At 37.5% G+C, this 72,089-nt stretch overlaps 2 protein-coding genes across 2 annotated transcripts; both read right to left on the reverse strand.

Annotated features, from left to right (window-relative positions):
* Nucleotides 1–37,430: 37,430 nt before the first annotated feature.
* On the reverse strand, nt 37,431–49,678 carry OPRPN (opiorphin prepropeptide). The gene is made up of 3 exons (XM_065545122.1): nt 49,578–49,678; nt 48,282–48,347; nt 37,431–38,247 (listed from the first exon to the last, which is right to left on the reverse strand). Exons 2-3 carry the CDS (start codon nt 48,330–48,332, stop codon nt 37,555–37,557), a joined length of 744 nt encoding a protein of 247 aa, XP_065401194.1. The 5' UTR covers nt 48,333–48,347; nt 49,578–49,678; the 3' UTR covers nt 37,431–37,554.
* Nucleotides 49,679–62,794: 13,116 nt separating this feature from the next.
* On the reverse strand, nt 62,795–69,587 carry LOC102114868 (submaxillary gland androgen-regulated protein 3B). The gene is made up of 3 exons (XM_005555140.5): nt 69,506–69,587; nt 68,136–68,203; nt 62,795–63,376 (listed from the first exon to the last, which is right to left on the reverse strand). Exons 2-3 carry the CDS (start codon nt 68,187–68,189, stop codon nt 63,191–63,193), a joined length of 240 nt encoding a protein of 79 aa, XP_005555197.2. The 5' UTR covers nt 68,190–68,203; nt 69,506–69,587; the 3' UTR covers nt 62,795–63,190.
* Between the last annotated feature and the right edge of the window lie 2,502 nt (nt 69,588–72,089).

The following is a 72,089-nucleotide window of genomic DNA, read 5'->3' on the forward strand; positions in this document are numbered from 1 at the left end:
TTCCTCCTCCTTTTGAAGCATCTGTAAAATTGGGTATTTTTTTGGTTTGTTTTCGTGTGGTATTTCTTTCTCTGTTACAGAAGGAGACTTGATTTCCTCATGATCACTTTCGAGGGAAATGAGATCTTCCTCCGTATCTTGCGGAGGCTTTGTGAGGTTAGAGCAGGAGCTAACCTTTAAAATATGCTCTGTCTGAGCGACCGCAGCCATGACTTGCGGATTGGCCTCCTTCTTATCTATTAAATCTCTAATGAGGTTCCAATAAGAGAAGGCAGTTACAGGAATTTTTTCTGGCCCAAAAGTATTATAATAGTCCTGAAAACAATCCCCTACTCTACGCCATCTTTTAATATCAATAGTTCCTTCCTGTGGGAACCAAGGGCAAGTGTCTTTTACAAAATCAAAAAATTTAAACAAATCATTACCTTTAACCTTTACTCCTCATATCTTTAAAGCCTCTTTTAATTGTCCTACATATATTTGATGTTGGCTTAATTCTTGTCCCATTTCGGACGCATCACTTACCTTCGATTCTGACGCTGCATGTTCCCGCGGTGATCGGAAGAGTTTGACTCCTTTTGTCTTCGTTAGCGGTCGACTGTCCTTTGGCGTCCTCTTCCTCATGGAGTCCCTCATTTCCAGGTCCCTGTTCGGGCGCCACGTATCCCGGCCCGCGGGATAGTCAGTGTAGGCCCTGGAGGAGGGGGTGGGAATTTGGGGAACAAGAGACACGAGAAATGGAGACAAGACAGTGCTCTGATCAAGTCTCGTTTAATGGTGGTAATGCAATGCCTTATATACATTTGGAGGGGAAGGGGTTGGGCTAAGGCGGAAATGACCTCATTGCGGAAGGCGTGGCCAGATAGGCTTCGGTTTCTCCGGTCGGACGTCATGTTGCGCCTGTGCTGTCAGGTAGTCTTTTCGCGGGCGCGGGAAAAATGAATGAAGAAGAAGTGGGAAGAGCGCCATCTTTTAATGGCAGTATTAATACAGGGAAGAAGGTAAATCTAGGGAGAAGGTGTGGGGTGGAAATGAATATAGCTCAGGCGTTTAATCTTTAATTATTATTCGCTATGGCCGGGGCATGCAGCTCCGGACAGGCTGCAATTTCTAGGCAAGTCCTAATGCTGTGTTGGGCTGAGACCCAGTGGACATGGGGGGCATATAACCTATTGAGACACCAGCCAGGGTGGCGAAGGGAGAGCTTGTGCCACCCTTCCCCTAGCCACAGGCAGCACAGCTTGAAGTAATGAGAGAGTCCTTTATTCTGCTTGAGAAGAGGACAGGGAAGAGTAAAGAGGATTTTGTCTTGTATTTTGAATACCAGCTCAGCCACAGTAGGAAAGGGCATCACGCAGAGTAGTAAGGCCCCCATTCTAGGATCTACCTCCTGGACAACATTTCAAGACACAACCTGAGTCAGAAGAGAACCTGCTCTCTTGAATGAAAGGAAGAAGTCCTGGCAGGATTCATCACCTGCTAACTAAAGAGCCCTTGGGCCCTGAATAACCAGCAGCAATACCAAGATAGTATGCCATATTGCTGCTGGTTATTTCTGCTGTGGGCTTTGGGTAAGACTCTGAGATGTACTGGCTTCAGGTGAGACCCAGCTCATTCCCAGCTGTGGTGGCTATGGTGAGAGACTCCTTCTACTTGAGAAAAGCAGAGGGAAAACTAAAGGGAACTTTGTCTTGCACCTTACATATCAGCTTGGTCATAGTGAGGTAGAGCACCAAGTGGGCTCTTGGGGTCCCCAGTTCCAGGCCTTAGAGTTTGGACAGGATTTCAAGATATCCCCTGGGCCAGAAGGGAGCCCACTGCCCTGAAGGGTGAGTCCCAGTCTTGGCAGCATTCAGCACAAGCTGACTGAAGAGCCCTTAAGGGAACATCAGCAGCAGTTGGGGAGTACTCTTCATGGGCCTGTGGTGGCAGTGGCCATAGGGTAAAACTCCTCTACCTTTGAAAAAAGGAGAAAAGACTGTAAAGGACTGCATTTTGTGGTTTGACTGTCATCTTAGCTGTACTACAATAGAGCATCAGGTATACTTCTAAGGATTTTGACTCTAGTCCCTGGCTTCTGGACTACAGCTCTGGACCCACCTGGGACCTGAGGGAACTGGCTGCCCTGAAAGGAAGAATACAGACCTGACTGGCTTTGCTACCTGCTGATATAAAGGCCCCAGGTTATTGAGTGAACATAGGTCGTAGCAACAGAGAGGTAGAGCAGGCATAGAGTGAGACCCAGTACTGTGCATACAATGGAGCTCTAATACATATGGCAGCGGCATTTTCAGTGGAAACTTTACGGGCCAGGAGAGAGTGGTGTGACATATATAAAGTGCCGAAGGAAAAAACTTTTACCCTAGGATAGTGTATCTGGTGAAAATATCCTTCAGACAGGAAAGGGAAATAGAGACTTTCCCAGACAAACAAAAGCTGAGGGATTTCAACACCAGACCTATCTTACAAGAAATGCTAAAGAGAATTCTTTGATTTGAAAGAAAAGGACATTAATGAGGAATAAGAAATCGTCTGAAAGCACAAACCTCACTGATAATAGAAAATACACAGGAGAACATAGAGTATTGTAATACTGTAATTGTGATGTGTATACTGCTCATGTCTTAAATGGAAAGATGAAAAGATGAACCAATCAAATATAATAACTACAACAACTTTTTAAGACACAGGAAGCACCATAAGACATTAATAGAGAGACAAAAAGTTAAAAGTGGGAATATGAAATTAAAGCATAGAGGGCTTTTTTTTGTTTTTGTTTTTTGTTCTTTTTTAGTTTTCTTTTTGCTTGTTAGTTTGTTTATGGAATCAGGGTTGTCATCAGTTTAAACTAATGGGTTATATGATATTATTTGTAAGCCTCATGGTAACCTGAAATCTAAAAGCATATAATGGATACACAAAAAATAAAGAGCAAGAAATTAAAATATACCACCAGTGAAAATCACCTTCACTAAAAGGAAGACAGGAAGGAAGTAAAGAAGAGAAAAACACAAAACAACCAGAAAACAACAAAATGGCAAGAGTAAGTCTTTACTTATCAGTAATAACATTGAGTGTAAATGGACTCAACTCTCCAATCAAAAGACATAGAATTGCTGAATGGATGAGAAAACAAGACCCAGTGATCTGATGCCTACAAGAAACACACTTCATCCATAAAGGTGCACATAGACTGAAAAGAAAAGACAGAAAAAAGATATTCCATGTCAATGGAAAGAGCAGGCATAGCAATAGTTGTATCAGAAAAAATAGATTTCCAGACAAAAACTTTGAGAAGAGACAAATAAGATCAGTATATAAGGATAAATGTCAATTCAGCAAGAGGATATGGCAATTGTAAATGTACATGTACCCAACAGTAGAGTGCCCAGATAAATAAAGCAAATATTACTAGAACCAAAGAGAGAGATGGACTCCAATACAATAATAGCTGGAGATTTCAATACCTCATTTTCAGCATTGGCTAGATCTTCCAGATAGAAAATCAACAAAGAAACATCAGACATAATCTGCACTATAGAACAAATAGATCTAATAGATATTTACAGAACACTTAATTCAGCAACTGAAGAAAACAGATTCTTCTCAGCACATGGATCGTTCTCAAAAATATATCACATGTTAGGTCACAAAACAAGTCTTAAAACATTCAAAAAATTGAAATAGTATTAGACATATTCTCTGACCAAAATGGAATAGAACTAGAAATCACTAATAAGAGTAATTTTGGAAACTACACAAACACATGGAAATGAAACCAAGAAGCAGAGCAAGATGGCGGAATAGAAAGCTCCATTGATCATAACTCCCCAACAAGGACACCGAGTTAACAACTGTCTACACAGTAAAAAACACCTTCATAAGAACTGAAAATCAGGCAAGCACTCATAGTACCTTGTTTATCTTTATATCACCGAAAGAGGCACTGAAGAGTTAGAGAAAATAGTAATGAATTGTCTATCTCACCCCTGCCCCAGCCCCAGCAGCCACTATATGGTGTGGAGTGCATCTCTGGGTACCAATGGAGGGAGAACACAGCAACTGTGAGACATGGAACTCAGTACTATCCTGTTAGAGCAGAAAGAAAAACCAGACCAAACTCAGTTGATGCTCACCCATGAAGGGAGCATTTAAACCAGCCCTAGCCGGAGGAGAATTGCCAGTCCTAGTGGTCTGAACTTGAGTTCCTACAAATCTCACCACTGAGGGCTATAGCACTCTATGTCTCCAAGTAAACTAGAAAGGCAATCTAGGCGATAAGGCTGCAACTCTTAGGCAGTCCTACTGGTGAACCAGGCCCAGAGACAGTGTACTGGGGGGCATGCAACATACTGAAACACCAGCTGGGTCAGCCAAGGGAGTGTTGGCATCACCCCTCCCCAACTCCAGGCTGCATATCTCATGGTTCAAAAAGAGACCCCTTCTTTCCATTTAAGGAGAGAAAGGGACGGGTGGGGAGGACTTTTTCTTGCATCTAGGCACCCAGCTCAGCCACAGCAGGATAGGGCATTGGTCAGAGTCATGAGGCCCTTGTTCCAGGCCCTAGTTCCCAGACAACATTTCTTGACACACTATGGGTCAGAAGGGAACCTGCTGCCTTGAAGGAAAGAACCCAGTCCTACCAGCATTTATCACCTGCTAACTGTAGAGTCCTTGGGCTCTGAATAACTGGTAGTGATACCCAGGTACTACATTGAGAGCCCTGGGTGAGCCTCTGAGACTTGCTGGCTTCAGGTGATACTCAGCACATTATCAGCTGTGGTGGCTATGAGGCAAAAACTCCTTCTGCTTGAGAAAAGCAGAGGGAAAAGCAAAGGAGACTTCATCTTGCACCTTAGGTGCCAGCACAGCCACAAAAGGTGGCTCTAGGCAAAGTGGGCCCTAGGCATCCCCAATTTCAGGACTTGACTGTTGGATGGCATTTCTTCTAGACCTGCCCTGGGCCAAAGGGGAGTTCACTGTCCTGAGGGGTGAGTCCCAGGCCAGACAGCATGCATGACAAGCTGAAGTAAGAGACCTTGGAAACATTGGTGGTGGTCTGGCAGTACCCCTTGTGGCCTTGGGTGGCAGTGGCTATGGGGTGAGGCTCCTCTGCCTTGGGAAAAGAGAGGGAAGAGGTGGAAGGACTGCATCTTGTGGTTTGAGTGCCAGCTCTGCTGCAGTACAATAGAACAGTAGGTAGACTTATAAGGTTATCTACTCTAGACCCTGACTCCCAAACAGCACTTCTGGACCCATCTGGGAAATAGCAGACCTCACCATCCTGAAAGGAAGGACATAGGTCTGGCTGGCTTTGCCACCTGCTGATTATAGAGCCCCAGGGCCTTGAGTGAACACACACAGTAGCCAGGGAGTGGTTAGAGCAGGCCTTGGGCAAGACCCAGAGCTGTGCTTGCTTCAGGTCTGACGCAGTACAGTCATAGTGGTCGTGGCCACAGGGGTGCTTGTGTCACTCCATCCCCAGCTTTATGTGGCTCAGAACAGAGAGAAAGAGAGACTCTATGTTTGGGAGAATGTAAGGGAAGAGAACAAGAGTCTCTGCCTGGTAATCCAGAGATACTATCAGATCTTGTCCAAGACCATCAAGGCAGCACCTCTACGAGTCCACAGGAACCAGAGCATTACTGACTTGGGGTGCCCCCTAAAGCATATGCAGCTTAGACCACAATACCCAAATCCTTTCCAATATCTGGAAAGTATTCCCAAGAAGGACAGGTACAAATAAGCCCTGACAGTGAAGATCATATGGTTTGGCTGTGTCCCCACCCAAATAGCATCTTGAATTGGAGCTCCCAAATTTCCCACATGTTGTGGGAGGGACTCAGTGGGAGACAATTGAATCACGGGGGTGGTTTTCCCCATACTGTTCTTGTGAAAAAGTCTCATGAGATCTAATGTTTTTTTAAGGGGAAACCCCTTTCAGTTGGTTCTCATTCTCCCTTGTCTGCTGCCACGTAAGACATGCCTTTTGCTTTCTGTCACAATTGTGAGGCCTCCTCAGCCACATGGAACTGTGAGTTCATCAAACCTCTTTTTCTGTATCAATTAGCCAGTCTCAAGTATGTCTTTTTCAGTATCATGAAAATGGACTAATACAGAAGACTACAATAAATACCCAACTCCTACACAAACTATTCTAAACAGTGGAGGAGGCGAGTCAGTCGGGCGCGGTGGTTCATGTCTGTAACCCCAGCACTTTGGGAGGCCGAGGTGGGTGGATCATGAGGTCAGGAGATGAAGACCATCCTGGCTAACATGGTGAAACCCTGCCTCTACTAAAAAATACAAAAAAAATTAGCCAGGCATGGTGGAGGGCACCTGTAGTCTCCGCTACTTGGGAGGTTGAGGCAGGATAATGGCGTGAACCCAGGAGGCAGAGCTTGCAGTGAGCCGAGATCACGCCACTGCATTCCAGCCTGGGCGACAGAGCAAGACTCCATCTAAAAAAAAAAAAAAAAAAAAAGTAGAGGAGGAGAGAACACTCCTAAGCTCATTCTATGAGGTCAGTATTACCCTGATACCAAAACCAGACAAAGACACGCAAGAAAATAAAACTACAGGCCAAGAACATCCATTGAGGAAATAACAGTCTCTTCAATAAATAGTGCTGGGAAAACTGTATATCCATATGCAGAAGAATGAAATTAGACCCCTGTTCCTGGACATATACAAAAATCAAATCAAAATGGATTAAAGACTTAAATCTAAGACCTCAAACCATGAAACTACTAAAAGAAAACACTGGGGAAACTCTCCAGGACATTGGAGTGGGCAAAATTTCTTGAGTAATACCTCACAAGCAAGACATCCAGAGCAAAAATGAACAAATGGGATCACATAAAATTAAAAAGCTTCTGTACAGCAAGGAAAACAATCAACAAAGTGATGAGACAGCCCACAGAATGGGAGAAAATATTTGCAAGCTGCCCATCTGACAAGGCATTAATAACCTGAATATATAATGTGTTCAAATAACTCTGTAGGACAAAATTTAATCTGATTAAGAAATGGGCCAAAAATTTGAATACATATTTCTTAAAAGAAGACATACAAATGGCAGACAGGTATATAAAAGGGTGCTCAACGTCACTGATCTTCAGAGAAATGCAAATCAAAACTACAATGAGATATTACCTTACTCTAGTTAAAATGACTGTTATCCAAAAGCTAGGCAATAACAAATGATGGCAAAGACACTTATACACTGTTGGTGGGAATGAAATTAGTACAAACATTGTGGAGAACAGTTTGGAGGTCCCTCAAATGACTAAAAATTGAGCTAGCATATGATCTAGCAATTCCACTGCTAGGTGTGTACCCAAAAGAAAGGTAATCAGTATATCAAAGAGGTATCTGCATTCCCATATATATTGCAGCAGTATTCACAATAGCCAAAATTTGTAATCAACCTAAATGTCCACCAACAGATGAATGGATAAACAAACTGTGGTACATATACAAAATGGAGTACTACTCAGCTATAAAAAAGAATGAGAACCTGTCATTTGCAACAACATGGATGGAACTGGAGATCATGACATTAAGTGAAATAAGCCAGTTACAGAAAGAAAAAACTTGGCAAGAAGTTCCCACTTATTTGTGGGAGCTAAAAATGAAAACCATTGAACTCATGGACACAGAGAGTAGAAGCATTGTTATCAGAGGCTGGGAAGGTAATGGGGAATTGGGGGCATGTGTGGATGGTTAGTGGGTATAAAACAAATAGAGAATGAGTAAGACCTAGTGTTTGCTAGTGCTAGAGGGTGACTACAGTCAAAAATAATTTAATTGTACATTTAAAAATAACTGAAAGAGTATAATTGGATTGTTTGAAACACAAAGGATAAATGCTTGAGGGGATGGATACCCCATTCTCCATGATGTGCTTATTATACACTGCATGCCTGTATCAAAGTATCTGATGTAGCCTGCAAATATGTACACATTATGTAACCACAAAAATTTAAACAAAGAATAAATCAGTTAATGTAAAGAATTTTAAAATAGTGTCTGACATGTCTATGGTCTATAAACTTGTGCTGCTCTATTACTATGAGGTATTATCAAGAGATAGTGTAATTAAAAGATTTTGCTCTGAATTAAGATACTTGATTGTATAAAATCATAACTGATTTGGATTGGAAGGAATAAAGCCATTGTGACTTTTTTTTTTCTGAGTGTGTAATATGATGTAAAGATACCTCCATCCTGAAAATAATCGTTCTAAACACTTCGTAAAGATGAGCCAACATTTAATGAGCTCTCACCATAGGTCAAGTGCTGGGCCAGGCGCTTCTCAAAATATCTCACACAGTCTTCTCCATAGTCCTTTAAGACAGCATTGTTATCCCCATTTTATGTATGAAAAAGCTGAGATGGAAAGTTTAAGTAACTTTTTGAAAGCAATAAAGGTTGTTAATAGAACAAACAGGATATGAACTCAGGACATCAAAGCCCTGCTTTTTGTACATAATCTCAAATGGTTTGTTCGGACTTGGTGATACTTTTGGAAAGGTTTCCCCTCTTCCCTGCCCACCCACCCAATTCCTTCCACAATATCGTACAGAAAACCTCATGTTGGGATGTCTTTCTCATTTGCATTTGTCTGCATTTTTTGTAAAATGTTATTTTTGGCAAAATATTTGCCTGAAGATGAAGATCTATGCAACAATATTAATATAAGAGATAATCAGTTCTTTTTTTCTCATTTGGCTTACTCTTAATTATAATACAGAAAAACTTGACACAATAGTTTTGATTTCTTAAAGAAGTGTTATCTAAACCAACATTCTGTTCTATCTGTACATTAGTGAGGTAGTCAGTACATGTGATCAGCAGTAACTGTTACTTGGCATCAGGAGTTCAGGAAGGGATAAGAAGAGAGGCATGCTAAATGGTGTTATAGATTGAATTGTGTCCCCCAAAAGATGTGTTGAAGTCTTAACCTCCAGGACCTCAGAATGTGGTCTTGTTTGGAAGTAGAGTCATTGCAGATGTAATCAAGTTAAGATGAGGTCACATTTGACCAACACAACTTAGTGTCCTTATAAGAAGATGGTCACGTGAAGGAAGACACAGGAAAATGTTATTTGAAGACAGAGGCAGAGATTGGAAGTATACTGCCACAAGCCAAGAATGTCTGGGGCTATCAGAAACTGGAAAAGGCAAGGAAAGAACCTTCCCCTACAGGTTTCACAGGGAAGATGGCCCTGTAGACACCTTGATTTCAGACCCCTAGCCTATAAAACTGTGAGATAAATTTTTCTTGTTTTAAGCCACCCAAATTGTGCGTACATTATTACAAATGGAGACAAGGATTTCTTAGTAATATCCCCATGAGGTCTTGAATGCTTTTCTGCTTCATATTCATATGTATCTATAATATTTTTAAAAAGCCCATGGCATTACAGGCATAGTAACCCATGCACAAAATATATTTAAGGACTTGAGAGCCTGGATCTGTATTCAAAAGCTTTTGTATGTGGATCCTAAGCACCTACCGGAGTGGGACCTTCCTCTCAGATCTCTTAGAGTCCCATCAGCTCCTGTGCTTGGGCATGTTCAAGCCCAGGAGAAACAGAAAAACAAATGAGTGAGTGGCCATGCGACGATGCCCGTCTAACTGATTCATTTGAACATAGAGAGAGAAGGTCATGTCTGGGGTGAAGCATTTTGCTCAAAAAGATAGCTTCTCCTGATGAAACTTGGCAGTTGTTCCTTTGTACATTCATTCTCCTTGAAAAACTGTGTTGTGACTCAGTGAGTCAGATTGCTGGAATATGCAAGTTAGGTTTGCATCCAGCTTTCATTCTCTCAACCAATACCTTTCGGCAATTGGTGGTGTCTATTATACCAACCTCTTTTTTGTTTCGATGGAAACATTGTTGTCTTAATGAGACAAAGCTCAGACTGGGTTGGGATTTATGTGGAAGGGTTTCTCAGAATGACCCTATCTTCAAGTGTTTTCCAGTTAGAGGTGGTTTTGGCCTAGTCTGGAGGACTAAGTGCTGTGCTGAGCACCTAGAGTGGTGCTGGAGAGGAGACATTATTAGATAGGGGAGAGATTTTGAAACATGATTTCTATTGAATAAGTGGTGGATAAAATAGTATCAAAGGAATTTATATTAATTATTTGTGCTGCTTACATAATCTTCTATGGCAGACTCATAATCAAATGTAGTGTCATAAAATGTCCTAGGGGCAATTGTTATAGCGTCATTAGTTTTGTTTAATGTACTGGCTGGAGTGCCATTTGGTGGAGCTGTGGTTTCAAGGAAGGTAATATGAAGTATGGAGAAGGCAGATGTGGCTGGGGGCAACAGATGAAGTTGTGCCATTGTGCCAGACACAGTGGTGATCATTGATACAATGGTAGCTGGTGTAATGGGAGGAGTATGGTGGAGGCTGCAGGTGTGGTATTGATGGCAGCAGGTATGGTAAAAGTAAAGAGAGCAGTTGAGGGAATAAAAGTTTGTTTGGTTTCAAGGGGAACAAAAGTGTGTGGTTTTGTTTTTGTTTTTGTTTTTGTTTTTTTTTTTAAGAGCCTTTCTCTGTCACCCAGGCTGGAATGGAGTGGTGCAAGTTCCGCCTCCCGGGTTCAAGTGATGCTCCTGCCTCAGCCTCCCAAGTAGCTGGAACTACATGTGCCTGCCACCAGACCCGGTTAATCTTTGTAGTTTTAGTAGAGACAGGGTTTCACCATGTTGGCCAGGCTGGTCTCGAACTCCTGACCTCAGGTGATCTGCCCGCGTTAGCCTCCCAAAGTGCTGGGATTACAGGTGTGAGCCACTGCACCCAGCCCAAAAGTGTTATTGATAGCATTTTTGATACTGATAGTAGTAGAATAAGTACCAGTGTATGATATGGTACTGACAACTGATGTAACTGCAACAGGGATTATATAAAGATACTTGAAATAGGTGTTGAAAATATGGTTGTTTTAGGTTGAAGATAATCAGTGGCTATAAAAAAAAGTTGCATCATCAATTGCAGTGGTGGCAGAAGTGACCATTGCAGTATTAGATGGGGATGTTGAGTCAAATTGGGTGACTGCAAGTGCAGTGGTGGTAGTGGCAGATAGAGCTGAAGCAGAGGACTGGGTAGTAGGGGAAGGTGTTGTGATAGTTGTAAGGAGTGGGCTAGTGGTGGTCACTCTCAGTGTGGTAGAAGCTGAAGTAGTGACTTGTGTTGTCTTGACAGCAGCAGTGACCACAAGTGTTGTGGCCTTTTCCACAGATTTGGTTCCTAAGGAAGAGGGGATGGGAATGGATATAGAAGCAAAATACCCAGTGGAAGCAGGTGTGGAAGCTGATGGGTTTATAGCATCAAATGTCATATTTCCAAGTGTTTTCTTGGAGGCCATGGTGGTGTCAACAGGTGAGCTGGCAGGAATCTCATCTGTGGAAGGAACATCAGATAAGGTAGCTATAGCCTCAGATATGGACTTTGTGGAAGATTTAGTATTTGCAAATGTCACAATATTTGCGGCAGTGATTTCAGGCTTATGGATGGGAAATTTGGTGATAAATGAGGGTCAGTTTGGCTGCTGTGAAACTGGAAGATGTTGATGTCCAGTGGATTTGGGTTTACAAGAAAGAATTGGATTATGTTGTGGAAAGTGAGTTTTGTTTTTCTTAAATGGTTTTAAGTGAGGTTTGTATGATCCAGCTTTCTGTGGAAAACCTTTTGGTTTAACAGGATTCCTGTGTGAAAGACAGTTTAGGTGTGATTTTGGTTTGCCAAGTTTTTTTTTTGGACCAGTCTCTGCTTCTGATATTGTTGTTTTGTGTGCTAATTATTTTCATCTATAAGTTTTTGCTTGAGTTTTTGAGTGGGTAGGTTGTTTTATTTTAGTCATAGTTGTACTATATCTTCTTGATTAGTTTGCTGTGGAAGATAGATTTTTGTTTGTCTGGATCTTTTTCCCAGATTTGCACTAATATTAAGTTTTGATGGTTTGATGTATTCTGTGGTTTTGACTTGCTTCAAAGCTGACCATTTTGTTTGCCAGTTGAAAATGAGAGAGGTTTAGGTTGATGTGGGTTTTGTTGCTTGTTGATACTGGATTGAGACTGAGATTTCCTTGGTAGTATTCTAACAGCTTTGTGTGGATAATATTTGATAGTGTGAGATCTTTTGTTGGGAGGTTGAGTTACTGTGATTTAGTTGTTGATGGTCACTTTGTTGTGTTGGAGATTTTAGCCCAGGATTTGATTGGCCGTTTTTTATTTATTTATTTTTATTTTTATTTTTTTTAAGGTAAATTCTTTTTGTGTTAGGTTGTTCTTTTACATATTTATTTCCCTGTTGCCTAGATCTTTTTATCTGAGATCCTGATTCTTTTGGTCAAATTAACGAGTTTGGCTTAATTTTGATTTGAGAATTCCTTCAATTAATGGAAAGAGATTTGAATCGATCTAATTTAAGGTGAATATAAATACCTAAGAGTGTTTTAGATTTTTTGGTGAACTTTAGTGAAGATTTTCCTGGGTGAGGTTTAGCAGATCTGGAATTTGTTTTAAGAAGTAAGTTCACATGCATTTGGGGATGAAAGAAGACTACCTTGTTGGACGGGAAAATTTGACTAGGAGTCATCTCAGATCTCCTGGAAGCAATAGAATAATGAGTTTGAGAGACCATGGATCTTTGTTGACTAGATGGATTTGATTGAAGTCTAATCTGACCAGTTTTAACTGAAGAAGGTACTTGCTGATGTGAAACTGGTCCTTGAGAAGAAAGATTTTGTAATAGTCTAGTTTTTGGCTTATTTCTCTTGTGTCCCACTTAACTGCAAAAACAAAAATGAAAACATTAAGTACATATAAGATGGCAAGTACTGCCTTCTTTCATTAGCATTATCATCCCTATGTGATAAGATATTTATATAATAATAAAGTTCTTAAACAAGAATGTTGACCACATTTAAAGACAACATATGTAATATTAAAAAGATGACTGGACTGAAAGCTATTTGGAGATAGGGGTATAATCTGTCTGCTTCCATACTCAATTTTCATAACCTATAGATACATATAATACCATACAATAAAAATTTATTGAATGAAGTTTAATAGCCGATATACTTATACTTGGCTTTATTCCAATCTTTGTAGTTTACTCTTTGGAAGTCCTTAAAATGCTTTAAATTAGTTATATATATTAATAAAATTTTCCTACTTCCCAACCTCCATCAGCTCTCCTCATCCCACCTGCCCTGGGCACACTGTTTATGTTTCCAAATGTTTAGCATTCCTCATGTTTTTCAAAATATATTTTGAGCGAATGTGTCTTTTTTCTACAACGGTTGTGCTGTTAATTTTCCTTCTTCTAATTCCTTCTCTTTCCCTTCCTTTTTTCTCTAATTTGTTTTTGTTCTTCCTATTTTTCTGTCTCCCTCCATTTAAAAATTATATTTCATTTACATCCATTACATTCATATACATCCATTTCAATTGATGTATAATAGATGTGCATATTTTCAGGGCACATGTGATAATCTAATACATTAATATAATTTGTAAAGATCAATTTAGTGTAATTGGGATATCCATTACCTTAAATGTGTCTTGTCTTTATGCTAAAAACATTCAAATTATTTTCTTCTGTCTATTTTGAAACATACAATAGATTATTATAAACTACAGTCACCTTACTGATCTGTCAAACATTAGGTCTTATTTCTTCTTCTCCTTTCATTTTTGTTTTCTTACTTTATCATTTATACTGGTGCTTTGTCCTGGGAAGGGTGTTAGATGCTGGGGAATTCAAAGATGTACAAAACAGATATGATGCATGTGCTCATGGGGTTTAAGTCTAGCATTAATAATGAAAAATATTACTCTATATTCCTCCATTGGAGCATGAAATTCATATGACATTTTAAAGATGCTGAGAAATTCTGCAGCTTAATCAAAACAAAAAAATTAATATTTCTAGTTCTATTTCTAAACCTATTTGACTCCAGGAACTTTTAAAAATTAAGTTTTCATGTAATATAATATATAAATATAATAGTATATGGAACATGCATCAGAAAAATGAGAGGAAACAACATAACCCTATGTTGAATATTATTTTAAATTATATTTACTTCTTTCCATATATGTGTGCATCTCTAGGTCTTTCATGTTCGAGAAGACGTATATGGTAACTTCTTTTTATATATGCTAAGACTAAGAAATTAATAATAATAACCAATGCTGATAGTATCTTGGAGTTAAAAAATGATTTTCTGATTTATCAAAACAGAATTTCTGGTCATAGTTTTGTTGTGAAAATAAACTCTATTAACTTAAATATCACGTTAAAACTTTTCAAATAAGTGAAATTTAACTGTTAAATATTTAAATATATTAAATATAATTTTTAAATTCTGAATTATCAATTAGTATGTTGAATTAACAAAAATGCATTTCATTCATATAGTGCTTTTAAATTTTCACTTCTAAACAGTGTTATTTGATTGAAATAATACATATAAAATTACTGAAATTAAGATAATAAACCATTGTGCAATAGAGCCATGGTGATTATTGATGAAAAGTGTGAACATAATATACTTTAAGATAAATATTATATTATTATAAATGTACAAACCTATTAATGTGCACTTTTATTTAGAAATATGATGTTCAGTCTTACTAGATATGATGAACTAAATGATGTGGCCTCCATTACTACATAACCTCTCTACTTTCATTTTAGTCCCCTATAGTCTATTTCCAAACAGGAGACAGAGTGCTTTTAAAAACAAAAGTCAGGCACCAAATCCCCTCCTTAAACTTCCCAGTGGGTTCCCATTGACTTCTGAATGAGATCCAAACTTCTTGCCACCACTTAGAAGGTGCTACAGGAACCGGCTCCTACCTTATTCTCCCTCGCAATCATTCACTTCCAGATTCTGACCTGCTAAGCTTCTTCCCTACTTGGTGGACCTTTGTCTAGAATTCTCTGATCCAATATCATCACTTGGCTGTTATTTTTTCTCTTTTTATTCAGCTTAAATGATGTCTCTTTGAAAAGGCTTTTCGAAACACCCAATCTAAACTAACATTTTTAATCTCTATCATTTCATCCTATGTTATTTCATAGTTTATTTTTATCACTAAAACAATTTTTTTATTTTGTTTCCTGTGATTTGCCTCCCTTCTTCATGAAAGTAGGCTCAGTGAGAGCAGTAACTCTCTTTCTTTTCTGTGCTGTATTTCCAGTTCTTTGAACAGTGCCTGCCACATAATATGACTTTGATAAATGTATGTTGAATACATGAATCAATTGTTTACCTTGTATTAATGTCCCTTGAATATAACCTGGAATTGGTTTATTAATTCTTATTGGAAAAATATCATTTAGATTCTTATGTAGAGAGTGCAGACTTTTAGAGTACCATTTTGATCTTAGAAGCTTCATTTCCGATCAGGTGTGGTGGCTCATGCCTGTAATCATAGTGCTTTGGGAGGCAGAGGCAGGTGGATCACCTGATGTCAGGAGTTCAAGAACAGCCTGGCCAACATGGTGAAACCTTGTCTCTACTAAAAAATACAAAAATTAGTCAGGTGTGGTGGCACATGCCTGTAGTCCCAGCTACTCAGGGGGCTGAGGCTGGAGAATCGCCTGAACCTGGGAGGCAGAGATTGCAGTGAGCCCAGATCCGGCCACTGCACTCCAGTCTGGGAGACAGAGTGAGACTCTAAACCAAACCAAACCAAACTAAACCAAACCAAACCATACAAACAAACTTCGTTTCCTGAAGTGTTAACTTTTCTGTTTCAGGGCTGATATTTTCCGGGAGTTATCAAGCAAACATCAACAGTCTTTAAGAATTTGAGCTTTCTTTATGATAGTTATTATTTTTGTGTTGTAAAAAGGTGAAAGAGAAAAACAAATGCAATTTATTATATTGCAATATCTAGACTTTTGGTTGGGGATGATGCTGGTCAGTACCCTGTAGTTATGTATTCAGAAATGGTAACAAATGGCACCTGACCAGATATGAGGTTTCTAAGATCAAGATAATACTCTTTCCAGTACATGAGCCATTACTTACAGCTTGAGTAGCTCACAGATAGAAGGGATAGTGCTCTTCTACATTCCACATGATTTTCAAAAATAACCAAGCCTGGATAGGCATTATTAGTTATGTTCTTTTAAAAATTATTTTTAGTATCCAAAGCTAGCTCTTTATATATGGACATCTATTCAAGATCTGCTCAAACTCTATTTTCTTCATGAATCTTTTCAGGACTTAGTGAGGGGAAAAAATAGATCTTAAAAAGCAGCTCCTGGAGTCGCTTTCAAGATGACCAAATAGGAACAGCTCTGGTCTACAGGTCCCAGTGAGATCAACGCAGAAGATGGGTAATTTCTGCGTTTCCAACTGACGTACATGACTCATCTCATTGGGACTGGTTGGACAGTGGGTGCAGCCCACAGAGGGTGAGCCAAAGCAGGGCAGGGCATCGCCTCACCCGGGAAGCACAAGTGGTTGGGGTATTTCCCTTTCCCAGCCAAGGGAAGCCATTAGTGACTGTACCTGGAAAACGGTACACTTCTGCCTAAATACTGCACTTTTCCCATGGTCTTCACAACTGGCAGACCAGATTCCCTCCTGTGACTGGCTTGGTGGGTCCCACTCCCATGGAGACTTGCTTGCTGATAGCGCAGTGGTCTGAGATTGACCTGGGATGCTGAGCTTGGTGGGTGGAGAGGAGTTTCCCATTGCTGAGGCTTGAGTAGGTGGTTCTATGTACAGTGTAAACAAAGTGGCAGGGAAGCTTGAACAGGGTGGAGCCCACCGCAGCTCAGCAAGGCCTACTTCCTTTCTAGATTCCACCTCTGGAGGCAGGGCATATCTGAACAAAAGGCAGCAGACAGCTTCTGCAGACTTAAACGTCCCTGCCTGACAGCTCTGAGGAAAGCAGTGGTTCTCCCAGCACTGTGTTCAAGCTCAGATAACAGACAGACTGCCTCCTCAAGTGGGTCCCTGACCCCTATGTAGCCTGACTGGGAGACACCTCCCAGTAGGGGCTGACAGACACCTCATACAGGCAGGTGCCCTTCTGGGATGAAGCTTCCAGAGAAAGGATCAGGCAACAATATTTGCTGTTCTTCAGCCTCTGCTGTTGATACCCAGGCAAACTGAGTCTGGAGTGGACCTCCAGCAAACTCCAACAGATCTGCAGCTGAGGGGCCTGTCTGTTAGAAGGAAAACTAACAACAGAAAGGAACACCATCAACATCAACAAAAAGGACATCCACACCAAAACTGCATCAAACATCTTTGATGTCACCAACATCAAAGACCAAAGGTAGATGAAACCACAAAGATGGGGAGAAACCAGAGCAGAAAGGCTGAAAATTCCAAAAACCAGAATGCCTCTTCTCCTCCAAAGGAACACAACTCCTCACAAGCAAGGGAACAAAACTGGATGGGGAGTGAGTTTGATGAGTTGACAGAAGTAGGCTTCAGAAAGTCAGTAATAACAAACTTCTCCGAGCTAAGAAGCATGTTCTAACCAATCGCAAGGAAGCTAAAAACCTTGAAAAAAGGTTAGACAAATGGCTAACTAGAATAATCAGTGTAGGGAAGAGCTTAAATGACCTGATGGAGTTGAAAACCACAGCACGAAAACTTTGTGAAGCATACACAAGCTTCAATAGCCGATTTGATCAAGTGGAAGAAAGGATATCAGTGATTGAAGGTCAAATTAATGAAATAAAGCAAGAAAACAAGATTAGAGAAAAAAGAGTGCAAAATGAACAAAGCCTCCAAGAAATAAGGGACTATATGAAAAGACCAAATCTATGTTTGATTGTTGTACCTGAAAGTGACGGGGAGAATGCAACCACATTGGAAAACACTCTGCAGGATATTATCCAGGAGAACTTCCCCAAACTAGCAAGGCAGGCCAACATTCAAATTCAGGAAATGCAGAGAACACCACAAAGATATTCCTTGAAAAGAGCAACCCCAAGACACGTAATTGTCAGATTCACCAAGGTTTAAATAAAGGAAAAAATGTTAAGAGCATCCAGACAGAAAGGTCATGTTACCCACAAAGGGAAGCCCATCAGACTAACAGTGATCTCTTGGCAGAAACCCTACAAGCCAGAAGAGAGTGGGGGCCAATATTCAACATTCTTAAAGAATTTTCAATCCAGAATTTCATATCCAGCCAAACTAAGCTTCATAAGTGAAGGAGAAATAAAATCCTTTACAGACAAGCAAATGCCGAGAGATTTTGTCATCACCAGGCCTGTCTTACAAGAACTCCTGAAGGAAGCACTAAACATGGAAAGGAACAACCAGGACCAGCCACTGCAAAAACATGCCAAAGAGCATTGCTATGAAGAAACTGCATCAATTAATGGGTGAAATAACCAGCTAGCATCATAATGACAGGATCAAATTAACACATAACAATATTAACCTTAAATGTAAATGAAATAAATGCCCCAATTAAAAGCACAGACTGACAAATTGGATAAAGAGTCAAGAACCATTGAATCATTAGTGTGCTGTATTCAGGAGACCCATCTCACATGCAAAGACACACATAGGCTCAAAATAAAGGGATGGACGAAGATCTACCAAGCAAATGGAAAACAAAAAACAAAAAACAAACAAACAAAAAGCAGGGGCTGCAGTCCTAGTCTCTGATAAAACAGATGTTAAACCAACAAAAATCAAAAGAGACAAAGAAGGCCATTACATAATGGTAAAGGAATCAATTCAACAAGAAGAGCTAACTATCTTAAATATATATGCACCCAATACAGGAGCACCCAGATTCATAAAGCAAGTTCTTAGAGACCTACAAAGAGACTTAGTCTCCTGCACAATAATAATGGGAGACTTTAACACCACACTGTCAATATTAGACAGATCAATGAGACATAAAATTAACAAGAATATCTAGGGCTTGAACTCAGCTCTGGACCAAGCAGACCTAATAGACATCTACAGAACTCTTCACCCCAAATCAATAGAATATATATTCTTCTCAGCTCCACATCACGTTTATTCTAAAATTGACCACATAATTGAAATTAAAACACTCCACAGCAAATGCAAAATGACAGAAATCATAATAAACAGTCTCTCAGACCACAGTGCAATCAAATTAGAACTCAGGATTAAGAAACTCACTCAAAACCACACAAGTACATGGAAACTGAACAAACTGCTCCTGAATGACTACTGGTTAAATAATGAAATTAAGGCAGAAATAAAGGTGTTCTTTAAAACCAATGAGAACAAAGACACAATGTACCAGAATCTCTGGGACACATTTACAGTAGTGTGTAGAGGGAAATTTATAACACTAAATACCCACAAGAGAAAGCAGGAAAGATCTAAAATCAACACCCTAACATCACAATGAAAAGAACTAGAGAAACAAGAGCAAACAAATTCAAAAGCTAGCAGAAGACAAGAAATAACTAAAATCAGAGCAGAACTGAAGGAGATAGACACACAAAAAAACCCTTCAAAAAATCTATGAATCCAAGAGCTGGTTTTTTGAAAAGATCAACAAAATAGATAGACTGCTAGCAAGACTAATAAGGAAGAAAAGATTGAAGAATCAAATAGACACAATAAAAAATGATAAAGGGGATATCACCACCGATCCCACAGAAATACAAACTACTGTCAGAGAATACTATAAACACCTCTATGCAAATAAACTAGGAGAAATGGATAAATTCCTGGATGCATACACCCTCCCAAGATTAAACCAGGAAGAAGTTGAGTCTCTGAATACACCAATGTCAAGTTCTGAAATAAAGGCAGTAATTAATAGCCTACCAACAAAAGAAAGTCCAGGACAAGACGGATTCACAGCCAACTTCTACCAGAAGTGCAAAGAGGAGCTGGTACCATTCCTTCTGAAACTTACAGTCAACAGAAAAAGAGGGAATCCTCCCTAACTCATTTTATAAGGCCAGCATCATCCTGATACCAAAGCCTGGCAGAGACACAACAAAAAAAGAGAATTTTAGACCAATATCCCTAATGAGCATCCATGCAAAAATCCTCAATAAAATACTGGCAAACCGAATCCAGCAGCACATCAAAAAGCTTATCCACCATGATCAAGTGGGCTTCATCCCTGGGATGCAAGGCTGGTTCAACATATGCGAATCAATAAACGTAATCCATCACATAAACAGAGGCAATGGCAGAAACCACATGATTATCTCAATAGAAGCAGAAAAGGCCTTTGACAAAATTCAACACCACTTCATGCTAAAAACTCTCAATAAACTAGGTCGTGATGGAACATGTCTCAAAATAATAAGAGCTATTTATGACAAACCCACAGACAATATCATACTGAATGGGCAAAAACTGGAAGCATTCACTTGGAAAACCGGCACAAGAAAAGGATGCCCTCTGTCAGCACTCCTGTTCAACATAGTATTGGAAGTTCTGGCCAGGGCAATCAGGCAAGTGAAAGAAATAAAGAGTATTCAGTTAGGAAAAGAGTAAGTCAAATTGTCTCTTTGCAGATGACATGATTGTATTTTTAGAAAACCCCATCGTCTCAGTCTGAAATCTCCTTAAGCTGATGAGCAATTTCAGCAAAGTCTCAGGATACAAAATCAATCTGCAAAAATCACAAGCGTTCCTATACACCAAGAACAGACAACCAGAGAGCCAAATCATGAGTGAACAACCAATCACAATTGCTACAAAGAGAATAAAATACCTAGGAATCCAACTTACAAGGGATGTGAAGGACCTCTTCAAGGAGAACTACAAACCACTGCTGAACAAAATAAAGGAGGATACGCACAAATGGAAGAACATTTCATGCTCATGGATAGGAAGAGTCAATATCGTGAAAATGGGTTATAGATTCAATGCTATCACCATCTAGCTACCAATGACTTTCTTCACAGAACTGGAAAAAACTACTTTAAAGTTCATATGGAACCAAAAAAGAGCCTGCATTGCCAAGACAATCCTAAGCAAAAAGAACAAAGCTGGAGGCATCATGATATCTGACTTCAAACTATACTACAAGGCTACAGTAACCAAAACATCATGGTACTGGTACCAAAACAGATATCCAAACCAATGGAACAGTACAGAGGCCTCAGAAATAATACCACAAATCTACAACCATCTGATCTTTGACAAATCTGACAGAAATAAGCAATGGGGAAAGGATTCCCTATTCAATAAATGGTGTTGGGATAACTGGCTAGCCATAGGTAGAAAGCTGAAACTGGATCCCTTCCTTATACTTTATACAAAAATTAACTCAAGATGGATTAAAGACTTAAATGTAAGACCTAACACTATAAACACCCAAGAAGAAAACCTAGGCAATACCATTCAGGACATAGGCATGGGCAAAGACTTCAAGACTAAAACACCAAAAGCAATGGCAACAAAAGCCGAAATAGACAAATGGGATCTAATTAAACTAAAGAGTTTCTGTACAACAAAAGAAACTCATCAGAGTGATCAGGCAACCTACAGAATGGGAGAAAATTTTTGCAATCTATCCATCTGGCAAAGGGCTAATATCCAGAATCTACAAGGAGCTTAAACAAATTTCCAAGAAAAAACCAAACAACCCCATCAAAAAGTGGGCAAAGGATATGAACAGATACTTCTCTAAAGAAGATGTTTATGCAGCCAACAGACATATGAAAAAATGCTCATCATCACTGGTCATCAGAGAAATGCAAATCAAAACCACAATGAGATGCCATCTCATGACAGTTGGAACGGCAATCATTAAAAAGTCAGGAAACAACAGATGCTGGAGTGGATGTGGAGAAATAGGAATGCTTTTACACTTTTGGTGGGCGTGTAAATTAGTTCAACCATTGGGAAGACAGTGTGGTAATTCTTCAAGGATCTATAGCCAGAAATACCATTTGGCCCAGCAATCCCATTACTGGGTATATACTCAAAGGATTATAAATCATGCTACTATAAAGACACATGCACACGCATATTTATTGTGGCACTATTCACAATAGCAAAGACTTGGAACCAACCCAAATGTCCATCAATAATAGACTGGATAAAGAAAATGTGGCACATATGCACCATGGAATACTATACTATGCAGCCATATAAAAGGATGTCCTTTGCAGGGACATGGATAAAGCTGGAAACCATCATTTTCAGCAAAATATCACAAGGACAGAAAACCAAACACTGGATGTTCTCACTCATAAGTGGGAGTTGGACAATGAGAACACATGGACACAGGAAGGGGAACATCACACACTGGGGCCTGTTGGGGAGTGGGGGACAGGGGGAGGGATAGCGTTAGGAGAAATACCTAATGTAAATGATGAGTTGATGGGTGCAGCAAACCACCATGGTGCATATATACCTATGTAACAAACCTGCATGTTGTGCACAAGTACCCTAAACCTTAAAGTATAATATTAAAAAAAGCAGCTCCCATAAATTCTATCTTTATTTTCTATTCTGAGACACTCATACTAACAGACATTAGATTATATGTAAGAGAGAGACATTCAAAATAAGTTATATTTTTATGGCCTTTTATACTATTTTTAAATGCCATACACATAAACAGAGGGTGTCAACAGTAGAAAAAGGTAAAATGCAATGTTAAGAAAATTCAACACCCAAGTATTAAGACTGAGAATATGAAAGGTGAAATCAGAAGTGCCATGGTATGTTCTCTTCTTCAGTTGTAAAAGGGTCTATCTATCCATCTCCAAACTAATTATTTGTTTACTTACAATTAAATATAAAGGTGGATCAACTGACTCATGAGTACTTATTGAGAAAGAAGTCACAAAAGCTAATAGACTCAGGTTCAGGTAGGACATTCTCATTGCCTCTAGCTATTGTTTGAAAGTAAGCACAAGAAATGTCCATTTTCTGAGGGCTGGCTGGTCTACACCTGGGACATTTCAGTTGTCGTAAAAGATCCTCTTTATTTGTTCCAGAATAATGACAGTTTTGAAGAACAGTTTAACAAAGTAATCACTGAGAGACATGGTTGTTAGAATTGTAGACAAATGTGCTACGTATTGAACTATATAAAGTATAATAGAACATTTTAATTCTTTTTTAATGTTAGGAAATATAATTATGCTACTATATACATATTTTATAGTAGAATGAATACTACAGCATTTTTGGTAAACAGACTGTTAGTAATTAAAAATTTCATTTGGGTATATACCCAGTAATGGGATTGCTGGGTCGAATGGTAGTTCTGCCTCTGGGTCTTTGAGGAATTGCCACGCTGTCTTTCACAATGGGTGAATGAATTTACACTCCCACCAATAGTGTATAAGCTTTCTTTTTTCTCCACAACCTTACCAGCATCTATTATTTTTTGACTTTTTAATAATACCCATTGTGACTGGTGTCTCATTGTGGTTTTTATTTGCATTTCTCTAATGATCAGTGAGGTTGAGCTTTTTTTTTTCATTTGTTGTTTGGCTGCATGTATGTCTTCTTTTGAAACATGTCTGTTCATTTCCTTTGCAGTGACATAGATGGAGCTGGAGGCCATTATCCTTAGAAAACTAACGCAGGAATGGAAAACCACATATTGCATGTTCTCACTTATAAGAGGGAGCTAAGTGATAACACATGGACACATAGAGGAGAACAACATTCATTGGGGCCTTTTGGAGGGTGGTGGATGGGAGAAGGGAGCAGATCAGAAAAAATAACTAAAGGGTACTAGGCTTAATACCTGGGTGATGAAATAATATGTACAAAAAACCCCTTATGACACAACTTCACCTATGTAATAAACCTGCACTTGTACCCCTGAACTTAAAATAAAAGTTAAAAAAGGCTGGGCATGGTGGCTCATGCCTGTAATCCCAGCATTTTGGGAGGCCAAGCCAGGGAGATTGCCTGGGTTATGATTTTGATACTAGCCTGCCCAACATGGTGAAACCTCATCTCTACTAAAAATATAAAAATTTAGCTGGTTGTGGTGGTGCTCACTTGTAATCCATGCTACTTGGGAGGCTGAGGTAGGAGAATTGCTTCACCCGGGAGTCGGAGGTTGCAGTGAGCTGAGATGGCACCGCTGCACTCCAGCCTAGGAGACAGAATGAGACTCCATGTCAAAAAAAAAAAAAGAAAAAAAAAAAAGAAAAAAAAAAAAAGTAAAAACACCCTGCTTAAAAAATAAATAAATAAAAGTCTTGGTTTTGAATTTCAAAAAATATTTCCAAAATATGATATGAATAGTAAGGGAAAACATGTAGCTAAATCTCATTAGATTTAATAAATATCTATTATCATGTTCAAGTGTAACCATATAGGGTAGTTAAGAATCAAATATAAATGTTTTGTGTGGATTTTCTGAGGGCTGGCTGGTCTACATTTCTAATAGATAGTTGGTATAATTAAAAGATTGCCTATTGAATTCAGAATCTTAGAAACATAGATTGGTATCATTGGAAAGAATTTAGGAGATGATCTTATTTCTCTACCCAGGATAAGGGCAACTCTAGCTGCCCTGGCAGTTTTACGAAAAGAGTATCAGACTTTTATTCCCATATGCATGTACTTTCTATAAATCCTTTATTTAATCATTATGAATTACAGATGAGCTGGTATTATCTTCACAATTAATCAGGAAAAGGTTTAATTGCCTTGTCCAAAGCCACAAATCTACAAAGTGAATAAATTAGTCTTTGAATCAGGACTTTTCAACTCTAAGTTCTGTGGCTTAATACAGACATAGTGGTAAGTCAGGAAACGAAGCATTACAGTCTTATTTTTTTCGTATTTATAGGTAAATACAATACAAAGAAGAAAGTCTATTTTAAAAACATTTTTCTCATATGTTCTTGGTTTCACTGCATCTAAGACTTTATCTAGGGCAAGGCTGTTTTTCCTCTGGGAGATCAAAGATTTTCCCGATCTTTTCTTCCTTCTTATATTTGGAGTTTTTCTTAGCCAAAAATGTAAGTAAACTAGATATAACCATTACATACTGAAAAGTAGCAACACAGCTCCCCATCCAGTGAATTATACTAGGACTAATGTCAGGTAGACAGGAGATATCACTAATGTTAAAAAATTATTTGCCAGTAGGAGAGAAAATCAAGACACGGTAAATTAGGTAGAATGTGGATTTCACTAGTATTAGTCCTATGAAATCTCATGATTTTTTTTTTGTCTTACAGTTAAATTACACTGAAGATTAGAAAAATAAAACGGCATCACTAATCATATTTTAATCTAAAAGAACATTTAGAAATGCTGTTCTACCAGTGAATTTTTACAGTAATCACTAGAAATGCAATGTTTAAGAAAATAACCTTGATTCTCTATTCAAAAGTCTTAGTTTGTGAATTCTCAGGTACCTACCTTTGAAGGAATCCTTCCTCCAGGTCTGGTCAAACTACCTGTCAGTTGAATTCTTGTCAGTTACTCTGTCTAGGCATTTTGGTAGCCAAGAAGCAACTTAAAATCTAAGGTGGCAAATAAGAAAGATTAGTGAGAGAAAGTTTCTTATAGCATTCCTACTAGATTCTTTTAGGAATGGGAATTGAGTAAAGGTCATGTGTGGATGGAGGCTTTTATACTAAGAATGGTTGGTTGTTTGTTCAGTTGACAGTTGTCCGTTCAGTTGACAGTTGTCCTTTGTACCTTGATTACTTCCTGAGAAACAATGAGTTGTGTCTTAATATGCATATTGTCCTCTTGTTAAGTATGTGCTCTGAATAGAAGTATCTGTGTCAATTATCTTTGGGGCCATAGTAGACTCTCTTGCTAATCAATAGAAGTCAGACTAGCTAAAAACATCTCTATGCATACAAATAAAATCACATATTACTGAAAACATTTGAGACTATAAAATAATTAATAAAGAAAATTACAAAATATTTACAGTGAAATACAAAAAACCAGTATATATGGGATACAAAGGGAAATGCAACCCCTAGCTCTCAAATATTTACAAAAGAATGAGAAAGACTGAAAACAAATGAGCTAAATTTTTAGCATCTCTAAGAACTTGGCAAAAGCAACAAAATACATCAAGAGAAAAAAGAAAGCAATATAAGGGCAGAAATAAATGAAATAGAGAAAAAACAACAACAACAAAAAACAGATGCCTTGTGAACAGAGCCATAACCCCTTCAGACTTTTGTAGGCTCACTAAAATTTTTTGTTCCGTCTGATGGGAGTTGTTCTTGATGATATTACCATCAGTTTTTAAAATATCTTACTTTTCTCATATCTAATATTAGTCGATCTGGGTAGTTTGCATTTCATCTCCAGATTTTTTTTTCCTTCTTTTTTTTAACTTTTACTTTAGTTCAGGGGTACATGTGAAGGTTTGTTTTATAGGTAAGCTCAAATCATGAGAGTTTGTTATACAGATTATTTCATCACCCAGGGACTAAGCATTGTACCTAGAAGTTATTTTTTTGGCTTCTCTCCTTCCTCCCACCCTTCACCCTTAAGTAGGCCCCAGTGTCTGTTATTACTTTCTTTGTGTCCGTGAATTCTCATCATTTAGCTCACGCTTATAAGTGAGAACATGTGGTATTTGGTTTTCTGTTTCTGCATTAGTTTGCCAAGGATAATAATGGCTTCCAGCTCCATTCATGTTCCTGCAAAATACATGATCTCATTCCTCTTTATGGCTGCATAGTATTCCATGGTGTATATGTACAGATTTTCTTTATCCAATCTGTTATTGATGGGCATTTAGGTTGTTTCCGTGTTTTCACTATTGTGAACAGTGCTTCAGTGAACATTCATGTGCATTTTTATGGTAGAATGATTTGTATTTCTCTGAGTATATACCAAGAAATGAGATTGCTGGGTCAACTGGTAGTCTGTTTTTAGGTCTTTGATGAATCACTACATTGCTTTACACAATGGTTCAACTAATTTACACTCCCACCAACAGTGTATAAGTGTTCTCTTTTCTCTGCAACCTTGCCAGCATCTGTTATTTTTTGACTTTTTAGTAATAGCCATTCTGACTGGCATGAGATGGTATCTCATTGTGGTTTTGATTTGCATTTCTCTAATGATTAGTGATATTGAACTTTTTTTCATATGCTTGTTGGCTGCACATATGCCATCTTTTGAAAAGTGTCTGTTCATGTCCTTTGCCCACATTTTAATGGGCTTCTTTTTTTCCTTGTGAATTTGTTTAAGTTTCTTATAGATGCTGGTTATTTGACCTTCATCTGATGCATAGTTTGCAAATTTTTTCTCAGAGTCTGTAGGTTGTCTGTTTACTCTGTTGATGGTTTCTTTTGCTGTGCAGAAGCTTTCAAGTTTAGTTAGATTCCATTCATCAATTTTTGCTCTTGTTGCAATTGCTTTTGGTGTCTTCACCATGAAACCTTTACCTGTTTCTATGTCCAGAATTGTATTGCCTAGGTGTCTTCCAGGATTTTTATATTTTGGGGTTTTACATTTAAGTGTTTAATCCATCTTGTGTTGATTTTTGTCTATGGAAAGGGTCCCATTTCAGTCTTTTGCATGTGGCTAGCCAGTTATCCAAGCATCATTTATCAAATAGGGAGTCCTTTCCCTATTTCTTGTTTTTGTCAGCTTTGTCAAAGAACAGATGGTCATAGGTGTGTGTTCTTATTTCTGGGCTCTCTATTTTGTTCCATTGATCCATGTGTCTGTTTTTATAACAGTACCATGCTATTTTGGTTACTGTAGCCCTGTAGTATAGTTTTGATGCAGGACAGGCAAGCTCTGAAGTGGAGCTTAGGCTGGGAGGGTTCTTGGCTTTGCCCAAGAAAGAATTCAAGGGCAAGCCAGAGGTAGAAGAAAACAGCTTTATTTAACAGGGAGTGTTATAGCTCTGGTGGTGTTACAGCTCCTTGACTGCTCCTGCAGAGCAGGGCTACTCCAGTAGGCAGAGAGTAGGAGTTTAGGGCAATTTTACAGTCATTTTTATACCCATTTTTAGTTGCCTGCAGTTTAAGGGGTGGTTTATGCAGGGAAGGGGTAGTAACTTTTGGAACACTGAGTGCCATGGAAATGGACAGTAACTCCCAGGTATTTCCATGGCAACAGTAAATTGACTTGGCTCACTAGTGGATGGGTCTGACTGACAGCTTCTTTTGACCCTGTCCTGTTTTAGATAGTCTTCAAACTGGTCTGTGTCTGATCCCTGCCTCTAGGGTCAAGTCCCACCTCCTACTTCAGTTTGAAATCAGATAATGTGATGCCCCAGCTTTGTTGTTTTTGCTCAGGATTGCCTTGGCTATTCGAGCTCTTTTTTGGTTCCATATAAATTTTAAAATAGTTCTTTCTAGTTCTGTGAAGAATGTCGTTGGTAGTTTGATAGGAATTGCATTAAATCTATAAGTTGCTTTGGGCAGTATGGCCATTTTAATGATACTGATTCTTCCTATACTTTACTTAAGTTTTTTCCCCCGAGTCCATAGCATCAGTATAGTGATGGCATTTCCTTGTAACACCAAATAAATATATATTTAATTTATATACAACATAACACATTTCTTAGAAGAAATAATCATTACAAAGCTTTTAGTGTCAGGTTAGGTCTTTTGGTGATTATCTGTATGTCTGCCTGTAAACACCATGATTGACATAAAGTGGTAAATGTTAGAATTACTGGCTCCATGGTACAATCACCTCCCACTAGGTTCCTCCTCCAACACTGAGGATTACAATTCGAAATGAGATTTGGGTGGGGACATAAATCCAAACCGTATCAGAGATGATCCAGATGTGGTAGAAGAAGCTCTTGTTCCAGAAACAGTAGTGGCAGCTGATGTTGCAGAGAGTAGCTGTGGCAGCATCTGGGAAAATGGAAGTAGAAGTGGTAGTAGGATTGGAGCTGGTAGGGGCAACTGTGCCTGTGCGTGAAAGGGCAGTTTAGGCCTCAGTGATGGTAAAAGGTAGCAGTGGGAGTGGCTGGTGGTATCACCAGCTGGGGCAGAGGGAGCAACTGTGGTGGGGGCTGGTATTAGTAAGTGCAGGTGTGCAAGTATAGTTGTTGGGGGGAGTGGTAGCAGGAGAAATGTTGACAATTGACATGTCACTTGATGTTGGGGGAAAGTCCCTAGATGTGTTCAGATAGACAGATTACTAACAGCATCAGATACAGAAATAGGAGTAGAAAGAGAATATGTAAGAGTAGGTGTGGTAGATACTGAAGCTTCAGATATGGTAGTGGCAGCAGTGACTACAGGTGTTGTAAAGACAGTGATGAAGTAATATCATCCATATATAGTTAGTAGGTTCGTATGTAGATAAAGTGTTAAATGTTGAAACTTCAGCTGTCTCATCTTTCAAGGTAAATGTAGTAGACGTGCTAATTGCAATCATATCTGTGGCAAAAGTCTTAAGTAAGGTTGTGGCATTAGAAGTGGTGCTTCTAGATTTCAGATCAATAGTTATGGTGACATCTGTGGAAGCAAGTGTGCTGATAGTTTCAGCAGTTTTGAAGGTACTTCTAACTTGACTGGTAGTAGATGTGGAAATTCATGTGATACTGGCAGTGGGGGTAGAGGCAGTTGTCATGGATTGGAAAGTGCTTGTGGGAAGTGAATTTATGTTGGTGGCATCTGATGATAAGTTGGTAGCAGATGTAACCTTAGCAGTAATTGATTAGGTGGAGGTGATATATATATAGAGAGAGAAGGTTGAAGTATTATGAAGAGCATCCTGGTAGATACAGAAACTTTTGTGTTGGTGGCCAGAGTTTTGGTGGTAAGGATACATTTTATGCTTATAAGTAAAGTGATGAATTTCATGATATCAGCTACTAGTTTGACAATGACAGTGAAACTGGTGGTGGCACTCTCATATTCTTGTTAATGGGAGCTAATAGAAGTTGAGTAGTGACCATTTCAGTGGTATTCTCCATAGGAATAGAGGTGGAGGAAATTTAGTAGTAAGTGCCACTGTCTTGGTAGTAGTAGCTTTGTTGCCAGCGGCCACAGGTTTGGTAATGGTGGAGGCTACAGGTTTAGAAGTTGTTGGGTTTGGTAGTAACTCTTCAGGTTGAAGTGTATGGGGCACTACTGGAGGATAATGAGGATGTGAGTGAGGTCTAGTTTTAATTGATGGCTTATGGTGATATTTACATGAGTGAGGATGGAGTTTTTTTACTGACTTGACTTTGATGATATTTTTGTGTGCCCTGTCACTGAAACAGTTTACATGTACAAAAATAAGGTGAAACAGAATAGCATTTTTGTACATCAAGATGCCAAAGTGAAGGCACCGTAGGTTGAGGTTTTGGTTGACCAGGATAGGGAGGTCGACGGTATAGTGGGAGATGTCTCTGATGATGTTTTGCCTGTTTGCTTTTCTGTTCAGTGATGCTTTTGGCTTCAGTTTTGAGCATCTAGGTGATTTGTGTTTAATCAAACTGACCTCATATTACCCTTCACTAGTTTGATATTTTTTGACAATGTTTGTTTGACTGTATTTTTTCTTTATGATTGAATTTTTAAGAAGTTTTATTTGGCCAGAAGTTTTGTACGGACCTAGTACTCATGGCTTGACTTGGGTTGGTCCATTTCTTTTACCAATGGAAGTTGAATGTGGTTTAGATTATTTGCAGTTTTGTTGAATACTTTTTCTAGAAGTAGTTTTAGATTTCCTTGGCAAATTTTTACCAGTTTTGCTTGGATGGTATTTGCTTACACCAGATCTCTTGTATGTTACTAAGTTCTTAGAATTTTGGTATTGTCTACTCCTTGGCTGTGCTGGAGATTTTTTTTAACCAAGAATTTTTTGATGAGGTTGATGATGCCCCCTCTTACATAGGGTAGGTCTCTGCTCACTCAGTGGCTGTTTAGGCTGTTTAGATTTCTTCTGTACATTTGTCTTTGTCTCTGAATTTGAGAACCTAGCTTGTTTTGATTGAATTGTGTTATAGCAGTATTTTCTCTGGTTAGTTTTCTTTCCTAAGGGAATTTTTATTTCACTGATTCACTGCTTCTTGATCATATTTTTGTGAAATTTTGATTATACAGGTATTTTCTGAAGGTCTTGTGTCATAGTTTGGCATAGACCATTTCTCTTACTAAAGCTGAAGGCAGTAGGTGTTGTTTGGAGTTGTTAAACATTGGTTCTAGAGTGGGGCTTAGATTTTTTTTTGGTGTCATTTTGGCTATTTGGGCTGGATAAGGGGTAGATTTTTTCTTAGCCGTTGTGTTTCTATAAGTTTTGATTTGGTAGCTGCTTTATTGTGTAGGGGAATTTTTGTTAGAAAATTCGTTGTCCAGATCCGGGGTTGATAGATTGTCTATTTAATTCTCATTTGTCTATACATTTTAGACAGAGATTTTGGATGGATACATTTTCTTGACTCAGTATTATTAAAATTTTTTTTTCTTTGATTAGCTTGCTGTGAAATTTGTAATTTTATTTGGTTGGATTATTTACTTTCTGGTTGTAATTATATGAACTTTTGATTGGCCTGATGTTTTCTGTGGACCCAATGCTTATAATTTAATTTTGTTGACAATTTCTTTTACCAGAAGAAGGAATTTGGGATCAAATTGGGTTTTAAAGAATATTGTTTCTGGGGTAAGAGTTATATCTCATTCCTAAATTTTTAGCAAGTTTAGTTGGCCAAGATTTGGAAGTATTATAACTTGATTTACAAAGTCATGTGGTGTTGAGGTTTGTGAACACTTTCTTGCACAGGGTAAATTTGATCAGATTTTGTCTTTTTTGGTTCTTTTTAAAGCAAGAGGTTTTAAACAGGTAGAGAATACTCTAGAATTTTTTTTTTTTTTTTTTTGTGGGTGGACTTGGATTACATGTAATTCTATAATTGATGAAGGGGAGCTGCTACTCGGACAGAGAAAAGTACCTTTCCTCTGTGCTTGCTTTGTGACTTGCTAGCTTTTAGAAACAAACAGGAAATTCATTAGACATGTATAACCATTCTTTTTATCTTTTCTAATTTTTCTTTTTAGTTCTGGTGTAAATGTGCAGGATGTGCAGGTTTGTTACATAGGTAAACGTGTGCCATGGTGGTTTGCTGCACATATCAACTCATCACCTAGGTATTAAGCCCAGTATGCATTAGCTATTCTTCCTAATGTTCTCCCTCCCCATCCCACTCCCCTGACAGGCTCCAGTGTATGTTGTTCCCCTTTCTGTGTCCATGTGTTCTCACTAATGTATAACCATTCTTATCTAATATTTCATTATGTGAGAAATGTTAATGAGCACGTTGTAATTCCTGAACTCATGTATAGAGAAATCATATAGCTAGAGGACCCTAGTGTCCTATTCTCTTAGAGATTAGTCCTCAGAAACAAACTAGCTGTGTCTGAACTTCAACTCTGCCATTTACTGTCTTTGTGGCTTCTGATAAGTTACTTAATTTATCTGTTCCCCTTCGATGTCTCATTACCTCCAATTACAGAATTTTTTTAAGTGAGACTATCATTTTTTGGATGTCTGTAAATTTGCTGTTTAAGGCAGATTTTTGGGTAAGAGAGATTTCAGCTGATTTAGACCATTTTCTTATACAAATTATTTGAAACAAAGGCCAACGTAGGTGGATCACGAGGTCAGGAGTTTGAGACCAGCCTGGCCAACATGGTGAAACCCTGTCTCTACTAAAAATACAAAAATTTGCTGAGTGTGGTAGTGTGCACCTGTAATCCAAGCTACTTGGGAGGCTGAGGATGGAGAATTGCTTGAACCCAGGAGGCGGAGGTTGCAGTGAGCCAAGATCACACCACTGCACTCCAGCCTGGGCAACAGAGCAAGACTCCATCTTGGAAAAACATAAAAAAAGGATGCCTACATGCTTGTGACAGTGAAATGAAGAGTACAGGAGCACCTCATTTTATTGTGCCACATTTTTGTGTGCTTTGCAGATACTGCATTTTTTACAGGTTAAAGGTTTGTGGCAACCCCGTGTTGAACAAGCCCATAGGTAACATTTTTCCAACAGCACGTACTCATCTCATGTTTCTATGCCACGTTTTGGTAATTCTCACAATATTTCAAACTTTTTCACTATTATTATATCTGTTATGGTGATCTGTAATCAATGCTCACTGATGTTACTATTGTAATTGCTTTTGAATTAATTGCCACAAACTGCACTCATATTAGACAGCAACGTAATTGATAAGTGTTCTGTGTGTTCTGACTGTTCTACCAAGCAGCCTTTCACCCATCTTTCTCCCTACTCTTTGGCCACTCTATTCCTTAAGAAGCAATAATTTAAAATTATGCCAATTAACCCTACGATGGTCTCTAAGTGTTCACATAAAATAAAGAGTTACACATCTCTTCTTTAAATCAAGAGCTAGAGGCCGGGTGTGGTGGCTCACGCCTGTAATCCCAGCACTTTGGGAGGCCGAGATGGGTGGATCACAAGGTCAGGAGTTAGAGAACAGCCTGGCCAACAAGGAGAAACCCCATCTCTACTAAAAATACAAAAATTAGCTGGGTGTGGTGGTGGGCGCCTATAGTCCCAGCTACTCAGGAGGCTGAGGCAGGAGAATCGCTTGAACCTGGAAGGTGGAGGTTGCAGTGAGCCGAGATCACATCACTGCACTCCAGCCTGGGAGACAGAGCAAGATAAGTCTAAAAAAAAAAAAAAAAATCAAGAACTAGCAATGATTAAACTTAGTAAAGGGATGTCAAAAGCTGAGATAGGGTGTAGGGTGAATGGTGGGCCTCTTGAGCCAAACATTCAAGTTGTAAATGAAAAGGAAGAGATTTTGAAGAAAATTAAAATTGCTACTCCAGTGAATACACAAATGATAAGAAAGTGAAACTACCTTATTACTGATATAGTGAAAGTTTGAGTGGTCTGGATAGAAGATAAAATCAGACACATTTTCTTAAGCCAAAGCCTAATCCAGAGCAAGGTCCTAACTGTCTTCAATTCTATGGAGATAGAGAGAGGTGAAGAAGCTATAGAAGAAAAGGTGAAAGCTAGCAGAGATTGGTTCATGAGGTTTAAGGAATGAAGCCATCTCTGTAACATAGAAGTGCAAGGTGAAACAGCAAGTGCTGATGTAGCAGCTGCAGCAAGTTATCCAGAATATTTAGGGAAGATAATTTCTTATCTAGCTAAGAAAATCTAGCTAAGGTAAAATCAACAGATTTTCCATGTAGACAAAACAGCAGTGTATTGAAAGAAGATGCTATCTAAAGAAGATGCTTTCGTAGCTGAGAAGTCAATGACTGGCTTCAAAGGACAGGTTGACTCCCTTGTTAGAGTCCAGTGTAGCTAGTGACTTTAAGTTAAAGCCAATGCTCATCTGCCATTCCTAAAATCCTAGGACTCTTAAGAATGACAGTAAATCTACCCTTCCTGTGCTCTATAAATGGAGCAAGAAAGCCTGGATTATAGCACATCTGTTTACAGCATGGTTTACTATTTTAAGTCCACTGTTGATACATACTGCTCAGAAAAAAGGTTCCTTTCAGAATATTACTGCTTATTGACAATGTATGAAGTCACCCAGGAACTCTCATAGAGATGTACAGGGAGATGGATGTTGTTTGCATGCCCGCTAACACTACATCCGTTCTGCAGCCCATGGATCAAGGAGTAATTTTGACTTTCAAGTCTTATTATTATGGAAATGCATTTCAAAAGACTGTAACTGCCATAGATCATGATTTCCATGATGGAACAGAGGAATGGAAAAATATGTGTGATTCATAAGAGGAGTCCAAATATTAACATTTAATAGAAGTTTGAAAGAAATTGACTTCAGCCTTCATGGATGATATTGAGGGATTTGAGACTTCAGTGGAGGTATACATAGATATATATCTGCAGTCATATATATATATTTGGTTTCAAATTCAGTCTTTTAAAAGTGTTCCTCTATTAAATCCAATATTGAAAAAAATTTGTAGTTTTATGCAAGGTTCAGAATGTTTAATCAAACATTTAATGTCACATCAAATCGATGCACATCATGGCTTTTAGAGCTATAGTTTCTTGTCACAATTAAGATAATTTCATATTAGATTAGTGTGTGACCATGTTTTGAAATATAGTAAACTTTAGCAAATATATCTTCATAAATAAAAATACCCAGGGAATGAAAATATGCTTGGACTCTGAGAGAAGATTGAATGTCAATCTTCTGCCTTTTGATCCACTTAGGAGAGCAATTAGTATCTTTTATTATTTTATTGAAACTTGCTGTCAAGTTTTAGAATGATATAAAGATAATAATTTCCTTCAGAACGAAACTATTGACAGCACTTTAAGCAAATTGCTAGGGTCAAGATGCTAATATCAATATTCCTTTAAATCTTAGTTCTGAATATTCATGAATGGAGATAGCATATGTTTTACTTCCTATATGTAAAATATTTATTTTACTTCCTATATTGTTCTATCAAACAAGTTGGAAACAGGGATGATGCATTCTTACCTAAGTAACTCTATTTTATATGCATTATCATCCAGAACATATAGTCTTGAGCTTATTTACATATTTTTAAGCATAGTAACATTTTGCTTTCTCTAAAGAGTCTAGGAATCTTAAGCCTAGGTAAAGTAAATAAGGGAGAAGGCAGGTAGAAGAACAGAGAGTAGTATATAATGTTTGGAAAATGAATAATATAGGCCCAAATATCTTCAGATTCAGTTCTATAACATGTTATACAAGCCAAGAAAAACAGGTATGAGTCTGAGTGACCTCTTGAGCTTGTAGATTGCTATTGCTAGCAGTCTTTTTGTTGTTGTTATTGAGGGTTAGGATGGGGACAGAGTCTTGCTTTGTTACCTAGGCTGGAGTGCAGTGGTGCAATCATAGCTCGTACAGCCTGCAAATCCTGGCCTCAAGGGATCCTCCCACCTCAGCCACCTAACCAGGAGTTAGGACTACAGGTGTGTGTCACCAAACCAGCTATTTTTTTTTTTTTTTTTTTTTTTGGTAGAGATGGGGTCTAGTCAATAAAATCTAAGAGTCGTTTGTTATAGGGTAGTTTAGTGATTGTGTGCAGGATTCCAGTGAAAGGCAAGGGTCCAGTTTCATTCTTCTTCATGTGGCTAGCCGTTTATCCCAGCATAATTTATTGATTAGGGGCTCCTTTCCTCATTGCTTGCTTTTGTTGACTTTGTCGAAGATCTGATGGTTGCAGGTATGTGGCTTTATTTCTGGGTTCTCTATTCTGTTCCATTGGTCTATGTGTCTGTTTCCACTAGATCAATTTAAGTTGATATTTTAATTATTTTATTTCTTTTCTCTTACTTTACATTATTATTTGCTTATATTTTTGTTACCTGGTTGAATTTATATATATATATGTACATTTCCTGGGTAAAGGCAATAAAAAACTGATGTCATTTATTTTTCTGCTGACTCTGCCCTTTCTATGCAGGAAGTCAGGAACCCTCATATTTTTCCTTGACTACTTATTTGGCCTCAAGATGCTGAGTGAGGCTACTTGTGGTGTCAGCCTATGTGCTGATAAATCCTCATTAGCAGTCCACTCTTCTCTGCCTCATTCTCAATCCTGGGAGGATGATCATACAAACTCTTACATGTGGGTTTCCTTACCTGTGAGATTTTTGTTGGCTTCTGCTGATGAAATAGGTGGAGGAGAGAGGTAGGGGTACTATTTGGTATACAAGATATAAAATGGTACAACTGTATAGGTTCCTTGCCATGAATGGAGCTTAGCTTCTAAGAAATCAGAGAACTAAGAACTAGGCAGAGAAGCGTTGACTGCTAATGAGGAGTAGTAGTCACACCTGGCAGTAGTCACATCTTTGAAAGTAGTTTCAAGTGGAGGTAAACACTCCAGTTGGACTATCTGGGAAAATTCTTTCTGAGTCAATTCTAAGAATTCAGTGAGATTCCAGGCTCTGAATCCTTAATCATGTAACTCTTAGGAGACTATTAATTGTGTAACTATTAGGAGCTTAACTTAGCTCCATTCATGGCAAGGGATCTACACAGTTGGACCATATTTTATCTTTTATACCAAATATAAAAGATTTATACCTCTCCCTTCCACCTGTTTCATCAGCAGAACCCAACCAAAACCCCCAGGTAAGAAAACCCACATGTAAGAGTTTGTATGGTTATCCTCCCAGGATTGAGAACTAGGCAGAGAAGAGTGGACTACAAATGAGGAGCAGTAGTCGCATCTTTGCACAGTGGGTCTTATTGGGTGGAATTTCCTTCATTGTCCCAACTCTTCTTCAGGCTCTGGGCTCCTTATTTGTTCCCTTTGCTTCATCAAACATAGGCCCATGACCAGCTGTACTGGGAGACCCTGAATGTCTCAATATCCCTGTATTTTTTTTTTTAAATCCTGTCCACTCTCTTTAAATACACCCTTTATTAATTTTTTCCCATAAAGGGTCTCCGTTTCCTTCTGGGAACCTGTGTAATCAACTCTTGGTAGGTGATAAAATATAGGATAGAGTGATAGTCATAATGATAGCAATAGGTGCATATTACTGCTCGAATACTTTATTTATTTGGTGTGCCGGTTAGATCAGGGTTGGTTCCATCAAAGTCATTGCAGTTTATTTCTTCTAAGATATCAGAGCAGTTTGGAAAATATCATTTATTGCATCTTCAACCAAAAATGGCAAAGAGTTTTTGCCAAAAACTTTTAGAGGCTGTGCTGCTTAATGTAGTTTGGTTGGAAGTCGTAACTTGGACAGTGGCATTGAGCGATATGGTGTGAGGAGGGTTGGTGAGAATTTCAGTAGTATTTTCAGTAGGTGCTGTGGGGATTGCTGCTGATGTGGAGGTGGCAGGCTCTGGTGTTGAAGAGATAGGTACTGTTGAGGAGGTGACCGTCATTGTGAGTTTTGTGGAAGTGCTGGTGGTTGCTGTTTTGGTAGGGGGATTTGTGATGATTGTTGTATCTGTAGTGGTGATATTTATTTGGGGCTCAGGGTTAGAGATAGGAAGGTAAACAGCAAGGAAAAAAGGAATAGGAGGAAATGGGGATTTTAATACCCTAATAGGTCCTACGTAGTAAGGTCTTAGTGGGAAATGTAGGTTTGGATAACCCTGAAAGAGTCGAGGTTGCCTAATAGGTTCCAATGGAAAGAGTTGAGATAGAATGACTGCTTGGCTAAATCGAGAAAAAGAAGATGGTGGAACTCGCCCTGGGACAAAGGGAAGAAAAAGTGGTGAATTAAGTCTTGAGCCATAGGGAGGTGGGGGACTTGGTAGAACCCATCTTGGCCTGTAGGGTAGAGGTGGTGGCAGCTGGCCAGGCAGATATGGTCTTCTGGGGAATCTTTGACTCTCACTGGGCTGTGGAGATAAAAACAAAGGCAAAAAACAGTTTCTAAATTTGATCATTTAAAGTTCAGACATTAGGATACACTATGTATTAGTATGTATACTATGTATACATTAGGATATACTAAGCCATAAGTCATATATTTCACTGAGAAAATAGTTAGAAAAAATAAGGAATAGAAAATTTCTTGTTTATTCTGGATGCCTGTGCAATCAAAGAGAAGTAGAATAGTATTAAATCAGAAAAAACAAAAAAAAAGTGGTAAGCTTGCTATCTGACCTGTAGGTTTTAGGGAGGAACCAAATCACCTTGATTGTGTATAAGAAAAGACCACCTTTGAACGTAGTTTCAAGTGGAGGTAAATACCCAGGTTGACTATCTGGGAAAATTCTTTCTTACTTCATTCTAAGAATTCAGTGAGATTCCAGACTCTGAACTGTTAATTGTATAACTATTATATGCAACACTTCTTTCTAGGGACAAAGAGAAACAGATTTAAGACACTGCTTATGTGAGTCTGAAATCCAGTGGAAGATATGACCCTCAAATAACAATACAAGGCAATATAACAAAAAGCCTATGGAGCCAGTATAGTATGTTGGTTAAAATGAAGACACTGGAGTCTGATTGCTGGAGCCTCCTAGAACCAGTCTTTCCATTGTTGCATGCTAGCTGGGGGACTTGCTTATGGTTATCTCTGCCTGTTTCCTCATTCCTCAACTGGTTCTAGAAATAGTTCTTAACCATTTATAGTGGTAGATAGGATTATATATAATCTATGAAAAGTGCTTAGACAGAGTAAGGTAGAGTAAGGGCTCAATATAATTTTGAGTGATTTTGTACTCTATTAATAACAAACACAGCTTGTAGATGGTAGCAATTCAAGAAATAATTGATTAATACTGTAAACAATTACAGTGATTTAGAGGAAAATTTTAATTTTTATCAAAGAGAGAGGACCAATTGCCATGTAGAGAAGATAGCATTTGAAATGAGGATAAAATAACAGAGTGGAAAGGAGGAGGAAGAAGCCAAATTAGAATAATATCATAAACAAATGAACAAGGTCAAGAAAATATAGGTTCTATTCTAGCAACCATCAGAAGACCAGTTTGCCTGAAACAAAAGCTTTAGGAAGGTGCAAGACTCTAGTCATTCTCCAACATTCAACTCCTTCCTGTGTCTCTGCCACACTGCCTTTAGAAACATCAAACTTTTGGATCAACTCCATGCAAACTACCTTCCATAGTCGTACTTCCATGGTGATGAACATTGGTGGATGAATGTCACAATCTCTAATGGTAGCAACACTGGAGATCTATAGTGTCTGTGTTTGTCTGGTGCATCAGCACTGCTAAATCTTTTCCTCCCATTTTTCCCAAAAGGCTGTCTTCTCAGCATCTATACCTCACTTCTACTTTTCTTGCTCCCCACCTACACCCATCGGAAGATGATCTTGCCTTCTATTTTACATAATTTAGGCCATCACACATGAGAACTTCTTCCCTTTCCTGCCCTATACCTATAAAACTCACAAATATCTTGCTGTTCTCTCTTCCTAAGACCAGTCTCTTCACCTGTGTTTTATATCTACATCTTCTCCATCCCTAGGGTCTTTCTTCTCTTTTATTCTTGTAAAATAAACCTTTTTCTAGTCCCTGTCTGTATTCTTTCAGCCTATAATATTGATTGATATCTCATGTATTAAAAAATCTCATTCTTAACCTAGGGTACCCCTGAAGATTTCTTTACTAGCTTATCTCTCTCCATTCCTAGCCAGATAGTGAGGAAAGCTGGTTTAGATTTTCTATTTCCACTTCTCAATTTCCCTTTCATCCTGGTTACTGTCCCCATCACACAACTGAATGTCTTACAAACATCACTGACGACTCAAAAATTCCAAGTCATTTCAGAGGGAGCCATACTGATGTCTTGGTCACACGATCAATTCCTCTTGTATCTACATTTGCCTCTTATATGTACATCTACAAGTCTTAGTTATCACCCTTTATTCTTGTGACATAAAGATAAACACATTTATTTGGGTTCTTTCTGGGCTATTGATCCATGGACTTCCAAACCACAGGCTATCCAGTATCTTAGGCCTTATGGCCAGAAGAAGAAAAATAAGCCAGGTTTGTAAAATTCTCTTTCTCTTTGTAACTTGAACTAGGAAATATTGAGATATCCTAATTAGAAGTAGGAACTAAAATGTGAATATCGTGACATGAGAGGAGCCAGAGGTTGGAGCATTAATAAGGGCCACGTGCAAACTAAGCTATAAGGACACATGACTGTGAGTAGAGAGAGCACATCTGAGGGAGGGAACAGTACAGAAAGAAGCAGGGATGCCATGAGAAGCAGAGATCAGTTTTTAGGACTGCTTGCTTTTGCTGTGCCAGTTCTACTTTATATTTATTCTTGCATTGACTTCCTTATTTAAGGAAGGAAGAAAACATTTATTGAGAACCTGGCCGGGCATGTTTCCTTCCTTTAAGGAAAAAGGAAGTCAGTGCAAGAATAAATATAAATTAGAACTGGCGCAGCAAACTAAGGCAGCCCTAAAAATGCAAGAATAAATATTGTGAGTGGAACCCTGTTCTTTGCAAGCAAACACGAAAGCCTGTTCCACCATCCAATCTCATCTTTTGCCACTTCTTTCTCCTCACTCTGGCCATGTAGAACTAGTACTAGTTCTTTTAACATAACGAGCTCTTTCTGGTAGTCCCTGTGCCTTCGTAAAAGCAATTCCTGGAGCTGAGAATGTTTCACTCCTGCCCTAATTTCCATTCACTTGGCAATCTCTTCCTTCAAAACGTTTAAGTGGCTTCACTCCCCTCCCCCAATACTTTGATATGAAAACTAAAAGAATTGTACAGAAAATATCTTTACACAATATAAAATCAGCCAAAATTTTACTTTTGTAAAGCTTCTATTGGAGACAAAAGCAAACTTCATCACTTTCTTTTCACAGTGATAGTAATTATTTGTTTTCATATTTTCCCCCACTTTTAGGCCATGTGCTGTTTTACTGCTGTTGAAGGAATAAGTTGTATCTTCTTTAGCTTTGTGTCTTTAGTATCTTAGTCAGTGCTTGGCATCTTTGTGAATAATAAAGGGTATGAGGAATTGGAGGGGAGCTAGGTGTCTTTATTCTTTTTGTTGCTTCAGCACTTCTATTATAATACTTACAGTCACTTATAATATTGTATAGTGTAGTAATTATTAACTTCTTCAAACAATGTCTCTGTATTATTTATCATTCTGTCTCCAGCTTCTGGCACCTTGGAGGTTCTCAGTACATTTTATTTTTTTTTAAACCGGGTCTTGCTCTGCTACCCAGGCTGGAGTGCAGTGGTGTGATCTCAGCTCACTTCAACTTCTTTCCCCCAGGCTCAGGCAATCCTCCCACCTCAGCCTCCAAATTGCTGTGACCATGGGAGTGTGCCACCATATCCAGTTATTTTGTTTTGTATTTTCTGTGGATATGGGGCCTCACTATGTTGCCCAGGCTGGTCTCAAGCTCCCGAGCTTGAGCAATCCACCTGCCTTGGCCTCTCAAAAGTGCTGGGGTTGAAAGTGTGAGCCACCATGCCCGGCCAGGTTCTTAGTAGATGTTTTTGAATAGATGAATGTGGACTCAAATAAAATTGAGATATTAAGTCATGACTGCTAACATTAATGAAGACATAAGTGCCAAGAGGAAATAAATTAATTAAGTTTTAATCCTTTTGAGTTTGAAAAGTCATGGAAGTTTGTAGATGCAGATTGAAATATCAGAACTGGAGAAATCGATTTGGAACGCACTATTGGGTCAAAGCAATAAGTAAGAAAGTAATGAAGAAATGGCTGAAGACAGAAACTTGGACATCAATAAGAGAAAGCTGAGCAGGTAGTGAAGGAAAATCAGAGACAGGAGGAAACCCAGATGGTACAGTACCCTGGAAATTAAGTTCAAAGTGAGCTTTGATGAGCTGCTCTCTGGACCCTAAGCAGAGGTGGGGAGAAATGATGTGAAAAATTACACCTTACAGCAAATAGCTGACCCCTAACCTCCATTCTTATTATTTTTATCTTTTCCTATTCTCTTAACACAATTTTTTCACTAGCTAGTTTCCCTCGTCCACTGGCCAATGGTGGTGAACTTTATAACCCTAGGCAAATGATGAAAATACCTTCTTAAGGAGTCTACATTTGGGGCCGATTACCTCCACAAATGATAAGCTTATTTGAAACAGAATACAGAACTGGCTATTTCGAGTTTCATTTTTCTTATTGTTAAGGGGGGATAATAATAATAATTGTCACACTGGATTTCTGGAGAGATTAAACAGGGTACTTTTATAATATACTTCTTGGCATATGTTAAACACTCCATAAATGGAAGTGGTAACTTTAATATTATTATTATGCAGCCCACCTATATTTAAATTTGATTGTATTCTCTCTGTAGTTTTAACATTTGATGGTTTTAAGTAATCAAAAATGATTTAATGATGTGTGAGTTCCATGAGGGCAGATATTTTTAAATTTATTATTTATTTGTCAAACATTTAAGGAGCTTAGATGCAATTTTGTTATATAGATACATTGGAGTTAAGGCACGGGGAGGTCGAAGCAGGGTCTTGTAGGTAGGGATAAGGACTTTGTGCCCCTGACTTCTAAGTGTTATGGAAAATCATTAGAAGGTTTTGAACAAAGGAATGATATGGCAATATTTACCTTGCAAAAGCATCTTTCTGGTTGTTGTGTGGAGAATAAACTACAGGGACAATAGTGAAAGCAGGGAGTTCAGTTATTATTGCAACAGGTAGGAAGTGATCGTTGCTTGGCCTAGAATGGTAGCAGGAGGGTGGTGAGAAAGGGTAAGATTTAGATGATGGTTTGAAGGCAGAGTGGGCAATATTTGCTGAAGGAGTGGATCTGGGAAGTGATAGAGTCAAGGATGATTTCAAGTTTTTTTGACTTGAGCAACTGGATTTGTGCCAATAGATGGAGAAAGGGTAAGAGGATGGTGTCCTGGGACACTGACATTTAGAGATCAGGAAGAGGAGATGTGTCTGGAGGAGACCAACAAGGAGTCGTCATTGAAGTAGGAGAAAAATCAGGAGAGTGGAGTTGAGGAAAAAGAAAAATTCCCTTTAAGTAGTAAACTGATCATGTCAAATACAATTTAGACATAATTATCGTGGAGACTGCAAACTGACCCTTACACATGGTCATTTGGAGTACAATTTGACAAATGTGGTTTCATCGAAATGATGTGGGCAAAGTCTATTTGGAGTTGGCTTAAGACAGAACAGGAGAGAAAGTGAAGATGCGCAGAGGCAACTTTTTCAAATGGACCATGATGGGAGCCATAAGATCAGTGGAGAATGAAAACAAACATATAGATGATATTACCTCATATTTATGTGCTAGTAGGAACAATCAATAGAGAGAAGGAAAAACTGCTGATGTAGGATGTTTAGATTTAGAGTAGATAATTGCAGGATAATTGGAGGAATCTCCTTGCATAGGGGAGAGGATGGGACCTACTGTACAAGTTGAGGGGTTGGTCTTAGAATACACTGGGGTGATTTTAGTTCATCCCAGATAATAGAAGAAAAGGCAGAAGATAGGCAAATAGATCAAGGCAAGTTAAAATTTTGTTTCTCCATTCACAAGTTATGTGAATTTGGGTAAGTTACGTAACCTCTCGTTACTTTCCTCATCTTTAAAAGAGAGAAAGTAACAGTATCTTCCACATGATGTTCTTTAGAAAAAATAATTAAAATGACAAATAATTTAGCACAGTATTTTTGCATGCACACAGTTTCAATGAAACATAAATATTTTTTGAAAACTCATGAATAATGTTGGGTTAGTTTTATGATTATTTTGTAAATGAAGTATCAGGTTTTTACATGCCATTTTGACTTGTTCACTGTCTCTGTAGACTGGGAGTTAGCAAACTAAGGCTGTGGGCCAAATGTAGTTTGCCTGTTTTGGTAAATAAAGTTTTACTGGAACATAGCCATGCCCATTCGTTTATTGTAGCTGCTTTCAAGCTACCTCAGCCAAGTTGACCACTTATCACAGGCCCTCAAAAGCCTAGAATATTTGTTATCTGGCCCTTTTCAGAAAAAGTTTGTCAGTTCCTGCTCTGGCTATTGTTATCAATCTGTCCTGTATCCTCTGACAGTCATATACCCCTTGAAGTTACAGGTCATGTTTATCGGTGTTTGTACCCTTCTTACACTATAGGTGACATTAAGTAAATATTTATGGATGCCATTCAGATATTTTAGAAGTTTCATTTTTTTCCTCCAAATCATTATGGATGATGGAAAGTAAGAGTGTGTGGGAAGAGACGGCATCTTTCTGAGGTCTTGTACTGACTTCATGTACTAAAGTTTTCCATGTCACTCAGAGTAAAACTAAGGCTCTGCAAAAGCCCATGAGACCTGATGCAGCCTCACCCTCCTCTAACTCTCTAGTCTCACTTCCTGCTCCTAATACTTCCCACCTCACTCTCTACCAGCCATGCTAGCCTCCTTATTCTTCACACTAGGCAAGTGTACCCTACTCCAGACTTTGGAACTTCCTGTTTCCTCTGCTTGCATGATTGGCTTTTTCACCTCTTTCAGGTCTTTAATCAAATGCCATTTTCCACTGGGCAACCCTATCTAAAATCACATCCTTGTTCTACCCCCTACTAAAATTCCTTCTTCCCAAATTTTCTGCATCACATAGTCAGTTATTTTGTTTATGGCTTGTCTTCCCCAAGTAGAATATAAGCTCCATGAGATTAGAAACTTTTTGTCTGTTTTGTTCACTGCTGTTTATCCAGCATCTGGAATAGTGCCTGGTAAATAATAAGTGCTCAATAAGTATTTTGGGTTGAACAAATTACCCATATTTGGTGATAAGCAGAAATTTCTCTCACTTGGTTTCAGAATGCCGTTTCCTTCCTTGCACATGGCAAAGAGCATAAGGCTTTCCCATGACAACATTTGAGCATTTATACAAACCCATAAGAAGTCCTCAGCCTTTCTCTGTTTGATTTCTCAGTTGACCAGGGCCTCGCTACTCAAAATGTTATTTGCTGACCAGCAGGTCAGCATCAGTATCACCTGGGGGCTTGTTAGAAATGTAGACTTATGGGGCTCAGGCAGACCTACTGCATCAGAGTCTGCAGTTCTACAAAATCCCTAGATGATTTGTGTTCCTGATAGAGTTTCTAGAGTTTGTAGAGTTTTGAGAACTACTGGCTGTCTTCGGTTATTTGATATCTGCTTATCATTGGTTTAGTTCAGGCTAAAGGTTTTGCTTTGCTTTTGGTAATTATTTTATCATAGCCTTTTCTGTAAAGTATTTTATTTATGTTCCCTTTTTAAGCTTATTTTACTTTTTTAAAACTTCCATCTCCTATCCTTACAGATTAGAAACTGCCAGACTGACAGCTTAACCAGAGCAGTTTAGTGGACAGATTGTGCAGCAAACAAAACTTCTCTATGTTAGGGATGGCAGGTATTGGCAAAAATGCTGTCCTTATTCATCTTGTGAACATGGCAGATGTCCTTGTAAATCAAGAGATACGTTACCTTTGAACTTACACTTGATCTATTATCCATCCCTGTGTCATGCTTCATATAGCCTATCCAATGGCGTGAATGAACAGGTACGACTCTGAAACCTAGTTGTTATTACTTGGCATCAACTACACAAAGGTCCATTCACTCGTTGTGTCATTCCCCTAATACTTACTGAGGGTTTATCTCATGTTCAGATAAACTGTGCTATGTAAAGGAGCATCCCAAATAGAACGTGGGTTTTTGTGAGGTTTGGGGGTAAAACTGTGCTCCAGAGTACATTGTAAATATATAAATATGAACTGTTATTTTTAATTTAAATTCTGGATAGTCCCTATCTCAAAAGAGATAATCTCTGATATATTGAAAGTTTTAGATGCTAAGTACAATAAAGTTTCTTTATTTAGACTAACACCTAAGACTGTTGTTAAGATTTACCAACTTTTCATGAGACAATGAATATAGCAAGACATTTTTGCTAGAGTGACATTAAAATTATGTCTTGTGGTCTTGTTTTCTTATATCCAATAGTATTTAATTCTAACATGAGAACATTTATGTATTAAACTCATTTTTTTTAGGACATGGAATCCTCTGCTTCTTATATAAATGGGATTCTATACTCTTTCAAGGTAGAAAAGAATTTAAGCTGCATTTGTCTTGCAATTCAGGCTTCTGGAATAAAAATATGCCATTAATTCATATGAATCCTCAAAACGGATGCTTTATGTAGGGTTCCTCAGAAGTTGTCTATCCTCAGTATGAAACAGAAGGCTCTAGATAGAGAAACAGAGACAGCATTTCCTCTATTATTGTCTCTGAAAAGTATTCTAGTCAACAACCTCTCTTTCATTTCCCCCAACTTTCTCAAGTTTACTTAATCATGGCTCTTTCTTTACCTTCTAATTTATTATATAAAGTCTGAATTAGTATTTATTAATGTTAGCAGAGAAGTCATATTTGTCATATTTGGGGAATTCTACCAAAAAAGTGGTATTCCAGAGTAATAAATTTGATAATTAATTGTAATTATTGACTTACATTTTTTCATATGATGGATTAAGTTGAATTTACCTTGAAAGCTCTCTTTATATATTTCATGCAATTATAACATAAGAGCTTGAGAAGCAAATTTCAAGAAAATTCACTCAAGGGGTCTCAGACTTCAGCAGGAGTAAGAGTATCCTAGAATGCAGGTTTCCAGGCCCCAAGATCAGCTATTCTTTTTTTCTCAGGTCTGGGATAAGTTCTGGAAATGTTCATTCTTAATAAATGGATCAGGTGTTTCTGATATAGGTATCTCATGGAGTATAAAACTCTTCTATTTCAACCTCAGAAATATAATTTTTATATAAATGTTATTACATATCACTATATGCTTCAGAACAATACAAATGTCATTAAATGTCACTAAAGAGACTTATACAAATATCATTAAATATCAAAAAATGTTTCAGAACAATAATGCTACTTTATTTGTATCATTGCTAGGGTCTATTGACATGTATTTATTCACTAGTTTCTCTTAGGTAGGTACTATACTATGAAAAGAAGAACTAATCTGTGAAGATCCCAATTTGGAATTCGACTTTGGTATTTCTGTGCTAACCACCACTAGCCCCAACACACAGTGGATTATCAGTAATTACTAAGAAATGAGACAAATAGGGCTCTTTCTCTCCTCTCAAGCCCACCCAACCCCAGCATATGCTAGGAAAATTTGTCTTACTCTGAAATTCATATTATGCTATGATGTTTTTGGCTATGGCACTTATCACTTGTTACTTCGCATTATGTATTTTTGGATCTCCTATAGAGCTTTAACAAATGCTTTTCAAATGTTTGAATTAGTGTAAGTGCTTCTTGAGTGAATGATTTCTTTTTCTGTTTTTATTTTTTTCCCAAGTGAGTAACACTTTAATTTCCAGTCAGTTAAAGGAATATTTTAGTCATAACGAATATATTTTCAGGCATCAGAAAGGCTTTCTGATTTTAGTTTTTACAAATATTTTCAATAAAAAACCATTGTACAATCAGCAATCCTTGCATTGATATACCATGTTGTCTTTTAAGAAAATTTATCATGAAGCTCCAACTGTATACTTTCTTATTTCCTACAGCTTTAAAACATTTAGTAAGCTTATATTATATTTTTCTGACAATTTGATGGTAGTCCTTTTGAAAAAGAAATAAAAAGGAACAGATGTTTTTAGATAAGAGCTAGCTCTCCTAGATATGACCTGCCCTATGTCCTCTTTCTGCAGTCCACTGTCCCTTCACGCTTAGTAACCAATGACTAGATGGTTACTCATAAATGAGAAAGGAAAAGGAAAGTAAGAACAAGTCCATAATGATCCACAGCTTGACACTGCATTTTTATACACAGGACAAAATTGTTGGTATCAAAACTTTCTTTGAAGTCATGATTAACAAGAAATATGAAAAGTAAATTTAGAATTGAGGGAACTTACTCTGAAACATGAAATAAGAGCCAACAGGCCCAAGAGGAAATTTAATTTCATTCTTTAAAGTTGCTCCTAAAAACAGACCAAAGATTATCCACAGTTAGCCAAATCAATCAACAGTGTTTTTCAGAATAAAAAATTTTAAAGCATTTTAATGCTTGTTATGTAAAATGCTGAAGAAAGACCAACATAACCTTTAAAGATGTGCTTGATATTTTGGGGAAAGGAAGCAGCATAGATGCACAGCAATACTGTCATGTTTGTGATTTTTAAAAATAAAAACGGCACTACTTTATTTTATGAAAGGTAATTTTCAGATAATTATTGAAAGTACATTTTAAAATTAAAGCATTTTTGGAAATTCCTTGTTGCCTTTAGTGGTGACTAACTTGGAACATAACTAATTAGGGTATACTTTTAGTGCGTTTACTTAAAATTAATCAAAACTTACAGATTTCTATAGATTTGTGACCTAAATATTGTCAATGTGACAGGACTGTTGTGAAAAACAACTTCTTAATGGAATTATTGTGTTATTACTATTATATCTGTCTGAAGCAAAAGAAATTGTGTAATGTGTATTTTTCCTTTAACATCACTCTACTGAAGTATAATTACTTTCATATGATTTTTTCCAAGTTATTCCAAAAGTTAATTATTGTCTATCAGTGTGTGAATTAGAAAAAAGAGGTTTTTGTCCTAATTTATTTATAATTTTCAACAATATTTAATAAGTACATGGCACCCTGGGTTCTGGGAAGGCAAAATTCAAGCACATTGGCTGACAGATTGTTCTGGGGTCCATGTGGTATCTGTCATTTGTATTAGTCTTGAAAGTGACATAAGACAGATTGATAGATCCTATAGTTGTATGTGCATGTGTCTACCCCCTTAAAATAGCTTTTTTTCTAATATATTTTCATATTAGAAAGCAGTTTAGCAGTACATAAGAAACATAACTCAAACAAGAACAGAAATGCAAATCTATCTTATACACCTTTTTAAGACTCTTCTACTCAGGATTGACTTTAGAGACCATAAAATATAGCAGTGGAAAAAGTCAATAGATTGTGAAATTGGATGTAAATTGTGCAACTAATCAATGTGAATGTTCTTGACACTTTTTCAGGAATTTTAAGGAATTTTACCACTGACAATGATTTTTTTTGTTAAACACATCTGAGATTTTTAGGTAACATAGCTATTTCCATCAAAAGTCATGAGGATGATATTCTTGAGAATATGAACAAAAGCTAGAATTTCAAAGTGAAAATTCTTACATTCATATTTCCATATACCTACCTTGGTAGAAGATTCTTCTTTGGAACAAATTACTGCTTAATCTTACTCTTGCCAGATACTCAATTTAGGTAGCCACAATTTAAAAGTCCAAGAAGAGAAAGAACTTTGATGGAAAAGCCTTTCTTCTTAAATACCTCTGTCTTGATTTTTATTGGAGTTAAGAGAAAGGTTGAGAGAGGGCAAAGTTCTGTATTGATATTCTTTACTGAAACAAAGAAATGATAGTTGCAGTTGCCAGTTTGGCAGCTTCATCTACAGAACTGTGATCCAATCACTGCTCTAGCAGGCCCTGGGGCAGCACACAGAATGCTGGAGTACAGTGGTTTTCAAACTTGACTGCACATCACAACTATCTGGGGAGTTTTTAAAAAAAATTCCAGTTCTCAGACCTTACCCCGGAACAATTTATCAAAAGTTATGGGGCAGGAAGACAGGCAAAATAATTTAATTTTGTTTTAAAAATTTTATTAATTTTATTTATTTTTTTTCTTCCAACTTTTATTTTAGGTTCGGGGTATCTGTGTAGGCTTGTTACATGAGCAATTTGTGTGTTGCTGGGGTTAGTTGTACAAATTATTTCATCACCCAGGTAGTGAGCACAGTACTCAATAGGTAATTTTTTGATCCTCATCCTCCTCCCGCTCTACACCATCAAGTAGGCCCTGGTGTCTATTGTTCCCTTCTGTGTGTTCCTGTGTACTCAATGTTTAGCTCTCATTTATAAATTAGAACTTGCAATATTTGGTTTTTTGTCCTTGAATTCATTTGCTTAGGATAATGGCTTCCACTTGCATGCATGTTGCTGCAAAGGAACACAAGAATTAAAAAACTCCCCAAGTTATTGCAAAGTGAAGCTTTGTTTGGGAACCACTGCTGTTAAATGCTATAGATACTGAAGTTTTAATGTGTCTATACATATGTATCAGAACTGACATATATATGTGTGTGTGTGTATATATATATAAATAAAGAGTTGGTTTATTTGAGAAGAAGCTTATCTGGGAAGAAGGAATTTAAAGAATGGAAAAAGTAGGCAGTTGAAATAAATTCTTTGTTTTAATTTTGAAAATAACAGGAGATATCTAGTGGTGGGAGATAATTAGGAAATAGAATCCTTCTAGTTTCTTATTTTCAATTTCATATTTCTTTCCCAGATGTATAGTTTTGTTTAAAGATACTGTACACATGCATTTGAGCTACTAAAAATGTTAAGTATATAGAAATTACTTAATGCATTTTTCTGAAGTTAATAATGAATATCTGGACTGCTTAACAGATAATAAATTCTCCAATATATGTTACATTCTGTAAGTGTGTGGTGTTCTCCCATTATCTAAACCAAATGGATAAATACAATGTACACTAGTGTACCAAAGATGGGAGGTATGGGAACACTACACAATCTATTTTACATTTATGGCAAAAGGATGTAGTAAATTACACAATTTTATGTATAAGATGAAGGCAGGTACTGAGAAATTTACTCATATGAAATGAAATCTATTCAGTTGAGAGGAAATTACCATATGCTAGAAGAGGTTATGCTTTATTTTCTAATAGCCATAATTTGTTGAATCCTTACCATGTCCTAGACTGTGTGCTAATCACTTTATGTAGATTAGCTCTCATGCTCACAACCCCTTGCAATGTATGTTATTATTATATTACTGATTAGATAATAAATTAGAGAGGAGTCACATAACTTGCTCAAATTCACTAAAATAGCTGAGAGGGGAATTGACCTTAAATTTGCCATATTTGAGAGCTTGAGTTTTTCCCCTAATTATGCTACTTTGTCTTTCAAATCCAATTATTTGAACCACTGAAGTAATTAATATATTTTTAATAGTAGCACTCATTGACGCTTGAATGCAACTCATCAGTAGTACATGAAATCTATTTAGGGAGAAGTAAACCGAATTTAGATGATGGATAGAGCAGAACAGAAGTAAATATCAGATTCCATTATATGTAAGTACTTTTCAGGATATATTATATGGTTATACATGTGGATGTACTAGGTTATTATGTAAAATATATGTTTTCTGTCAGCTGCAGCCAATAAAATGTAAGAGTCTTTCGTTTTAGGGTAGTTTAGCGATTATGTGTAGCATTCAAGTCAGGTAGCCTAAGATGAAATGTCAACTTTCCTCCTATTAACTGCGTTTTATATGACCAGCTATTTAATCCAATTATGTCTCAACACTGTCATTTACAAAATAAGATAGTAATCCTTCTACTTCTTGATATTGTTCTGGGGATTAAATAAATAGGACATAGAAAATTGTGACCCATGTTATTAGTAAGTGTTAGCTTTTCAGTGGGAATGTCTCTCTTCCATCATGCAATTTTTAAAATATTCTGGGTGTGATGAATCTCTAGTAAAGGGGTAAAGCATATTCAAATTTAAAAGGTGACTTAAAAGCTTTTGGTAGTGAATGGGGAATTAAGTTGGAATTGGTCTTAAACTACCTAGTTTTCTTTGCCTCTGTCTTTGTCGATGACAAGTTGACAATTAGAACTCTTGTCTCGTTTGTTAGTAAGCTGATTATAGACAGTTTTGTTTCTGTACCCTTCTATGACTCAGGAAATCCTTTAAGTTAATATCTAATGCTTCCTGAATTGTTACCTTCTCTAGTAACATGCTTATTTTGTGAAAAAGATGAACAACTTCTTTTTCTGCTTGGTGTTGTAAATTGTTTTGATGCCCAGTATATTTTCAGCCAAGTGTTTTAAGAACAAGGTGTGATTTGTTGTTGTAATGAATCACTGGATATGAAGGACTTAAGAATGAACATTATCAAAATTAAAATAATTTCTGCATGACTCATAGTCAACAAAGGATTAGTTTCCAAAGCAGGTGGAATCACATTTCTTTTCAAAATAAAAACTGTTATTCAAGAGAAATTTTAATTAACACCTGGCTTTAAAAGATCTTGACTAGATATTTTCTAGAACAATATTTAAAGCAACAATTGCCTTTTGTTAAGAAAACTCAAGTTCCTGGTGTAGTCTCACTGCTGTTGGTGAATAAAATTACTTATCATGACATCTTTCTGATCAAGAAACTGTTTTCACAGCAAAAGAATGTGATTATGAGCTCATGCATATGAAGTTCACTCTTCTTACCACATAGCCCATCACAGAGAATCATCTGGTCTAATAAAACAGTACAATGGCCTACTGAAGACTTTATGATACCAGTTGAGAGTATATACCTTCCAAGAATAGGTTCTATTTTATAGGATGCAGTACATGCTTTCAATCAGTGACCGACAAATGCGTCCAGCTCTCCTAGGGCCAGAATTCATGGGAACAGAAATTAAGGCTCTTATTATTACAACTAATAGCCCACTCACAGAATCTTTGCTTTCTGTCTTTGTAACTTTGAGTTATGCTAGTTTGGAGGTATTGGCTCATAAGAGAGGAATTAGGACATTTTGATCTCCTCATGTCACTGAACAAAAATAAGCTAGAGTTACTCTACTGGTTAGCAGGATTGTTCCTGATTACCAAGGGGGAAATTGGGTTGCTACTAAAAAAGAGGAACACAGAGGACTGTCTGGATTTCACAAGATTCTCTGCAGCACTATTTAGTATATTCATGTCCAAAAGTGAAAATTAAGGGGAAACTACTACAACCAAGAAAATGTATGACCACTGAGGATTCAGATACTTCAGGAATGAAGGTTTGAGTCAAGCCTTTAGGAAAGAAACCTTGGTCAGTGTTGAACTCTGTTGTTTTTTCCTACACGTACAAAAGCAGCCTCATTAAATCCTCTCAGAGATTCCAGGACCAACATTCCAGCATTCCTCCCTACTGGACTAGGTCTTAGACAAAAAGGACCGTTCCTGTACGCATAGAGAGACCAGCACAAGCCAAGAAGTTCTACTTTTTCATAGGTTTGCTTTTCATACTGTGAGACCTCTCCTGCAAGCTTCTAAATTTCAATAATTTCAAACATTACCCTTCTTTCCTCAACCCTAGGAGTCTTAGCTTCTTTCTGTAGTTGCTACCTCCATGAGGTACCTCCAGTGTTCTCATTTTGCCTTCTCAGTTACCCAGTTAACAATTCTTGCTGCCTAGTTAATGATACTTGATATTAAATTCTTTTAAAAATAACTGGCATTATTGCTGCCTTCTGACAGCACCATAACTGATGCAGTGACTGATGGCTGCAACACCCACTAGGCTCCACTAGTAGCAATAGCCTTGGGCTCAGGATGATGTCCAAACTCACTAGACTAAAGATTCATCATATACCAAGTTTATTAGCATTTACTTAGAAAGTATACAGAACAGGTAATAACACAGCACACTTGACAAATACCTTGCTGGAAAATTGGTAAACTTTAGGCACAGTTTCCTATGTCCCAGCCATTCTGAACCTGGGATGTATATGGTCATGAGTAACAAGTTTGAGTGTGGTTGGAAAACCTTGGTTCAGAGAAACTTTAATGATACATTGATTGCATGGAAATCTCATGTATTTGATGAGTCATTACTGGCTGTGCTAGAGGCTCAGAGTAGAGGGATATTTCTATGGGAATACTATGGCCAGTCTAAACTACAGCAATATGCCCCTTGTAAATGTGATCTCTTCTGTTACTCCCTCAAAGTCAGAGTGCTGAAAACAAAAGCTAAAATTTCATAGTTGGCAATATTTCTCCTTCACCTCCTTAGGTAACACATGTTCCTTTGAGGCCAATTCCATTCAGTTCTACACTCTGACGTATGCTTATGTGATCACCTATTCTCATTTAATTTGCTAGTTATATTGCTATTTGCTTGAAGTCAGGCTGGGTGACTTAAATTTTCTTTTCTTTCAACTTTCACTTTGGGTTCATGGGGGTACATATGCAAGTTTGTTACCTAGTTATATTGGATAATGCTGAGGGTGGAGTGTGAATGATCCCAGCATCCAGGTACTAAGCATAGTACCCAATAGGTAGACTTTCAGCCCTCATCTCCTCTCACTCCCTCTCCCCTCTAATAGTTCCCAGTGTCTGTTGTTCCCATTTTTATGTGCGCTGTACTCAAATTAACTCCCACTTAAAAGTGAGAACATGCAATATTTGGTTTTCTGTTCCTGTGTTAATTTGCTTAGGATGATGGCCTGCAGTTGCATCTATGTTACGCAAAGGACATATTTTTATTTTTTTATGGCTGTGTAGTATTCCATGGTTTATATGTAGCACATTTTCCTTATCCGATCCACTGTTGATGCACAGTTAAGTTGATTCTATGTCTTTGCTATTGTGAATTGTGCTACAATGAACATACCAGGTGCATGTGTTTCTGGTAGAATGATTTATTTTCCTGTGGGTATATACATAGTCATGATAGTTCTGTTGTTAGCTCTTTGAGGAATCACCACACTGCTTTCCACAATGGTTGAAATAATTTACTCTCCCACCAACAGTGTATAAGTGTTTCTGTTTCTCTGAAACCTCATCAGCATCTGTTATTTTTTGACTTTTTAATAAAAGTCATTCTTACTGGTGTGAAATAGTGTCTCATTGTGGTTTTGACTTGCATTTCTCTGATGATGAGTGATGTGGAACATTTTTTCATATGATTTTTGGTCACTTGCATGTCTTCTTTTGAGAAGTATCTGTTCATGTCTTTTGCCTATTTTTTTTTTTGATGGGGTTATTTGTTTTTCTTGCTCAATTGTTTGAGTTCCTCATAGATTTTGGATATTAAATATTTGTCAGATGTGTAGTTTGAGAATATTTTCTCCTATTCTATAGGTTGTTCATTTACTTTGTTGTTAGTTTCTGTTGCTGTGCAGAGGCTCTTTAGATTAATTAGGTCCCACTTGTCAACTTTTGTTTTTGTTGCAATTGGTTTTAAGGACTTAGTCATAAATTCTTTGCCAAGGCAAATGTCCAGAATGATATTTCCTAGACTTTTAAAAATAGAATTCTTATAGTTTTAGTATTTATTCTTAAAATTTAAGTCTTTAATCTATCTCGAGTTAATATTTGTATATGGTGAAAGGTAGGGGTCCAGTTTCATTCTTCTTCACGTGGCTAGCCAGTTATAGCAGCATCATTTATTGATTAGGGACTCCCTTCCTTGTTGCTGGCTTTTGATGACTTTGTCAAAGATCAGATGGTTGTAGGTGTGTGGCTTTATTTCTGGGTTCTCCATTCTGTTCTATTGGTCTATGTGTCTGTTTCCACTGGATGTCCCATCCAACCCCTAGCTTCTCTCATCTTGCACCTTGTAACCTCAGTGACTTTTCTCTATTTCAGCTACTCACTGCCGCAGTCACACATTGGATTGCTATTACACTAATATATCCTGTTTCTAAATCGCTCATTTACACATCTCACTCCAGAATGACAACTGCCTCTCCTTCTAGTTTACAAGTTTAACTGTTCCCACTGGAAACAGCAGTTGATTGACCTAATGACTCTCTCTCCATCCATCAGCTCTCTTTAACCTTTCTCTCTTTATTCAGCATAGGGTCAATAGTAGATTACTAAAATGACATTCTTTCTCATCCCTAAATAGGTATTAAAATTTTTATTATTATGAATAACAGTTAAGAAATACATTGAACAACATGTCCCAGTGTGCATAAAGGTGAATGTATTTGTCAGAACAAGGGGTATGAAGTACAATGCACTCTGTTGTTCCATTGCAATCTATTAATCTCATTCCATCCAATTCCATCTAATCCTATATTATTTAATTTCATTCAATTATATTTCATGGAAACTATTTCTTATCTGGGGTGGAGAATAAATTCCCTGCTATGGCTTCATTTGGCCATATTGATTCCAAGCCATTTCAGCTAGCTCTTTGATCTCATAAGCAGAGGGAGTGTTTCAGCAACTTGTTTCTTTTCTTATCTGCCATCCTGCAAACTTAAGAATTTCTGTTAGTTATGGTTTCTTTAACTCTTCAGGACACTGTGTTAGTCAGGGTTCTCTAGAGGGACAGAACTAATGGAATATATATATATATAAATAAAATATGTATATATATTAAGTATTAACTCACAGGATCACAAGGTCCCATAATAGGCCATCTGCAGGCTTGTGAACTACTTGTGAATCCTTGTGAATTACTCATCAGGGCCCAGTGTACTTAGCTGACATGTGGTGATGAGATGAGAGGAATGGGTATACATGATGTCTTCTTTATATTGTTATTTCATCCTGATTCAAAGTATTACTTAATTTTATTTTTTGAGATGGAGTTTCATTCTTGTTGCCCAGGCTAGAGTGCAATGGTGGGGTCTCGGCTCACTGCAACCTCCACTTCCCAGATTCAAGTGATTCTCCTGCCTCAGCCTCCCAAGTAGCTGGGATTACAGGTGCTCGCCACCATGCCTGGCTAGTTTTTGTATTTTTAGTAGAGACGGGGTTTCACCATGTTGGTCAGGCTGGTCTTGAACTCCTGACCTCATGTGATCTGCCTGCCTCAGCCTCTCAAAGTGCCAGGATTACAGGCGTGAGCCACCACGGCCATCCCATAGTTTTATTTTTATTTGCAGAATATCTGAGTCTCTAATTTGCATATTTATAAAGATAAGGGATCTATGTTTTTGCTCTTGGACTGTTCACAATGTAGAGGAGATGGAGTGGATAAAATGTGATATTGCAGTAAGTGGCAGAAATGTGTAGACTCTCTGGACAGCATGCCAGACTAGGAAGAATTAATGATCAATTTGAGGGTAGGGATTCTATCTGATTAACTTTATACACAAAATTGACTATAAAGTTCTGATGTGTAGCAAATACTAATTGAATGAAGGATTAGAATGGACTTAAAAAAATTGTTTAGCAGTTTTTATAAAGGGACTTGGAAAAGAAGCAGAGAGATTTTGGTGCAGGAGCTGTGTTAGCCAAACACTGTAAGATGAATTGAGTTTTGATTAAGGAGCTTTCTTGTGGGGGAAAAATTTGGGGCAATGTATGTGCTTACAAGGAGATGGGGGAAGTGCTACATCTGGTGGTTAAAATGGCTGCAAGTAATGAGATGGTGCTTGTAGATGTTTGTGTATGTGCATATTAAATTAAGAAAAAAATAAAGATCCAAACATAAGTATAGTACCTAGAGACAACATTTGGGAGAGAAACAAAGGTTCTGCATGACCTTCAAACTCACAGTTTCAAACATTCAACCCTCTGCCACCCTATTTGTATTTTTTTGGCTCACTTTAATAATTCACCCCTTCCAATAAACCTGCTATCTATTGACCTTTCCAGCTAATCTTTGTTTCCTGTCCTTCTCTCATGCTAGTCAGAGGCAGAGAGTGCTTCAGGCATATACTTGCCTTATTTTAAAAAGAGTCAGCTCTCATTGTGGTATTTACACACAACCTATGTGAAACTTGTGATGCATTCCAAGGGAAATGCAGACACTTAGAATTATGCATTATTTTTTAAATATTTTTTTTCCCAGATGGATATAGATTGGTATTCCTTGTATCTGCTCTTGTTGGTGATATTATAGTTTTAATTAAATACATTTTTCATGAATTTCAAGAAACCTTTGAGAAATAGGTTTGTTTAAAGATGTAATGATAATCACATATTTCTTTCTCTGCATTCACCAAAACTGTTAAAGCAAAAATGTGGGTAATTTCAGCATTTGCCAGTCAAATAACATCAAGGTGAAATTGAGTTGATAAGGGTTTTTCACAGTGTTGACAGAAAAAACATAACCCTCTCCCCACTGATATTCTCTAACCTCCAGGAGAGCAACATTTTAGTTTGATCACTTATTTATCCCAGGTAACTACCACAGTTCATAACACATGGAGGTCAGTAAATAATGTTAAACAAATTAAGAAAGCATTGAGGTGGAGGCTTTCTGAGCTCTGGATGCATTTGTTAAGACCCTCTCATCATGAGAGAACAATTCTGAGAAAGAGGATATAATTAAAATGTATTACTCACATTTCTTTAAGAGGCCATCAGGGCTAATCTTGTGTCTTACACTTCTTCATCTTTTTCCTCTAAGATTCCATGTCTCTAAGATCATCCACCTATATCCAGACCGTCATCCTTGGAGGGCTGTATAATCTCTTTTTTTCCCCCATACACAAACATCAACTCTGCTCTCTTGAACCCATGAAAATTCATCAGCAGGATCCTCTATTTTCTCAGTTTCTTCTCTGTGTGTTTGCAGTAATGTGTGGCAAAACTGAAAACTTGTCTGTGTCCCAAGTACACTGCATCTACTGCAGTACTTGGTAGAGGTAGTTGTATTTTCTCCATACTCTGTCCCACAGGGCTTGGAAGCAAATGTATAGATCACTTATCTTTATAAATATGCATATTAGAGGCTCAAGAATTTTGCAAATAAAAATAAAATTACACTTTGAATCAGGGTGAAATAACAATTATCGGGGGAACCCGCCCCCAATATTTCAACGTAGGTTCTTTCTATTTTCCGTAAGTGTTGGCTGACTGAGGAATAAAGAGAAAGAGTACAAAGGGAAGAATTTTACAGCTGGGCCTCCGGGGGTGACATCACATATTGGTAGGGCTGTGATGCCCACCTGAGCCGCAAAACCAGTAAGTTTTCATTAAGGATTTCAAAAGGGGAGGGAGTGTAAGAACAGGGAGTAGGTCACAAAGATCACATGCTTCAAAGGGCAAAAAGGAGAACAAAGATCACAAGGCAAAGGGCAAAAGTAAAGATCACAAAGCAAAGGGCAAACCCAGAATTATTGATAAGAGTCTATGTTCAGCAGTGCACGTATTGTCTTGATAAACATCTTAAACAACAGAAAACAGGGTTTGAGAGCAGAGAACCGGTCTGACCTCAAATTTACCAGGGTGGGATTTTTTCCCCACCCAAATAAGCCTGAGGGTACTGCAGGAGACCAGGGTGTATTTCAGTCCTTATCTCAACCACATAAGACAGACACTCCCAGAGTGGTCACTTATAGACCTCCCCCAAGGAATTCATTCCTTCCCCAGGGTATTAATTATTAATATTCCTTGCTAGGAAAAGAATTTAGTGATGTCTTCCCTACTTGCACGTCCATTTATAAGCTCTCTGCAAGAGGAAAAATATGGCTCTATTTTGCCCGACCCGGCAGGCAGTCAGACCTTATGGTTGTCTTCCCTTGTTCCCTAAAATTTCTGTTCTTTTTCAAGGTGCACTGATTTCGTACTGTTCAAACACACATGTTTTACAATCAATGTGTACAGTTAACACAATTATAGTGGTCCTGAGGTGACATACATCCTCAGCTTACAAAGATAACAAGATTAAGAGATTAAAGTAAGACAGGCATAAGAAATTATAAGAGTATTATTTGGGAACTGATAAATGTCCATGAAATCTTCACAATTTATGTTCATCTGCTATGACTCCAGCTGGTCCCTCTGTTTGGGGTCCCTGACTTCCCGCAACAACAATATTAAGAAGAATCATGTATATACAGTCTTCTCATCCCATCACCAAATGTCAGCCTAGTACACAAGACCTTGCTGAGTAATTCAGAGCAACTTGTTTCTGTTTAGGTACTCCTTATTTCATTTACCGATAGCACTGCTTTGTAACACTTATGTCATAACAGCAGCCTTCTGAGGGTTATGTTATACTGTGATATCATCCATCACTGCCCATTACAAATAATATGGATATAGCAACACCAAGATCAGGTAGATGACCTTTCTTTCATTGCTATTTCTAGATCTCATCTCTTTTCTATCATTGCAACTTTGAAGAGTCTTTAAAAAAGCCATACTTCTTCACTGTTATTGTTTATTGGAGTAATTTCTTCCTGCTCAGCCACTACTTGGGAATTTTGACAGACTTTATCACTTTGGTCACTGTCTTCTCCCTTTATTCATCAGGTTTGATGACTTCAACATCCCTATAAATGATTCATCCAATCCATGGCCTCCCAGTTCCCTCCTTACTTCCAACATTTGGATTTGAAAAGCCAACATTATTTTATTTTATCCTAACCTTTTTCATGGTAACCCCTAAGACATTGTCATTACCAGCGATTGAATTGCCTCCAATTTTTAAAATCAAAGCATTAAACTTCATGTCTTCTCTAGTCTCACTTTTATTAAATAATCAAAGAATGAATATTTTTCTTAAAAACATATATATATATATTTTTCTGGTTGGAGTCAGAGAGATATAACCAAACAAGAGTCAGAAAGAATAGATATATAGAAGAGATAAATGGGCCTCAAAACAGATTTTTCCTTAAAGCCTGCAAAAAGGTATGCAGCCTTACTAATACCTTGATTGTAACCTGGCAAGACCCTAAGCAGAGGAACTATCTGAGCCATATTATTACCTGGAATTCTATCTGTAGAATAGTGAGATAATAAATTTGTGTTATTTTCTGCTTCTAAGTTTGTGATAATATGATATGATAGCAGTACAATAATACAGAAGGTAAATGGATAATACAACCTTAACACGTTCTGAAATTCATGATATTCCACACCCTTACACCCTGATCTTTTCCCAATTTTTCCTAACTTACTAAATGACATCACTATTCACATAGTTGCTTAGGCCAATATTATCAGAGATATTTCTAGATTATACACTTTCCTTCAAACCCAATATTCCACACTTCATTGAATTTTTTTTTCAGCTGTACCCTGCAACTGACCACTTCTCTCCATCTCCGTTGATCTTTGCCTTGTCTAATGCACCTCTTCTCTAATGAGGACTCCCGAAATAGCCACCACTCTTGCTTTTCTAACGGTTTTCTATCCATAGAACAGCCAGACTGATGAAGTTTTGAAAATTTTAATCACATAATGCTATTTCTTCATTTAAAGTTGCAATGACTTCCCATCACACGTAGAATAAAGTTCAAAATCCAAATCTCTTTACATTGTGTTTTTTCTCTGCCTTCTTCATATCATCTCCTTCCACTCTCCTCTTTTCTGAGTGTGAACCACATTAACATTTGTTGGCTCTTTTCATACACAAAATCCATTGCTGCTTCAGATCTTTACATGGTTGATCTCTTTTGCCTTGAACATGTTTTCTCTAGGTCATTTAGTACCTTGCTTCTTAACATTCTTAAAGTCATTCCTCAAATATCACTTCATCAGAGAGCTTCTCCCTGATTATCTCACATAAAAGTCAGTCACCACAACTTGGTGTCTCCCTACTTGTTATTTATCATTTTTCAAAGCACTCTCACTTCTTACATTTTATTGACATGTATCTACTTTTTTTATATCTCACTAGATAGAAGCTCCATGAGGACAGTTCCTTTGACTACCTTCAATATTGCTGTTATTGTGCTACTAAAACTGTCCCTGTACCCTGGTAGATTCTCAAAAGTGAAAGAGAAGCCTGGGCAACATAGCAAAACCCCATCTCTGCTAAAACTACAAAAAAATTAGCCAGGAGTGGTGGTGTGCACTGTAGTCCCAGTTAGGAAGCTGAAGTGGAAACCCCTGGGTCAGGGAAGTCGTGGCTGCAGTGAGCTGTGATTGTGTCACTGTACTCCAGCCTGGGAGATGAGAGTGAGACCTTGTCTCTGGGGTGGGGGTGAAGAAAGCACTGAGCACATATAAATTTTTTTGCTTACTTTAGGTATCTTGAGAAGATTTAATTTATAAGTGTTTGATGGCAATGTGGGAAGTTAAGTGTCCTGAAGGAAAAGTCAAACATGAAAGATAAAGCTCTCATGACATCATGAGGCCATTTCCTAAATAGTCATATCATAATACTTCTGATTAAAACATCAACTAATAATTAGAAGCAGAAGACACTTGGAAATCTTAGCCATAAGCCTCTTCTTATTGGTATCTAAAACCATCTCCTATCTCTGTCTTAGCTTAGAAAATGATTTTTCATATCAAATTCTAAGACTTGTACTTCACATCTCAGATATTTAGATTTGCTAAATGGTGTTTCTTCTTTGCAATTATTTATAAGCAATGATTACACGGAACTCAGGAGTTTTCAGGGGGCAGGCTATGGTGAGGGCTAAGATTCTTTCATTTTAGTATCTATTAACATCTTTTGGGCTTTGTAATTGCATGATGGGTTGCCATACTGAAGAGAGAATCCTGTTCCTTACTCTTCCCACTTCATAACCTTAAGTTTCAAGTTCAAGTGTCTCATTTCATTTTTCCTTAATTACTCTTTGGCCTCATGGGACAAGACTAGCCTTCTGGCAGCAGTAATATTCATTTAGGTGACATAACTGGGGGAAAAATGTTGCTCTGATGATAACAGTGGAGACTTCATATTGATGCTCAATTCTTTATTTTCACCTCATTGGTATAAATGTTATGTTTGCATAGGGTTTTTCTACAATTTCTTTCTAAGATTATTTCTCCCTAAAGCTCAGCACTTTTGGAATTTTTCATTCTCATTCAAAAACGGAAGCGATTTTACATAAAAGTCTTCTGGAAGCAGTGTTGGAATTCGTATTTTGGGTAGTAGAAGCAGTAGTTACGAGGGTAGTGGTGTCTTTTGTGGTGGTGGTGGCATCTGCTGCAGTTGTTCATATTTGGGGTGCAGGAGTAGGGAGGGTAGGATCAGCTGGAGAATTTACCAGGAAAAATGGAGGTCCAGGTGGATAGGGTCTTTGTTGGGAAGGAGGCTGTGGATAACCTGGGCCATCAGGATGGAGTGGTAGACCTTAGGGTTGAGGAGGGGGTGGTGGAAATCTCCCTGGACCGTAGGGTTGGGGAGGGGGTGGTGGAATTCTCCCTGGGCCATAGGGTGCAGGAGGAGGTGGTGGAACAAATCCTGGGCCAAAAGGTGGAGGAGGTGCTGGTGGTCCAGGTGGATATGGTCCCCTGGGGCCTCTATGACTCTCACCAGGCTGTGGAAAAAAGAAGTAAATAATTTTAATTCACCTATTTCACAGTTAAATATAAGGGTGAATGCTTTCCATGGTAGGCAGAACTGTGAGATGGCCCCAAGATTTCTACTCCCTGCTGGCACATGCTGGCCTGACCTTATCAGGTGAGCCCTTTTAAAAAAGGTTCTACAGTGTCAGAGACAGAAGAAATCAGAGAGATTTGAGGCTGCAGCGAATGCTTTTCTCTGTGCTTTGAATCAAGATGCCATGTTGTGGGGAGGGCCACGTGGAGGTACATGGTAGACCCGCTATAGGAGCTGAGAGTGGCCCCGGGCTCACAAGCAGCAGGAAAGTAGGGGCTTCAGCCCAATAACCAAGGGACTGAATCCTGCCAATAACCATACAAGCTTTAAAAAGGACGCTGAGCTGCAGAAAAAAAAATACAGCAGTGGACACACCTTTTCAGCCTTGTGAGACTCTGAGCAGAAAGCCAACTAGCCAAATTCAGTTATGGCCAAAGAAACTGAGATATTTATGAGTTTTTAATGCTACTAATTGGTGGTAGTTTGTTATGCAGCAATAGAAAATCATTACATTGTATCTAAGTCACATAGTCTGAAAGTCTATTATCAAAGAAAAAAAGTTTCTCTTTTGCTTTCTGATTACCTAGGCTGTCTATGAAAGCAGGGATAGTGTTGACTAAAAATATATATATGTTTATATAATGAGCAAAAATCTTACCCTTTGCCTTTAGTCGAATCTGTCATTTAAATAAATTGTAAGTGGAAATAAATGCCCTTCCAGGATGAGAAAAATGTCTTTTTACGTCTAATTCAAGAGTTCAGGGCTGTTCAGACTTTGAACATTAATAAATTGTGAAAAATATCATGAACACCTACTTTGTGCAATGAGCTAATGTAGGAGCTGTGGTGGGGAGCCAGGGTTACAAACAGATCTTCTATGAATCTACAGGCAGAGGAGTTACAATACAAGGCAGGATAAATATGATTTAAAGGGAAGTGAAATGAGTGGAATGAGTCTGTGGGGTTTCATGCGAGGGTTTGAGTTCCGCTTCTGGCACATAGAGGTTGGGTGAGTGTGGAATACTTTTTGAGTCTCTTTTTCTTGTCAGAAAAATGACATTAATAAAAGGATCCACCACCTGTGGTTATCGTCAGATTTTTGTTCTGAAATATTACCTGTAAAATGCTTAGAGTGATGATTGGCTCAAGTATGGTATACATACAGCACAATTTTTAGAAATAAAAATAGCTGAGACTGGGCATGGTGATTCATGCCTGTAATCCCAGCACTTTGGGAGGCTGAGGTGGGTGGATTGCTTGAGGCCAGCAGTTCAAGGTCAACCTGGACAGCGTAGCAAGATTCTGTCTCCATTAAAAAAAATTAACATACAAAAGCTGGAAAGTAGTGCAAGGAACAAATATATTAGGTAGTTAAAGTGATCAGTTCTGGATAGGAAAATGATGAAGGATTTTTCTAGTGAGAAGAAGTCATTTGAAAAGAGGCTTAAAGAATATAAAATAAGGAGGAAACATGCCAAATAGAATGAAAATACATAAATGCTCTGGGGTAAGAATGAAGTTCCACTCTACTGATGGCAAGAAGTCCAGGTTGCTTGGAGCAGATGCTTTTTTTGGACTCAAAACTACATTCACTTCCTGTGGCTCTCAGTCCCTTCACCTATTTGGCCATTACCCTTGCTAATCCTAAACTTTAGTATTACAGTAAAGCATCCCTGTCCTGGATTCCTAATGCCAGGTTCTTAACAATGCTAGAGGATGTCACCAGCACTATACCATCAGAGTTAGCGTCCTTCAGTGCTGTCTGAAATCCTTTTTTGGGTGTCTTATCTTACATGATCTCTTCCCACTTCCCCAGAAGCCTGTAATTTTCCAAGTTGATGCCAGTTTTATCAACATTCTCCACCTCATCCTGAGCTCTCATCTACCCCCACCAAAGTGGCTTTTCTCCTGCTTCACCAAGATATTTCAGGCAATTAGAAATGAACTTCCCTGATTTACTGGCCACACAACCATGGAGTCACTGATAGCTAGGAATTTTCTCTTTCTTTAGAAGTGTCTTCTCAGGGACTTGGCTCTGTCAGTCTTCCCTTTACTTCTTGTAAGTATAATATTGGAATTTGTTTTCTGAGGAAAATGAGACAGTTAAATGACAGGAATTATAAACTGACTCATTTTCTTCAGAAAACAACTACCATTTATGTTCAACTCACACTTCTCCCCCACAATCCTACTGGTTTTGCATCTCCCTTCCTGAATTCTAATTCTAACCACTTCTTATCATTTCTCTTACTTCCACTCTAACCTAAGTCATTTGTTTTTACCCAAGTTACTGTAATGACACCTTGATTTGACTGTTTGATTCTACTCTTACCCTTTCACCTAAAATATACAGAAAGTTTAAATAGATCATTTGCAAAAGAAATATCAAGTTTTATTATTTCCCTGCGTATAAAAGGTTCAGTTTCAACCACTGGTACCCTTGTTGTCATTGATTTTCTTGTCACATCTTTCCTGCAAAGCGAAGCTCTATGAAAGGGTATTCTAGATTTGCCAACTCCACTTCTCAATTCCCATTTGCTCTTCAACCTGGCTTCTGTCCTTAATGTGCGAGTAAAAGTTTTATTAGGATCACTAATACAACAAATGAAAAATGCCAAGGCACTTCTGTAGAACCGGCCTCGTGTTTGTCTTTTCTAGCTGATGACATTCTGTGGTATTATGCAGGGCATTTGACCCAAGTGCTGCCAAACCAAAGACTAGTTAGGATGTATGGAAGTTCAGGACTTGATTTTTAATTGTCAAGGAAACAAATCCTTAGTGTGGGAAAATACTCCATTCACTTTTATTGTCAAAACAATTAAAAAATTAGCTGAAAGTATCTTTGCCTCCTAAAGATATCCTGATATTGATCTTAATATTAAGTAATGAAAAATCTTTGTGGTAAATATACCCAATCACATTGATTAGCTCCCTTTCCACAACTTTCTAAAGGTAATAAACTCAGAAAAATGATGAAAATACTATGTTAAGAAGAAACACTACTCTCTCAAAGGGCTATAATTGACACTAATCTCCTACATTACTTTGTTTAGGAACAGTACGTCTAAGACATGGATACTTTGAACCTAAATTTATTTGTATTTTAATGGGACTAATAGTAGTTAGACTTGCTTTATTTGTGTGTGTGTACATATACACACACATGTAAATGACATGCTACCCTTCACATTTCCAACATTCGATAATTATCAATCATCATGAATCTCATATAATTAAGTTGGGGGAAAGGTTTATATCTATTTATACTGCTTATGCTATCAGAGAACTATCTTTTTCTTTTTTCTTTTTTTTGTTTTTTTGAGATAGAGCCTCACTCTGTCACCCAGGCTGGAGTGCAGTGGCTCGCTTGGCTGCCTGCAACTTCTGCCTCGCGGGTTCAAGCGATTCTCCTGCCTTAGCCTCTGGAGTAGCTGGAATTACAGGTGCATGTCACCACACCTGGCTAATTTTTGTAATTTTAGTAGAGACAGTGTTTCACCATGTTGGCCAGGCTGGCCTTGAACCCCTAACCTCAAGTTACCACCCGCCTTGGCCTCCCAAAGTTCTGGATTGCAGGCATGAGCCACTGCGCCTGCCCAGAAAGCTATCTTTTTCAAATTAATCTTATAAAAAAATTTTATATAACAAAAACCTGATACTTTGAAATTATAAAATGTTTTTCTTTTATATTCTGAAGGCATAAAAATATTGAAAATCAGCTTTATAATCAAGTCATTAAGATATTGCCTTAAAATATGTCAATATATTTTATTGGTTTATTAAAAATTATGTCAATATATAATGCTCTCAGTAATTTAGCAAAGGTCAGACTACCTCAGTAACCTGAGAATTTCCTGCTTTTGTTCCTTTTTGAAAGTAGATGAAAGAGGAATTATTTTATGATTCATGTTTCACAATGATGTAATTTTATGTTGCTTGATTTGTGGAAGTCATAATCTAAAAAAAATGGCTTCATATTTTTCCATTTGATATAGTAGATTTTATAGTACTTTGGTGGAAATTACTCTGGAATTAATCTTCTCTTTCTGTCCCTAGAATTAATCTAACACTACTTTGAAATCAAGTATGATTCTACTACTTTGAAATACGTGTGTTTTAAAAACGTTTTTGTAATTTTGTATGATATTTAGTATCTCATTTGTCTTTAACCTGGTTTTGTATACAAAGTAGTTGTTTATATATAAATGCTTAGCATTCTCTCAAAATTTAGCATGCAAAGATACTTGTAGATCCTTGGTAAAATGCATCTTTCCCATTATGTGATACTCTTATTGAGGCTTGGCTGAGGTCTTTACTACATTTTTAATAAGTGAGTTAGGTGACTCTGGTGTAAATGATCCATAAACTACATGCTGGGAAAAACAGTTCTATTTTAATTATTTATTTTTATAGAGTTTTACCTACTGTGTCACCGACTAGAGTATGGGGACTTACATTTATACGTATCTGTTTAATGCAGTCTGATATTACAGACTTGAACTGTCCAGTATGGCAGCCATCAGACATGTGTGGCTATTTAAATTAGATTTTAAATTTAAATTTAAGTCCTAAACAGTGTTTCATCAATGGTTAATAACCATTGATGGAAAGGTAACATCATTAACGTAAAAAGAAATCTGAAATAATAGTTAATGAGAAAAGTATAAAGATGTGTGACCGTGATTAATGATACTTACTGTGAAACACGCTGCAAGAGCCCAAAGGCCTAAGATCCAAGTCAGTGATTTCATCCTTTCGGTTGCCTCTGAAAGTAAGCACAATAGGTGATCAGTATGATTTTTTTTTTTTTTTAATTAAAAAGTAGTATTTAAAATGTCTCAACATTTGGATATAATGTAATACAAATATCCTACTATAGCATTTTCAGGGAATTTGCCTAACATTATTTTGAATTCAGTGTTACTGTGGGGCAATATTAGTAGGCTTATAAAATTTGACTTCAAAATAGTGGAAGTAGTTTTTATTTTTGACTTGTAAACTGATCCTTGGGATAATGCAAAAGAGTTGTTCATAAATTGTTCTGAGCAATAGAAGTTTTTATAATTAAGGTTTTTCCCTTAGAAGTAACTACCTTAAAATGTATACTTATTTATATTTGAACATTTTGATATTTTTAAAATAGTAGGTACATTACTTTATAGATTTCTATAGATGGGTTTGATATTAACATTTTAACTAGATCTTATGTTACAAATTTAATTTCTTGGAACAGCTTAAAAATAAGAAAAAAAAAAAAAAAAGGAATCACCCTGTTGGGTATAGTCCAAGAGAAGAGTCACATAATCTACTTCATAGTTTTAACAACATTCTACCAAATTAATTTAGTCTGTGATGAGTGATCTCAAAGTGCTTCCAAAAATCCATATATCAGAGACTAAGGCAGAGAACATGGAAATGTCCAGGTATTCTACTCTCAATTGGTTCAAATTTTACAATATATTTCAAATACATGATAGCTTGAGTTCTGGGAAAGCAACTCCATGCACCATTGAGCAAACTGGCTTCCTGATAGTCAACTCTGCACATAGGTTGAGTGTGTGGTCTGAGCAATGCAAGTCTTGAAAGAATTCTATGGACAAAATTTCACTGAATATTTAATTATACATATGTGGGTGTGGCTATTCCTTAAACTATTACTTTTCCTATGATCCATTCTTAAAAGAAGTTTGAAAAGCAAAAGAAAAACCAATAATAAAAATATTCTGTAGAACAATTTTCTCTTTTAGAGTACACCTGAGAGTATTCTATCCCTATGAAGTTTCAAGAACTTTAAGGTACATCAGGAGGAAAAGCCAACTGTGTACTTGGATGGACTGATTGGCCCAAATGCCCAACATGAATGTTTTACTTTGACCTGAAAAAACCAGAATTTTTCAAAATTTAATGCATATAATGACTTACAGTTTCATGTCAGCTGCTTATGTTTTTGCTGATAATGAATGTTCTATGAAAAGCCCATAAAATGTTATCTTTGGAAAGATTATCTTTGAGAAAAATGTTAATATTCAAAATAAAAATTATTAAGTTTATATTTCCAAATACCTACCTTTGTATGAGGATCCGTCTTACAGTTGATTAATCTGCTGGTCAAAATGACTCTTGCCAGTTGAAAGACGGCAAATAAAGGTGAAAAGGGACAAGAAATCTTACTCTTATATATTGTAATGGATTTCTGTTGGCAATATGAGAAAGGCTATTCGGAAATAAAATAACTTCTGAGTTGTTGCTCTTCAAACAAAGATAGGAAAGTTGTCCTTGCCAATTTGGCAGTCTTTTTCTGGATTTTTTTTTTCATTCCTGAAAAGCATTGACCTGTTCAACATTTGCTGTTTCCTGAGGAAACAGATACAGCAAATCATAATATCCTATCACCTCAGGAAAACAGTCTGGGGCCTGTGGTGCACCATTTCCTCTTTATTTCAAAGGAAAAGCTGGCACAAGCTTTTTCTATTCCAAGTGATTTAATGGGCCGTCTTTTGTTATTTGTTAGTTTCATCATATTTTCTATTTTATTTCAAAGGCCTACATATGTGCGAAATACAAATATTTTTAAATTCTAACATGATCAGGAGAACATATGGGAACAAAAATGATAATTGAAATTAAACTATAATGACTTACAGTTTCATGTCAGCTGCTTATGTTTTTGCATTAATTAAATAAGTGTTGCCAAATACTGCATGTACACACATACACCCAGGTATGATGCAGGGCCAGTAATGTAAAGAATATCTAAAATATCACTTGACTGTTTGGATCACCGTACTATATGTTGTGGGTTTCTTGTTTCTATTTTTTAGTTGAAATAATGAGATTGTATTATTGTTTTGTGCTTGAAAGTTTGTATATATCTTATCCCATGTATGGTTTTTCACAGTTGTCTTCATTGAGTAGATGTTTCTGAAGGATGATGAAAATGAGTGCTGCTATTAGGATTTGGATCTAAGTTTCAAAAAAGCAGGAAAGAAAAATCTAGTGGTAGAAGAGGGATAATAGTCAGAAGGTTTATGCAGTTTCTCAGTGAACTATATTTCAATTATTTTAAGGTAGTAGACTATTTACAAGACCTTATATATGCATTTTGTAGGAAGTTCGCTTTTGCCAATGAAGAACTAAATGAGAACAAACTGTGTTTTAAAAATCATGTTGTCCTTGCCATTATTAACTTGAGACATTTAATTAAATAAAAATATAATGACATGCACAATTTTTGATTATGGCAAAATTATATGGACACTTTTACTTTGAAGTGAATGTCTAATGGAAAATCATAGCCTTGTCTTTTTGATACATCTAGGCTTTGAGCATAATTTTTCCTAAGCTAGATGATCCTATAATCTGTAGTTTTTATACATTATTGTATAATAATAACAGCGATTACTTCCTAAACCTTTAGCATATTCCACATGGCAGGATAAAATGAGTTCTATTGTTATCTCTGTTGTACACATAGATGACATAGATGCTAACTAGCTGAGTGGTGCTTGACCTAAGTCTTCTCACTGGGGCCTGAGTGAGTTTTTAACCAGTATTCCATGTTGCTCCCTAAATCTTAATAATCACCATATACTTAACTAACTTTATGTTACAGTACATTGTAGAGATGAATCAAGTGACCTTAATAGTCAGGTCATTCTACTTCAAAGCCAAATATCAACAATTCCTTGCTGGGTTATATAAGACAAGCTATTTTATCTCATTGTGTCTCAATTTCTTCATTTGAAGAATGTATATATTTATAATTTTTAGATCATGAAGATTACAACCAACCTTCCTGCCTCCCCTCCCCTCCCTCCCTTCTTCCTTCCCTCCCTCCCTCCTCCCCTTCTTTCTTCCTTCCCTCTTTCCTTCCTTCCTTCCTTCCTTCCTTCCTTCCTTCCTTCTTTCTTCCTTCCTTTTTCCCTCCCTCCCTCCCTCTCTCCCTCCCTCTCTCACACATTTATTGAATACCTGCTGGGTGTAAGACATAGTGCAAGTTGCTGAACTTATAGCATATCTAAGTGCTTAGTGTTTTAAAAATCCTTTGTGAGGTGAGATAGGAATAGAGAAGCTGCACTTCCAGAGTTGATCTTAGTTTTGAATGACTGTACTTAATTTCATTTACTTTGTTGGAGTTTCACTGCCTTTAAAAAATTCTGATGACATAATTAAGTGTAACACAATACATTCCTGGTTTGCTAGTCTTAGCCCTTAATATGTTGCTGAATGATTACATGCCCCAACATCAGTGAAGATGGTTCTATTCCTAATTAATAAAGAAATTTCCACTTCTTTCTTTGATGATAATTCAGTTTGTCGAAAGCTGAATGTCTCTTCTTTCTTGTTTTGATGCCAACATATTCATCAGCCAAATGTTTGAAGTCAAAGTGTGATCTACATTGTAATGGATCATTGGCTCTGAGGGACTTAGGATGAACACTGGCAAAACTAAAAGACGATTTCTGAGTCGGTTGTGACCAGAAAGAATCTGAAGAACACAAACAAATGGAGGCACATGTCTGTTAAGAAACAGGAACAGTCACTCAAATTAATCTTTAATTAACTTATGGCTTTAAAAGATCCTGCCTCAATACTTACTAGAACAATACATAAAAGAGCTAATGTCTCTGGTCACAGGAAATTAAAAAAGT

Source organism: Macaca fascicularis, chromosome 5, assembly GCF_037993035.2.
Source record: "Macaca fascicularis isolate 582-1 chromosome 5, T2T-MFA8v1.1".
Taxonomy (NCBI): domain Eukaryota; kingdom Metazoa; phylum Chordata; class Mammalia; order Primates; family Cercopithecidae; genus Macaca; species Macaca fascicularis.

What these genes read in the sequence shown, in the direction of transcription:
- OPRPN (XM_065545122.1), bottom strand. Translation starts at nt 48,332, where the DNA reads ATGAAATTAAATTTCCTCTTGGGCCTGTTGGCTCTTATTTCATGTTTC. An exon ending in CTCTTATTTCATGTTTCAGA is followed by an intron (nt 38,248 to 48,281) that starts GTAAGTTCCCTC and finishes TTATCTCCACAG; the next exon opens with CCCAGTGAGAGTCAAAGATT.
- LOC102114868 (XM_005555140.5), bottom strand. Translation starts at nt 68,189, where the DNA reads ATGAAATCACTGACTTGGATCTTAGGCCTTTGGGCTCTTGCAGCGTGT. An exon ending in CTCTTGCAGCGTGTTTCACA is followed by an intron (nt 63,377 to 68,135) that starts GTAAGTATCATT and finishes TTTTTTCCACAG; the next exon opens with CCTGGTGAGAGTCATAGAGG.